The 65,000-nt window shown below is 30.0% G+C and overlaps 2 protein-coding genes across 2 annotated transcripts; both read right to left on the minus strand.

The window, feature by feature from the left end:
* Window positions 1–7,374: 7,374 nt before the first annotated feature.
* Window positions 7,375–28,196, minus strand: LOC104878962 (diacylglycerol kinase 6). Its single transcript, XM_019217863.2, has 12 exons — window positions 27,064–28,196; window positions 26,739–26,850; window positions 26,565–26,651; window positions 26,336–26,476; window positions 25,635–25,720; window positions 24,704–24,803; window positions 23,115–23,163; window positions 19,282–19,354; window positions 11,065–11,139; window positions 9,540–9,606; window positions 9,287–9,403; window positions 7,375–7,689 (listed from the first exon to the last, which is right to left on the minus strand). Exons 1-12 carry the CDS (start codon window positions 27,921–27,923, stop codon window positions 7,510–7,512), a joined length of 1,947 nt encoding a protein of 648 aa, XP_019073408.1. The 5' UTR covers window positions 27,924–28,196; the 3' UTR covers window positions 7,375–7,509.
* An 18,932-nt stretch (window positions 28,197–47,128) lies between these two features.
* LOC104878963 (transcription factor MYB106-like) lies at window positions 47,129–48,208 on the minus strand. Its single transcript, XM_010649959.1, has 3 exons — window positions 48,123–48,208; window positions 47,506–47,760; window positions 47,129–47,393 (listed from the first exon to the last, which is right to left on the minus strand). The coding sequence occupies exons 1-3, from the start codon at window positions 48,206–48,208 to the stop codon at window positions 47,129–47,131; spliced, it is 606 nt and encodes a 201-aa protein (XP_010648261.1).
* Between the last annotated feature and the right edge of the window lie 16,792 nt (window positions 48,209–65,000).

A 65,000-nucleotide genomic window follows, 5' to 3' on the forward strand; every position in this document is an offset into this window, starting at 1 on the left:
GATCTCATTTTTCCTGATATATTCCTCCTCCATGTCTTCCAAGTGCTTGGTGAACTTGTTCTTCAAAAATTGCAAATGATTAGCAGACATTTTGTTAGATGACATTCAAATTGATGATGAGGTTAGATGCATTTGCTAAAATGGCGAGGTTTATGGTCTGAATAAAAGTTCTCAATCTCCCTTGCATATATTGGGCTTTCCTCTACGAAGAAAGAAATTTCTTCTTTCTTTTTAAGCAAAGAATCCTCCATTTTGATGAAGAAGTGCTTGATATTCTTAATTCGTTGACCATCGGGTTTCACAAAAGACATCTTCCATCGCAAGGAGCATTTTGAGAAGTGAGCAAGGGAACATAACCCTAAAGCAAACAAGTAAAGTTGTTAGGAATACCATTAATTGCCTACTTTTACTCTTCAAAGTTCAAAATTCACCATCCTGATTTTATCACTCATCATCTTGGAAATCTGTTTTTTTTTTTTTTTTTTTAAAAATGGTAAATTTAACTCTTCTTGATTTTTATAATTTTTTTAAAATGAATTCAATAACAAAAATTCTTTTAAAGGATATTTTAAAAATAAAAATTTATTAAAAAATCAATAATGTTAATAACAAAAATTATAAATACAAGTCTTCATTTCACTAATTTTTAGAAAATTTCGTAAGAATTTTTTTCTTGCAAAAAGTTATAAAACTAGCATATATTTATAAAATTCAATAATTCCGTTTTACCAAATTTGTAAACCTTTTTAATAAAGAGTGAATAATTTGATTAAAAAATTTATAGTTTTCTCTCCTGTAATAACTAAGATAAATTAAATGGCAAAAAATAAAAAATAATAACTAATTTTGTTAAATGTATTATACAATTTCTGTTTTCCCAAAAAAAAAAAAACCTATTTTTTATTAAGTTTGTAGATACCCAATTAGATTATTTTCTTATCCCCATGCAAGGAGAGGCGGAGAGGCAAGTTTCTCTTTTTCTTTAATTGAATTTGTCCTTCCATTTATGGAGAGGAAGCCCATACCATTCCTTGAATCCTAATTTTGAGGGGCCTCGTGGCGTGTAAAAAGGAAGCTGGTCCATGGCCTAAAATCACATGTCAATTAAAAAAACACAGGAAAAAAATATAAATTAATTTTAGTAATAGCTTCTTTGTTGAAAAAGTTTAGTTATATTTATATGCCCACTTTTTTTTATTAAAGAAAGAAAAGATGGGTTTAAAAATATTTCGAAAATAATTTTCAAAACATAATAGTTTCTCTTTAGAATAAAAGTTTGTTTGATAACTTGAAATATTCTTAACCTATTTTATATTTTTAAAATAAATTTTATATTTAGTGTTTTATATTTAATCATTTTTATATAACTTATTTTTAAACCAACCCCTAAAATAATTCTAAAAAACTTGTTTGGAGAATAATTGAGAAACAAAATGTGTTTTTATATTATTTTATTTTAAAAATAAAATATTAATTTTAAAATTTACCTTTTTTCAGCTACAAAAGAGAAGAAGAGACCTTACGGATCATATATTAATTTTCTCACAAGAGAACATTATTTTAGTAATTTATTAGTACTACATTGGATTTGCTTTGGGGCATTGCACTAAGAAATGCATGGAGTAGCCCACAAATGAAAGCTATTTTAAAGGTAATATTGCCTTGGTTGACCTTACATATATAATATTTTTTATAAGTCTTGCTTGTTTTAGAGAAATAATGTAGTATGTTTGAAGGAAATAGGGAAGAATAAAGAGCAATAAAAGGAATAAATTAAAGGAAGTAAATGTTCTCTTTATATTTTATGAGTGTTTATGCCTAGGATTGCCTCTTTCTTAAATAATGAATCTTCCTTATAATTTTCTTATATGTACCATGTTCACTTGTAGATTTCAAATAGAATCAAATAGAAAAATAGATGGTACCTAAAATAGAAAGAAAGAAAAAGATAGTACATAAGAGAACTATAAAAACTAGCATTTAAATAAAGTTATAAAAATTTATATGGGATTTGACATTACTCCATGTGACTTGAGCCCGTGATATTGGGATTTGATACCAATTGTTAAATCAAGTTTTGACTATTTTATCTAAAAACCAATTGATGTTTAGTGAAGACAAGTAAAACCTTTTTTATCATATTCGACATCATACCACAGAGACCTATTCTAAAAACTATCATTTGAGTTATCCATTCCAAGGATTAAGAGTGACGTTATTACACCATAACAAGATCACTTTAAGGCTGCACCATTCTTAATTCTTTTTATTTACTTATTTAATTTTTCAAATTTCGACATTCAAATAAATCTCAACACTCTCTACAAATTAGTTTACATAAAAAAACTCTTTTTACTATGTTTATATCATTATTTTTAATATAAATTTAATTCAATTATTTATGTTGAAATCTTACTTTATTGGATTATTAGTAATTATATAAATATGGAGTTTAATTTTTTACATTGCTTTTCTCATAAATGAAAATTCATTATTGAATAAATCTACAACTCTACATCTTCAATCAACAAGACACCGTTCATGTCTTATTAATATTCAAAATTGCTTATTACTTGTAGTATTTTAATATATTTTTGGAGCATTGTTGAGTATTCTCATTTCATAGTCGATCATTTTATATCTATTTCAACATGTCTAGCCATTTTCATTTTTTTCCCTTATTTTTGGGCATATTTACATGTTTAATTTCCTTTTAATTTAGAGTGTGCAAAAATGTTCAGGAAGATGCCTTAAGCATTAGGAAGAATTTGAGCATGAAGATGAGCTCAAAATAAGACCCTAACAGAATTTAAGAGCCACATCAAGTGCTGAAAATTCTAAGTTCGGAGAAATTTGTCCCAAGTTTCAAATTTGAGGGCCATTCTTTATTTCCTACATGTGTAGGTTAAATCATGAAGTCCCTCAATTTTTCTATCTCTTGATCTATGTTGCTACATCCTTATTATGTAATTCTTGGGTTTAAGTTTGGACTTCGTGACCGGTGTATTCTATTCTCGTAACCTTATTTTAAATTGTAAAAATGCTTATGATTAGGTTAGTAAACAATAAATGTTTAATGAATCATATAATGATATGGAAGTTAGTTTCGGCACTCGTAGAAAAGTTATAATTGGGAGTTAGTTCTGGTGTTGAAGTTGCTTTAAATCAATTATAATGTTAATGTTTTGTAATTTTGCATATCTATATTATATAAAAATTAATTTCATATTACAAAACACAGTTTTTAAGAACAATTTTAGAAAAGTCTTTTTCAGTGTTTGAAATTTCCTCAACCTATTTTATGTGTGTGTACATGCCTTTTTCAGTTGTTATATAATTGAATTTCAAAAATGAAATTTTAAGATAACAATTGCAACTTGAAAAAATAAAATAAAAACTATTTGAATATTTAATAGATTTTATTTATTTTGTTAAAATTTTCTTGAAATTTAATATGTGTTAATTATGGGGAATACTTAAAGGATAAATATTAATATATTAAATAGTTGCAATGTTTATGTGACATCTATTATCCAAATTTATAAAATTTCATTATTTGAGTCCAAATATGTATTTTATATGACCTTAGTTTTATTTGTTGTTAATAGATATTGTACCTTTTAAAAAAAAAGGACAATTATGCTTTAGAGATGGATGAGACTGAAAATTGCTCTAAAAGGATTAAACTTTACAAAAATAGTGTTAAAGACTAAAAGAAGTTATGAAATTATAAGGCTAATGCATCATCCATAAATACCTAAAATACCTTTAAGAGTCTTTCTTAAAAATGGACAATTAAGTACTCATAATAATTAATACATTAATATTTCAAGAAAAATTAAATAATAATAATTTTTTTTTCAAAAATCTATTTAGTATTCATATATTATTATTATTATTATTTTTTAAGTAGCAACATTGTCTTAATTTATTTTTTATTAGTTTAATATTTGATTACTACTATTATTGTTTTTATTTTATATTTTTTTATTTTTGAAATTTAACTAAATAACAACTATATGAGACATATTTATATTAACTTATTTTCATTTTTAACATTCTATTATTATTATTTTTTATTTTTAAATTTAATTAAATAACACAATGTTTATCTTAATTTAATTTTCATTAATCTAACATTCCATTATTAGTATTTGTTATTATTAAATTTTGCATTTTTTTATTTTGAAATTTAATTAAATAACAATTTTATAACACATGTTTATCTTAATTTATTTTTCATTAATTTAACATTTAATTACCGTTATTTTTTATTTTTTTTATTTTGATTTTTTTTAAAAATTTAATTAAATAACAACTCCATAAGACATGTTTATCTTAATTTATTTTTCATTAATTTATTGTTCAATTATTATTATTATTTATTTTGAAAATTAATTTTTTTTAAAATTTAATTAAATAACAACTCTATAAGACATGTACAAATTTGCAAATTATGAATTTATGTATATATATATTTTTCCATTTTCTTGGTTGGTTTTCGATATCAAATTACTAGAAAATGTATTTATGCGCATGCATAAATGTCAAATACCAAATGACTGGCTGCCTCAAGCTGCTTAGTGTACAACCATCATAATTAACTCACCTCTCTTCTGAAGTATGCTTCAGACAAGTATCAACCTTGCTTCTATGGTGAATTATCTTATCCAAAATATGGATGTCCCAACAAAGCTTGGAAATGCTGTAATTACATTACTTCGAAATTTGGGCATGAAACAAATATAGAGCTTGATTTAGATCTTAATTTTATAGATAGTAATTTTCTCTATGGAGATTGATCTCGAACTGCCTTCAGGCCAAGAGGACAAGTTCAACACCGGATCAAAGACGAATCATGATGGTGTTGATGTCCCTGATGGAATTCATGTTGGTGAAGATGTCTACAATAGGTGACATGCATTGCTTATTCTTCAAATATCCAGTGTATCCAACATCCCATCTCACTATATATTGAAGCATTGGACAAAAGACCCAAAGATCGGGCAAACTATAGATGAAGTATCAAATGGGCTTCATTGTGGGGTGCAACGTTTCAATGATCTATGTAAACGGGCCATTAAATTGAGTGAAGAAGGGAAACCTTTGATATTGCGATTCAGGCATTTTTTGTGTGTAACTTATTGCTCAAGATATTTCGTCTTCTATAATTTACTTTAAGCGGTGCTTTACACTTACTGCAGGGACAATGAATTGAACTCCGTACCACCTATTCGTGATGGCTATTTTAGCAACAACAAGGCATGTAGGGGCTGGTGTGACACTTGAACTGTAGTTCTGATAGTGGCTATCCATAATATCTTAGTTGTGATATGAACAGAAGTGGTTTTGACAAGTTGGTTCCATTTATTTTCCATGTTTGGTTTAAGTGTAGGGAAGAGGGGCGGGCTCATCTCAGCTCGGGTTTGCTTTGCCAATCCGGTGTTAGTAACTGTGCTATAAGAAGATTTCTGATTGTGTTCTTCAATTTGTCTGTTTCTGCCCTTGATTTGAATTGCTTTTAATCTTGATTGGTTATCTCATTATCTGTGGAAGAGAAGAGGTGGTGCATCCCTTCATCTCGTCTCTGACATCATGAACCTAAAGAATATATATGGAAATGAAATATGCTAATATCTTCTCTGTTTGTGGTTATTCCTGCTGGTTAGTGTTCGAACTCTCCTTTAAAATGAAGTCATTTAGTTTATGCACTCCATTGAAGGGGGGACAAGATGCTAGTTCTTGTAAAATTATTTTTATATGCTTATTCAAATTAAATAATTTGAAAATACATAAATTTTAAATTAATTTTGTTTGTTTAATTTTCAAATATTTTTCATAGTAAACCAAATATAAGAGAATAATATTTTTAAACATTGTTTTTTCTTTACTCAATACTTTTCTTCTGAAACTAAGCATAACATTAGTTACAAGTGGTATATAATTAATGATATAAACCTTGATGGGAAAATGAGCTAAACATAATTTCATGTCCCAAATTTGAAAATAAAAATAGCAAACAAAACAAAAATATTACTTAAAGATAGGCCTTACAAATTATTGTAAGTCTCCAAATAAAATAAGAGTTAGTTATTTTGCTATAAGTTATAAAAATATGGTCCTTATTAGGTGAGTTCCCTTAGTTCATCATATTGTTGAATAGAAGTTTTAGTATTTTGTTTTTTAATTTAAGTCTTGTTTGAATTAACTTCTGTTTACCTGAATAAGAACTTTTATGTATGTTTGAATAATTGCAATTAGATCACTTTAGTTTTACAAAGTGCTTGATTAGAAACAAAGACAATATTTCTTGTGTTGCTTTTTGTGATGACAAACCTCTTTTATCATGTGGAAAAAGAAAAGTCCCATTAGAACCATAGCTCTAGCATTAGTCTTTGGGAAAAAGTGTGTTATCCTATGCTAATATGAAAATATTAGCAAATGGGAACCCATCTTTACTTATTTTAAGGTTTGTGATTCCAAAAATGTCCTCTACCTTGTCCGGTAAGCCTCCCACATGTAAAAAAGAAAAGAGGAAAAAACACTCCCAAAAATCCAAGGCAGCCTTAACCTCTCATCTTCTGCTTTTCATATTTAAAATCCTGGGAAACTCTAACCTCTCCACTTTTGCTTCAAAAATTCCAAAATCCTACAAAGTCCTAATATCGCCTCTTCTTCCTCTCAATCTTCAAAAATTCACATACCATCATTAATCAACTATTTTTAAAGCTTGTGGTCACTGCCACATTCACTCTCGAACCTTCACCCTGTTGTCAAGCCACCATTTTTAGGTATAAAATGTTGTTTCCAATACCATCCATCTTCAAAAATATCAGCAACCAACACACACACATATATATATATATACATACTGCATTGAAACTTCAGCCTGCAGGTTTGAAGCATAGAAGGAGACCATCCACAAAAGTAATTAGTCATTCCAGTTATAAACGACTTTCATAAACTTTTTTCTTTCTTTTATTATTTTTCTCTTCAATTCTTTTTCATCTTTTCAGCCTGCAGGTTTGAAGCACAGAAGGGGACCTTCCACAAAAGTAATGACTCATTCCAATTATAAACGACTTTCATAAACTTTTTTCTTTCTTTTATTATTTTTCTCTTTAATTCTTTTTCATCTTTTATTTAGTGAAAACAGTTGTACATACACAACATCCTAGCTTAAACCATATCTCATTCAAGGAATGGTGATTCTCAAATTTGTCTCCCTCTTTTTAAGTATACCAAACCAAGACCAACCCAAACCAAACAACTCCCTCCATTGGTTTTTAGAGCTGCAATTTAGAGTACAAAATATCTATAAATAAGGATCAAGAAAATAAAATTCTTTTTCCCATCAAAATTTATGAAATGAAAAACAATTATCTCCATCTACCTAGTTGGGTCGCAATTATATAAATATTTACTTGCTACTAAAGTAATTCAACTAGATTGTTATACCATGGAGATGAGAATACTACTCAACTCTTCTAAAAACATCCTCATATCAAGTTATTTGAATTTGCATTTTGAATTGGAATTTACATGCACTCTTGTTTTTCCTGAATGATAAATCTCAATCACCTTATTGTCATCCTTAACGGGGAGAGGGTGTTTCCATCTATTCCCATCAATGCTCATATGGATGTGGCTGGCTGCACTATTGTAAAGCTCAAACCGGATTGTTCCCACCTGAATTGGAAAGTAAAAATAAAACATATCTTAATAAATTTTATTTTTTATAGTCTTGATCACTATTATGGTATAATAAAAATTAGAAGAGATTAATTTCCTAAACTAAAATATGATCAGATTTGCTTTATGAGATGAATTTGTTTATCATGAAACCTTGTAATTAATGAGTAACAGGCATTTGATTAACATTAAATACTACTATAATTGAAAATTACTAATAAAGATTATTGAATTGATGGTGTATCCTTTCAAACTATGAGTTATTCCATGCCTAAATAGCTAGGGATATACAATAGAAAAAATTGCTTCAAGTTATTTGAATCAACCAGTCTTTCAATTGAAAATTAACTTGTCACCATGGTTGTAGAAGTTGTCAATCTAGAATATAAATGCATAGTATTAGTGTATTTTGGTTAGTTGGCCATTTTTTTCAATTTCTTACTAATGAGATACAACTTACTTACTTGGGTCTTAACAGTTAAGAAACTTTAATCTTCTAGGAATTGAGTTCGGGAAGCTAGGTAAGTATGCATTTATGATTGGTAAAACTTTTCGAGTGACCAATACAAGAAATTAGGTTGAAAATTGCTTTGTGTTTTCTAATTTGGTTTCTATTACTTTTTTTATTTCCAAAAGTTGTTTTTGAAGCTTTAAAAGTGTTTTTATTTCTAAATTGTAGTTTGATTTAAGAAAGGATTTTTGGAATGTTTTAAAGATTGGAAACTCTCCTAATTGGTTACTAGGGTTTTTGGAATGTTTTATAATTGGGAAGCTTTTCATAGTGGAAGTTTAGGGTGTTCCAAATATAAAAGGATTTGTTTTATTGAAAATTATAGGATCCAAGAAAATTCCAAGTGAAATAGCCTTAAAAGAGCAACTACCATCTCAAAGCTTCATCCTCCAACTCTCAAACTTTTCAAGATCCCTCTTGAAAGTACATCTAGCTTTCAATAAAGGTCTCAACTTGAACAACTAAACCTCAATAAGAGCTTTAAGGGATTCACTAAGGGCAGAAGGGAATGCTCTATAAAAAATGTGGAAGATAGGTGGTGTTGCAGATCTAAGACCCTAAGGCATATTCAATTAGGTAAAACTATGTACTATCTTTTCAAGTTTAGTAAATCATTCACGGTTGAGAGACTACTTATGGTTTTCATACTTAGTAGGTTGCTAGGTGGTTTTTCATGTTATACCTTGTGTATTATTAAAATCAATTTTATTTATTTGTGCATGGAATTTTACTCTCACTAAAAAATTAATTTAAATGGATAAACTAAGTAGGTAATAAAGAATAAAATTTGGGGATTAATTTAAGGACTATCTATTCACACACCTCCTGGTAGTTCTAGTACATCAAGACTAAATATAAAATTTCTTTCACATAGTCATATTATTGGTTAGCCTTTAGGTTTCCATAGTAAATTTTCACTGATTTAACTATCTGATTACTTATTTAATGTGCTAGGGTGAATATCCAAATATTGATTAAGGCTTCATATTTGTAAGTTTGTTTTATGAGAATCCTTGAGTTCAAACACCTTAAAACATTGCCTAGTTCCAAGTTTAAGGAAAATATAAGTGCATTCTAACTAACCTGTGCAAGACATTCCCCTCGTTCTTTGGAAGGAAGAAAATCATCTCCATGCCATGCATCTCTAAAACAAATAACTTCAAGAAGCCCATCGTTTACAAAAGGATCCTTAAAGTTCCTCTGCACATTAAAATCAACTATGATTCTTCTGTGAGATATCTAATGATGTGATCATAAGGTTGGCTTGTTGTAGCCATTAGAAGAAATCACTCTTCTCTTTGGACATAAAAGAGAACATTTAAGAAAGAGAACTTACATATTTTTCTTTTACATTTGGTCTATCAGGAAAGCAAGGCAAGTTAAGGCAAACTATTGATTTGGTGCTGCATACAAGAGAAAGAACTCATAATGATGATCAATCAAGTACAACCTATATAATATGAAAAACCTTCATTACCTTAATATAAGGCAATTATAATAGCACACAAACTGGTTCACTCAGCAGCTAAGAGGTTCATTATCTAAAAAACTCAAGCTTTTGGGATTAATTATTAGTTTATTATGAATTTAAAGTCATTCTAAGATGGTACCCTATTCTTATAACTCTCCTTTCCACTTCTTTGTTTTCTTTTAACAAATTGTCTTTTTTTCTATTATTAGTACTTCTTGTTATCAACCTTCTTTAAATAACAACATCACATATCTTTTATCAATCAAACTAGATCAGCAAATTCATCAACTATGACAATCTCATATTCTTCACTCAAAGGTTATGACCTTGATGGCTATATTAGTAGAGCATTTTCTTTATTCATCAATACACCATACTAACGATAATACAAAGAACTTGAATATCAAACTATACATGGCCTCAAAAAAAAAAAAAAAAAATTCTATATCTTATTAGATGGATATTAATACTATTTTCTAAAGCCTTACATATGTTGTTGATCTCCTTACCACACAACTTATTTGACATGCTGTTGAATGCCAATTTTCACCTTGTTCATGTGTAATTATCAAAAAAATTTATGGTGATCTTTAAACATGCATTAATACAAAGCAGTCAAACTCTAGTGAATTTATCTTAAACATGTAAAAAATACTTATTATATGATTTGTCCAAATTATACATGAATCCAATCTTCAACAACTAATTTCGATAGTATTCCATATGAACATAACGTCAACATATACAAACTTTACCAACATTTTAATGATATTTCAATGGAATGTTTTCAAGTTCACTTATGATCCTTTGAAAACACTTAGAACAACTATGTGTAGATAGCATAACACCATTTCTGTGTGTTGATATTCCTTTTAATTTTGAGAGCATTCTTCTTCATAAAATACTTTTGAACAAGGTTATCAATCCTTTTTCAAGGTCATGATAGAAATTCTAGAGGTAAAGGATACATTGTTGTAGTTTTCAAAATGCTTTCAACTATAGGTTGTTTACCACACTATATGTACCAAATAGGGCTACTCAATTGTATGATATATGTAATGTTATGACAAGTACGTGTTCTAATCGATATCATTCCTCTCCTTAAGCCAAACCTCTTTCAAATTTGATATCTCAATTTTGGTGAGTTATTGGAAGGTTTATGAACAACATCTAAAGTTAAAGTGGTTGAACATAGTAATGCACCTCAATCCTATTATCATTCCACTTATATTATGGAGACAAGGTAGTTATTTGATCATTGTCTTCCATTGTAAAGAAACTAAGCCCATCATAGCCATTTTCACGTTCATGTGACTAAGCATTAAAATTATAGTTCAAGTAAGTTTAATTGAAAATCATAAATTAGAATATAATAGCATTTTATATTTACCTGTGGGGTATGCTTATTTCCTTCCACTCTCCTTCTTGATCTTTGGTTTTAATGCAAATAGGTAGAACGATGTTCCTGCAATCTCATGCTCCTCACATTATTAAAAAATAGAACAAAATGCTATTATAGAATTAAATATTCCTTTTAAGTACATAAAATTATCTAAAAGTTATCTTGATAGATTGCAAATAAAGATATCCTAGCACAATGATAATTATGAATTCAAGCAAAAGTTAAGATATCAACTTCCCATGTTGACATAAGCCATAAATAAATTATGATTGAAGTGAAGTCTAATTTTGTTATTGAAAATGTTCGAGCATGGACTTTCCAATAATAGATATATATGGAGAGGGTAGTTGTTTAAGGAACATGATTGGTAAATTATGTTACTTGTACATCATTGAAAAGTGTAAATTTGATCTTTAAAACTTCAATCTTGAGTGTGAAGAATAAAACTAATTTTAAGTGAAAGGTATAGTCATGAAATACATTCACATGTGCTTTGTGTATGTTTATATCTATATATGAAGTAGTTAAACATGGACATGCTTATGTGGCTATCCCATTTGTGCATGCTAAGAGCCTCAAGGAGATAATGCTAGTTGTGTACTTTGCATGTGAAGGTCAAATCCTTACAATGAACCTTCATTAGTTGGCTCTAATTGGCACTTGCTCACTCCATCAAGGGTTCCTTCTATTATCATCTTCATAACTTCTCAAAAAGGTGGTTATTATATGAATTAACATTCTTTCCAAGAGGCCATGAAGGATAAGCACCTAGTTACTCTAGCAAGGGGATACATTCGGTCCATGGATCATGAAGAATTTAATCACTCTATTGGTAAACTCATATTTTACATTTCTTTCATGGGTGCCTACAAACATGTAAACTGTATGTTTTAATTTCATATTACTCGATAGTAAGGCTTGATGTACTTAACATGGTCATGGTCCATCTTGATAAATAGCTTACCTCTTCCTCTACTAATTATATAGGATGGTTGGAGGGTTTTGTTTAATGATTAGATTTTGAAGCTTTCTAAAAAATAATGATATATAAATTGTCAGACCTCCTTTGGTCAAATTCTAAAAGAATGGAACCACTATTGTCCTATGCAAATGCAATGTCCACCACATTTCTTCTTAAAGCCAATATCCATGTGGTCAACCTCTTCTAATAAAGAAACATTCATTAAACAAAACTAATTTAGGATAAATGAAAATGAGAATATAAAAACTCAACCTTTATTGATTAAGCTTTTCATTAGATCGAGAGAATAAAATTTTTTACTATTTGACTAATGACTGTTTTTCATTGTCAATCTTGCAAGAAACTTAGGTTCACTAATCTGATAGTGGATGGTACGACCTTCCTAATTCATGACAACCTAAATTGATTGCAAATTTTGGAATCTTCAATAATCTAAAATTCTATTTTAGATTAAAAGATTTCCTAAATTATAAATTTTGAAATAAAATTATGTAACTTTCCCTTATTTATTTATTTATTTTTATATTTTTTTATATTTCCAATTTGAGATAGAAGACATAGAAAGGATTCTTTTTAAAAAGACATAAAATTCTCACAATCCATTCTTAGAGTAACCAAATGAAATACTTAGACATTGTAGCAGCATCTAAATTGGTACTCATGGATTTGCCTTTAGGTTTTTGAAGAGAGACATTTCAAATTCATTTTCATAAATAACTAGTGGATCCAAGTATTTAGCTTTGGGGAATCTAGATTTATGAAATTGCACTATTCAAATGATAAACTTTATTTGCTAAGATATTTGGTCTCATAATGGTGTAGTAGAAGATTATGAAAGCTGCTACTTAAGGTTTAAAACTTGAATTCTATGTATACCTATATATTTTTGTGCCTTTTTTTAGATTTTATTTGGACAAGATTATGTGATCTTGTAGAAGATTCTTCAACATAATTGATTGAGCCTCCTTTTTATGTCCTTTGTGCTCTAAATAGTTTTTCATGATGTATATTTTTTTGTAACAATTAAAGTACTCGTTTCTCTTATACATCAATTTGGATCCACACTCACCTTTGCTACCATAAATATTCTTTTATATTCTCCTTTTAGCAACTAAAATTACCTAACTGGCTTTCCTTTCTCCATGGAAAAATTTACCATATTGCATGGACATTAACAACAACACTCCTTAAAACAAAAATGGTTAAATTGCAATCATGAGGATAGTTTTCAGCATAATTATATATATATATATATATATATATATATATATATATATATATATATATATATATATATATATGAATATTAAACATTTTTTTTTTCAAATAGAAACCACTTATCATTGGCTTAATGATATTTATAAGCTATTGAAGTCATAAGTTGCATATCTAATTAGACTAAAATTACATCTTAGGTGCATGATAGGTGACAAGCACGCTTCTAAAATCATTTGACTTTGAACTAACCTAAGAAAGCCCAATTATTTAGCTTTGTGCTTGGAATGTGGTATTTTATGTAGCTTTTAAGGCATTTTATAGTTGGTGGAAGGTATGTGAGGAAAGTGAAGGAGCATGGGTTAGTAGTGGAATTTGTAAATGATAGCTTAATTAATTCTCTATGAAAAATAGAATAAAGATAAAGCTATGTAGATCCTTACACCATTTTTTCAGTTTTTTCCTAGTACCATTTTCTTCTATGGAAAATACAAACTTTAGGCAAAATGGTACTAGGATGGAATTAGACAAGCGGTAGTGCCACCTTGGTGCTATTTTATTTTGATAGCATAGGGTACATGATTTTGTATAATTCGTAGCTTACCCTAACATCTCCTACCTTATTTTTTATACTTTCACTTAGGGCAATTATGAGCACATGTAAATACTTTTTTTTTAGCAAATGAATGGGGTAGTTTGGAGAGCCTTAGGGGAGATTCATCATTCATTGAGGAATTGCTACTGTCTCTACAGTCTTTGTAATATTATAATATTTTTAAACTCTTCTCAATGATATTTGCATGTTGCTATTGACACAATTTAGTTTTATATAAGTTTGAATGCTCTATTTTTACTCTTTAGTTAAGTATTGTTCTCATGTTTTTTGAGTATGATTGATGGCATAAATTGCATGGCAATGAGAGCAAAATCATTTCTTAAGCTTTATTTCAACATTAAATGCACTCCCAAACTAGTTAATTGTATGCTACTTGTCATATGATTGGTTTTCTAGTATTTTCTATTAGTTGTTAATGCTTAAAAAATCTTTAATGAATTATGATGGTCTTAGGAATCTCTTAGAATATCTCAAAATCAAGAATAAGGTATGAGTATATATGGATTACTCCATTCCCTGTCTTTAAACCATTAGGGTACATGCAAATCTTCCTAGGGCTCTTTAGATCCTTGCACAAAAGCAAATACACATTTGAAACCTTTAGATCTATAATAGTGTATTAACTTAGATCTAAATATTCCAAGATCATATCCAGTTGGTGAAGAAGTATCAAAATCATTGTAAATCTCTCAAACCTAGAGATATTTTGTCACAATGTCTCTTTCTCTTTGAATCCAAGCACTAGAGGAGTGTAATCCTCTTAAAAGTTTGGTGGTTACAATTTTCTTCTCTCTGGTGTGAATAGGAATACAAGACTGAAACCTTAACCATTAAAAGGGGTTTATATAGGCTTCTAGCTGTGAGCTTAAGTAACTTGTACCCATCTTAGGCTTGGGTTACTTAAACTATCCCACTTGGGTCCTAATTGACTAATTAGCCTTATCGGGCTCCACTTAATCAATTAGCCCAATCTAAATAGGCAATTCACAAGCTCCTGTGCAACATTGCGTATTTACCAAAACAAGCTAATGCATATATGTGAAGAAAGAACTCAACTAACCCTCATAAACCTTGTAATTAAGGAATACAAACTCGAAAGGGGACTATTGAGACCCATAGGTAAATATTGGTTCCTTCAGAATCCAATTTTGAAGTTGATTCAACATCCCACTATAGAGAGAATTAACTACACTCTAGTATCCTATGTATATTACAATGAGATACAAGAACCTAGGCCCATGACCTACTATCCACTATATGTAGGTTCTTTATAAATTAGTGTCTGTAATCTAACAATGTGAATACTATCGACCTTTCAAAATTACCTCTATTATCCTTGAGTTATAAATCTTCTTATTATATAATCAATAAACATACCCTAACTTATAAAGAGCACATGTCAAATTCCAATAAAGGAATTACTACAACCATAACTTTCTTGATCACATGTCCTTAGGATTACACAAGTGGACATACTGTCTCAATCTCATGAGATATCATGGTACCTATATTAAGAATATCCATTGCCATTAACTTCCATCAACAGTGACCCAAATCATAAGAAATCTATGACCACCTTAGAATCTCACCCATAAGTCAAAGTTATTACAAACTTTAACGTAAGTTTAGTATCCTCTCAAGCTTGATTGGCCATATAATATAGCAAGTTGGTGAGGTCATGATTACCCTATAGACAATGTCATGACTCACTGTAGGTTTAGTCTAATGTGTAACCATACACATTAGTGTACTCACCATAGTAACCCCATCATAATGACCAAGACCAATCATCCCTTTAAGTAGTAGTTCGTGCACTACAACCTCAAATAGATTGTCTAATTAAGTTCATGAATCGATTATGATCTAATCATTTACTTGCAAAGACTCATGGCTTGGACCTTTTATACAACTCATAATGCTCGTAAGTCATGTACAATACAAAAGATATTAGGTCAAAAAACTCAAAAAGTGTAATATATGGAATGGATAGATAATAAGGGAAACTAGAATCTTATAAATAAATAATAAATCTATAAAAATGTTAAAATATGTCATGCTTTTAAGGGCTTTGTTGTAACAGTAAAGGATCAAAGTCACATGAAGATCAATGAAGTAGTCTTATTTCAACCAATCCAAAGTTTGAGGAAGGTCAAGGGGGTTAGATGTTCAAATAGGCTTGAGTAAATTTTGTTAAATTCTATACTCTTTAAATATCAATCTCATAAATTTTGAGAATATATGGACATGATTTTTTGTTGTGAAGAAATCAATAAATATTGATGAAAAGCATGAATGTTGAAAGAACTGAGGAGCTTTCTATAAAAAAAAAATGGTGTCGACGCAAGCCTTGGTGCATTTTTCTGGTTAAACTAGTGTTATTTTGAGCAGAAAAGGTCCACTTCTTAAAAAAATGGAGCCAAGATGGTGCAACCCTATAACCTAGCACCAGTTTCACTAAAAATACCTCTATTTTGTTCTGAAACTCTAAGAAATCATGAGATCCACATTCTAGGACTTCTCTAAAGCCACCATTAGATCTCTCACCTTGTTTAGATGCCTCCACATGGTATACAACTTAGGGAACATAAGAGCACCTATTTAAAGAGATTTTGCAACTAGAGAAGGGCGATTTTGGAGAACTCCCCTTGGTGGGGAGCTCTTCTTCAACGTCTAACTTTTAGACTTCTTGTTACAACTTCAATCTTTGTAATGTTTTTCTTCTTTTAGTTATTTTTCTAATCTCTCATACTTCTTTCTTTTAAATATTCTTATATACTCTTACATATAAGTTTTAGTTTAATACAATATTGAAGTTGAATCTTGAGTTTTAATTATGATTTCCTTACTTTATGATTTTGCTCTTCATATGCATTCCATTTTCATGTCTTTTGAGTAGTGGTTTAGCCTAAGGCGAAGGGGGTCTTTAAGATCTCCCTTGTGACCATGAAATGACCCTCAAATCTTAAGTAAGTAATGATTTATTCAACTTATAAGTTGGAACACTCCATTTTAATTAGAATACAAAGCCTTGATGCTTGGAAATTAAAGTTTGGAGGCCCCCATTGAGGACATCTCAAGCACTTGGTGGTGAGAGTCATTTTGATTTGAGATGATCATTATTCAGCCCTTAATTATACAGTTTAGTAAATAATTAATTGTGGGGGCTTTAATTAAATTATGCTTGTGTTGAAAATTCTCCAACTTAGAGCACCTATAAGTAGTCTTAATTGTGTTAACTTAATTAAGGATCTTTTCATGGTAAGAAAGGAGCTCAAGGGACTCCTTAACACTTTTGTAAATCATGTTAAATTTCAATTTAAATGCTGTTGTTTTTTCCCCTATATATATATAATTCAGCAACCCTTTTCTCAAGTAATTAAGTGAAAGAGTTTGCCTAAAAAAAATTCTAATCCACCTCCAATCTTTTCAATTCCCCTATTCACCTAAAATCACCTTCTTGTAGTTTAACACCCGATTCACTAGAACTTTAAAATTATAATCAACTCCTTATACTTAGAAATTGCACTTTGGCATACACATTTGGGAGTAGTCAAAGTAGTAACCTAGGTTGAGGAAATAGAGACCCTTATGATTTTTTTTTTGCCCATGAAATGTTTTTCAAATCTTAGGTGTTTAGTAAACTCAGGTTGTGATAAAGACTTCCTTGTTTTGATTAGAGCATTAGTCCTTGATGCTAAGAAACTAGAGTTTAGGAGCCCCTTTAAGAGTATCTCAAGTGTATAATAGTCAAAACCCATTTTTGACATAAGATAACTTTTACTTTGCTCCTAGATATATGATTTGACAAGCAAATAAGTAGTTAAAACTTGACACATATAGAGGTGTAACTCACAAATGTGAGACTTTTAAATTGGTTAAGTTTGTATTAAAAACCTTCCAACTAAAAATATTTGTAAGTAATCTTAATTATCTTAATTTGATCGAATGTATTTTCATAGAAGTAAAAGAATCCAATGGATCTCTCAATGCTCAACACTTTTGCAAGAATTTTCAAATCTAATTTTCCTCTTAGTTTCACTTAGGTTTCCCCCTTGTTTTTAAGAAAGTTTATAAAACTTCTTTTTTTCTTTTTTGTTAACAACTGAATGAGAGAGTCACCATAAAAAAACTTTACTCACTTGTACCCCTAAGGCCACTTCCTCATGGACGATGCTCAACTCACAAAAACTCTTAACTACAACTTCTTTCTACATTTAGGAGCTATACATTATGGTATACTCATTTAGGAACTACCGATAAGCTCCCTAACTTGATTGATAACCTATAAGAATATTGGAATATCATTTTATGCTTTATCTATGAGTTCATTAATTTCCATACAAGACATCCTCATAGCTAAAGAGTTTTTACCCTATTCTTTGAATAAATAATAATAATAATAATAAACATAGAAAGATTCAATGATTTATGTGGTTTGACAACTTTAGACCCTCTCCTATAATATTAAACTATTTTTAATAGATTTTACTATCTTCCAAATGGTAAGCCTTATTTCCTTATATATTTGGATTATAAATAGTGAAGGAGCTACTAAAAAAGAGTTGGATTTTTCATCTCAAGGATACTAGCTTGATCCTAATGATCTAAAACTATCTAATGATGAATCCTAGGCTATTATTCTCTAATTAGATGACAATAGGTCTTCAAGCTGACATTGCTCAAGTCTCACATAATCCCATACTTTAAGACATGATTATTTCAAAGATAAGTACAAATATCTAGATAAAACACACAAACAAATTTAATGCTTATTTTAGGGTATGTTTATTTTGAATTTTGTCACAAGGAACCATTAACTACCATATATTGAACAAAAGAATCCTATTTTTTATGTGTCTTTTGACTACTTTAGAATTTCAGTACCATAACCAATAAAAATCACTCTCTCATTCTCTCTCCCCATTCGTTCTCTCTCTTTCTCACACTATTTCTCTTTGCATTCCATTCTATTCCATTCTAAGGAGAAGGTCTCACCTTAATTTAATGTACTTTTAGGTCATCAAACAAACATATGTTTAAATATATCTCAAAATTTGCTTATTCTAATCTAACTAGAGCATCATAAGGAATACAAAATAAAGAAATACAAATAATGGAAAATTTTTGTTTCTTTCTCTCTTTCTCCCTTTCTCCCTCTTCTCCTATCTCTCTTAAGCCTCTTTTTACTTCTAAGGATAATTTCACTATAATTAAATATGTTTTTAGCTTACAAAACAAACATATGTCTAAGATACATCTCAACAAAAACAAGTGAACATCTATTAAGCAACATAATTGTAATTCTAAATTAAGTAGATCATTATAAGAATTAGGAAATAAATACAAATACCATTTTATGTAAATGTTGAAGATATCATTATTAAACAATCACCTTGGCCAGGGCTTAAAATAACAACTACAACAACATTCATCCTTTTTCTGCAAAGATTCTTCAACATCCAATCCTAACATAAACATGTCAAATCAATAAATCAAGAATGTAATATGAATTAATTTGACTTGATTGTCATGAACTAGAAGTTTTGATTAACTATCTTAAAACTCATAATGCAATTATTTGGAGGGAAAAAATAGAAATTAGTAAAAAAAACATAAATTTATTGTTAAGTGCATTAAATGATTGATTAAATGTATATTTTTAAAATGAGGTGAATACAACTAGACATGAGTTTGATCAATTTTAGGAAACAAAAGCCCACTAAATATTTCATAGGTAGAATAGTTAGTTTGAAGTAGAATAAAAGAACATTCCAAATGAAATGACAAACTATGCCATAAAATTTTTAAATGTGATATGAAAGTATGCATAGTAGCCTTGAAAAACTTAGATACGGATGAATAGTTCTACCATATCATTTACAAATTGAAGCAAACCCTAAAGTAGAGGGAAAGATACTCAAAAAGCTATAATCCATGTGAAACATTAGAACTCAAAAATAAAAATATTTGCTAGTTGCATTTAATCTAACCCCAAGTACTTTAGGAACTCATTTTTTTGCAACTTTAATCTCTATAATTCACAACCTTTAAAGAATAAAAAATAGAGTATCACCATAACAATCATATCTCAGGAGCACACTTGGCTAGATATAGAGTTAAAGGTTATGAGACTTGATGGATAAAAATAGGTTAAAAAAATAATTTTTTTAGAAAAAGAAGTAATGATTATGAATGGTCTAGATAATTTGGGTGTTTAAGCTTTTAACTTTTAGCTTATATATTCCATGACTTGATTTCAAAATTTTAGGTTTAGAATTTGTATATTAATTTATTATTAAAAGCAAGATTGTTGTATAGTTATCATGTTTGTGAAAATATTTTGGTCCAAATTCACCTTTTAAATCTCTCCCTTCCTCATTATAACCCTTGCACATTCATCCCTTCCTTATTATGAATGTCATCCCCAAGCTCATTCATTTCTATCTTAGGTTTAATATCACAAAATCAAATGTCTTGGTCTTTTGGCTTAATAAAGCATCATCAACCATAAAATACGAGCAATAATTTCCTTCTTTTTGCTTTGGAAACTATAAAGCATGGGATATACTTAATATGTGTCACAAAAATTGAAAAACATGTTAATTAGCTAAAAATATTACCTTACTCAGGCCCAACAATAGATTTAGTGGTAGATAGAAAAAAAGAAAAAATAATCCTTCCAACTTTCATGCTTATAGTAGTAGCCAAGTGAAAATAAAATTTATCTAGGTGTACCTTGAATGCCAAGAAAATACAATGACTAGACTATGATTTGTAAAGTATGAGATAATGACATGCACTCTCCATTCTAGGAAGATGTGCTCCATTATAGCATATATTTCATACTACGTGTGCCAATAGATAAAGGGTAAAGGTAAGAAAATTATGAATCCTCTTCACATCATCTTACTCCTAAAAATCTTTTTGTTTGATGATGATCAAGTTTATGCTTTAATCAAATTTGGCTACACCATAAAAAAAAAAAAAGAAATAGTGTTTAGCTACTTTCAAACATTGCCTAGGTCATGAATGATTAAACTTTAGTGGACATTGTTGGCAAATTTTCTAGTTATGATCTATATGATATAAGAGAAAGTGAAAGATAATCATTTCATTTTAGCCTAAATATATGCTAAGTTCCAACTTGAAACTTATGGATTTTCACTAAATATATTTATTTAGTGAAGAATGCAACAAAAACAAAATAAAACATGAAACTCATGGAAGTGTCAAGGCAATTGAGAGTCTTAAGAGTGATGAAAAGAAGGTGCGCAAGCTTCGATGCACAAGAAAATATGAAAAAAAAAGGCAACAAAAAAGGACATTGTCAAAATGCAAGAGCCAAATCGATACCTAAAGCTCTACTTTGATACCTAAAATCAATGAAGAGAAGGATTAAAAGCATTTTGAAGCAAGGGGCATGTTGTATCAAATGCAATGTTAAATTTCGGTAAAACCCCCGACTTTTGAACAGTAGCATTTAGAAGCCTAATGGTTTATATTGAAACCAAATTGATACTTGACTTAGACTTATTGAAATTTTGATAAAGGCCCTCCAAATATCAAGCCTTAGTATCATTTGTCTATTATAATTAACAACACTTCAAATACAAGTTTGATACAAACAGACCTTAGTGTCAAAGATTTGATACCCACTTTAACAATATATCCATTTATCGATTTCTGGTAAAGATTACTCTAGCTAATTATCAAAATTTCAATTCTAGTATGATTGCTCATCCAAAATTTCAATATAAGTATGCATTTTTTTTTTTGAGCTTGATTTCATGAGAATTGTCTTTTTAAGGAGCAATTTGTGATGATTAGGGTGTGTTTGAGGTCTAACCAACTGAAGAAGGCCATAAGAAATGATACTTTTGAAGTTGCCAATTTTTAGTACCAACACCAGAAATTTCAAAATCATGTTTGATACATAGTTCACATTTTGAAACAAGCACCTGAAAGATGAAACCTTTTATAAAAAATTTTGATAGCAATTGTGTATTTTGTTATCTGTTTCTACTAATTATTTAATTTTATTTTACTTATTTATTTTCTAATATTTTAGGCATTTTATTGATGTTTTTAGGGTTAGGAAGTATACATAAATACTAACATTAGGGTCTTTAAGATGGGTGGTGATTATTGAAGATAAAATACGTTCTTTCTTTTTTAGTACTTGTTAATTAGTCTTCTTGAATTCAATATTAGTTGTTAGATTAAGTATAAGTGGCCGAAAACCTTGATATCTTGACAATATTAGAGGAATGCATCTATGAACTTTAAGAAATTATTCCTACTTTAAGATTCATAATTTCTTATAATTTGAAAAAGGAAAAATAACTCTATGAAACTTATGAGACAACATATGTTTAATAACTATTGGGTTCAATGTATGCTTCCTATAAAAAAAGGTTGATTTATTGCAATTCGAGTTGATCATTCATATGCAAAGTCTTATATTCATATGCATGAATATAATACTACCAATAACTATACTAATGCACAGATGTCTCTCCCATCAATTGGTATTGGATATAGCTTAACAAAGTGGACAAATGTTATAATCTTTTAAATTTTTTATCATGGATAAATAAGTTTGAAGGTTTTAAAATATCTCTAATCTTAATAGAAAAATGTTGTAATGGCTATTGAACAGGCATTGTTGAAATTGACTAAATATTCAAAATTATTCTATTACCTCAACATGACACAACCCATTACTCATACTTTCTTTCATTTGAACTATTTCTTTGTTTTTATAAATTTTGTTTCCCATGACATAACAGTATGCTCACTATTACCGACTAATATGAATTATTTCTCTATTTGTTAGATCACTAAGAAAAATCAAGTTAATTACAATGATGCATTTTTGTCAAATTTGAAAGACAAAGCAATAATCTATTATGCTACCTTCCAAAAGTTATCTTCTAGAGCTCCTTCATAAGTAAGCCTTGTATATGATTGAATATAAATATAACCAAATAACTATATAATTAGTAGGCTATTTTAAAAATAAAGTGGAATAAATCAACATAAAAAGATAGTATGAAACTTATGTTCTTAGTTTCATGAAACAAAGAGAGCAAATAAGATAATTGTACAAAGTTTGGAATATAGGTTAATGTTTAAAAAATGCATCTATGTAAAAATGAATCTTGATAGAGAATAAATATATAACCTAGAAGAAAAAGGGAAAAGTCAATAAGATAAAGCTCTTACCAATAATAAAGTAGTTCCAAAATATTGCATGAAATTCTTTGTCACCTTCCTAAAAAATATTATTATAAGAAGTATCAATACTAAAATAATAAAATAAAATTTCATCCACTTGAAGTATTAATGCATATAATGATTAATATACTAAAGGATGTTTCTTTCTAATTCGATATTATGTTAGAGGAATCAATGCTCATTGATGCTTCACATGAGTGGTTTAGCAAAATTAAATAATGTATGACTATCTCTTTAGTAAAAAAAAACTTTAGAATAGACATGCTTGGCAGGTTGTAGTCTAAATTATTTATGACTATAACCTTATTTTCCATAGCCAAGGAAAAAAATATCCTGCCCATTTAACATCCTTTATAGTTTATGGAGAGGTTTTATTTAAATTTGCTCCTAAATATATTTGTTCTTCAACCGTTTTTATTCAGCCACCTATTGGTCTCTTCAATCTCTTACCCTTTTTCTTTCATGAGTTTTAGTTCAAAATGACTTCAGAAGAGTTCACCTTCTAAGAATGCAGGCCAAAAGCAAACCTAAATTTGGAGATTTTCTTTTATTGCTAAAGAATTACCTTAAGGTGGTGTAGTTGATTGTTTTACTAATTAAAAGTTTAGGTTAAACCCTATTCACCTTATCCATTGCATTCTTTCCTGGCACTACCTATCTTCTTATCATATTTTGCTGGAATAGGTTTTCTCCAAACTTTTCTCAAAGTTTATCAAGTCTTTATTATAATAGCTCAGTTACCATGCATTAGCTTTATCTTCCAACTCACAAGCTAACTCTAATACTTTGTAGAAGACCAAGGGCATTGCTATATGTACATATTAGACTATGGCTCACTTTGAAAGCTACTTCCAATGTAAATATCTCCAAGGAAAACTAACTAATTAAATGGAAAAAAAGTACCAAACTGACATCACCCACATGAAAAAAATCAATGATTTTTATTCCTATTTTGTGAGAGATTGTTCTCATTTTAAGGACAAGATTTCTGATAACCTAGAGTTGTTCAAGATCTTTTTAAAAAGAAGGAATAACTCTTTCAAAGGCTTGTTCACCAGTTTACCAATGATCAATTTAATTTATATATATTCAACTCAATTTGTATTGTTCAAGTATTGATTTGTTCATCAACCTAGTGAATCTTTGTGTTTCTAACATACTTGATAAGGATGTAGTTCTTATTTCATTGTTCTAGTTTAATACTTGAACACATTGCAATAATGTGATTCATTTATAAGAAACAATTAAAAAGGACCATTAAATTGCTTCCAACAATGTTTTACTACCCCCTAAAATTTAAAGCAACAATTCCGATTACAAAACATACTTTGATACCTCTTCTTAATTAGGTAACAAATGGTGTAGGTAAGCTTTGACAGAATTTCAAGTGGAGTTAAAATCTTTGTTACTATGTGATGATTAACAAGTCTATAAATAAGAAAAACTACGAAGAGAACTAAAATTGAAGATTAAAGATATTCAAGCTTAGTGGACTAATAATGCATCACTTTTTTTTTTAGAACCAGTAGAAGATATGCTTGTGTACATTAAAGAAAAATGTAGTACAAAAACATTACCATAGGTTGCAAATTTGCTTCAAGGGCACTTTCAAGACCAAAAGTAGATGGTAACTGAAAACCTTCTGGAATGGATTTCATTTTTATTACAACCCCCCAACTGGAACACATATAAGAAAAAGTTTAACTATAATGAGGTTATATTAATGTTATGGAAAGGTTGAGAGGTTCTAACACACAAAGTGATAGTGGCCAAAACCATTGGGTGTAAAAGAGGTGCAAAAATAGTCAGCCTTCAAATGACAATCAAAGTCAATTTTTTGTTTCAACTTGGTGATAGAACAAATGAATTCGAATTAAGGAATGTGGCATAATAAACAAGTTGTAAATAGGATATAGGAAACCTTTTGTAATCAAACTCAAAACTTACAATTGCCTAATTTTAAATAATGACAAAATAAATAGGAAGTAATATAAAGATATATAGAAGGACAACTTGCCACAGTTTGAAGATCTAAAATTTATTGATTGATGTTAACATATGTGATTAGTATTATAAACCTTAGTTCATTTAAAACAATACATGTCCTACAATTTGGTTTTGTATATATTGTCATGTATTGATAAAAATATGTGGTTCAAGATATAACAATTTTATAAATTGAATATACCTTAGAAGAAAGAGGAGAAAAAGAAAAAGAAAATGAAAAAAATGCAACAACACCCATGACAACAAGAAATGGAGCTTCTTTTAAAACCATGAGCCTTTATCATAAAATTTTAACAACATTTGTAATAGAATAAATATCTACTACCCTAATTAAATTTTAATGTTCTTGCAATTGATTGAGAAAAATAGTCTCTTCTATACCAAAGAAAATGGTGTAAGGAAATAAAAGAAAAAACTTGGGGAAGAAAAACTCATGAATAATATTCATAACTACAATGTTCAATCAATGCTCTATTAGATGACTTTTGATGTCTCCATTACCTGTCTATATCCTTTTCTGGTTTAGTGATCACCTCTCGTAAAAACTGAAGCATATCCTTAGGTAATGTTGTAGGTGGTTGATTCTCCTGCAAGTTCACAAGTCATGGTTACATGCATGTGACTTCTACTTCACCATTGCATTATGTAATTAGTATTCCTTCCCACCCCTTTGATAAATGTTTTATTTAGCCTTCAAGATGGCTCAATAGGTGAAGTAGACTTATATATATATATATATATATTGGTATCTATTTATGATAATAAGTTTTGATAGAATATTTTAGGATATATATGAGAAGGAAAAGTTTGTGAACTTAATTATAAATATCATACCAAGTAGGTAGAAATGTAAAGAGCAAAAAATAAATAGTAGAATAAGACTTAGAGTTCAAGTATGGATATTAGTAGCCTAAAAATATGAGATATTTTAAGGGTCAAGAATTATATTTGCTTTCTATTTCCTTAATAAATTCTCTATGGTATATTGAATTTGTTCTCTTATACATGCATATAAGCATAATTAGTCAAACCATTTTAAGACCTTTTACAAATTTATGTATGCATTTATTTTTATCTTTAGGTTATTGTACTAACACACATATTGATCAAGCCATCTTGTGGATGAATTAAATGACCTCAAATATATGATCCAAATAGCATGTGGACAGAGTTTATTTTTAGAAGTGCGATATTTAACTTACCCATCCAAGTGAAAACGAAATATTAGCTTTAGATCCCAAAGGCAATAGGAGAATTGATGGATTTGAATCAGGTTTCGCATTTCTGACTGCTTGTGTGATTAATTGCATGAGTTGATTAGCCATTGCATCCCCACTCCAAACCTGGTGAATATATATATGTATATGATCTCAAAGCAAATCCAATGGATAATATAATATCACAAAAAGAACGTATAGCAACTCAACTTACAATTATTGTGTTTTTTGAACCCGATGTTTTTATATATTCAGTGACTTTGTTGAGTATGTGAAGAAGAGGAACCTTTGATACATCAATCTGAAGATGGAAAGCAAACTATCTTATGGAAAAACAATTAAACAAATCTTTTATCATAATATAAGAAGTTAAGTTCTAAAACCTTACTATATAATCCTTGTATGAGATGCTACAACATGATAACAACAACTCATTTCCCAACCTTGCATCATCTTCGCAATTGATCAATGTTATCCCAACAAATCTTTTCCAATTGTACCTGTAACAACAACTTTAAAGATTCAATTGAAATATTTTAAAAACATAATTTTAAACAACTCTTATATGTATTTGAAATCAAATATTATTTTAAAAATATTGTATAAATATTTTAAACCTTAATGAATAGACAATAATAATTTTTAAACCTTAATTATTTCTTAGTATAAATAATTCACCTAAAACAAAAATACTAGAAATGCTTAGACATTACTCTGTTCCCAGGATCTGCTTGTGAATCACCTCCGCCAATGTGTGCATTGCTAATGGGAGGCCATCGCAATGCTCTAGAACCTCGTCCTTCATTTTCAACCTATATTCTTTCAGGTATTCCAATAAGCTTCCATACTTGAATCGCCATGCTTGCTCCATGGATGATGGAGGTTGCATCTGATACAAATTGTGAGGGCCCACCATCATTCTTGCTTTGTGGGGGAGTCGGCTTGTGATGATGACATGCCCATAACCATCACCATCACCATCACCATCACCACTTAAGGACTTCAACTTTTCCTTTAACTTGAAATACCAGTCGATGTTGATGTCCCAGATGCCGTCCAACACCATCAAATACCTTTTACCCTTCAAAGCTTTCCCCAGAATCTCCAACAGCTCTTCTACTCCTACTTCTACACCAGAGTCCACCACTGCTGCTGCCTTACATTGTTTCAACATGTCTTTTATCATCTCCTTAAACTCCACATCTCCACTCAGTTTCTGGAATAAGCATATCCAAATTCTGTAATCCCAGTTATACCACTGAATGATTGGAGTGAACACCAATAGAGCGAGAGTGGTTTTACCCGAGCCCCCAATCCCCACGATTCCAATTTCCTCAAATCCTTTCCCTTTCCTCACTAGTCGATCTAAAATAGTACTTACTTGTTCATACAAATTTCGAAATTGGACGGGATGAAATTCATCGGGGTTTGGTGTTGAAATAACTGTCAAGGAGGTGGAGGATGATGAACTTGCCACCATTTCAGCTGTAGCGGTTAGCTTTTTCTTTATTTGAAGCAACAAACATCTGGTTTTGCATATAAGCCACAGCTCGGCCAGAGTGTATCCTTGCATCGGACCCTCCTTCTTCGGGGTTCACGCTTCTCCGACAACACCACGCACTCTTCTAATGCGCTGATGGCGTTGTATAGACAATTCTTCAATCTTATGGGTGTGGATGCCGTGATGTCCTTTGCTTTCAACACATCTCTAATCTGTAGAAAATGAGAGCGAAGGGGGATCTCATTTTCCCCCGTGTGTTCCTCCTCTGCGTCTTCCAAGTCCAGAATGAACTTGTTCTTCAAGAACTGCAAATGATCAGCCGACATTTTGTTGCCGATATTCTAAGTGATGATGAGGTAATGAGAAGTATTTGCTAAAAATGTGGGAGGCTTATCGTCTAAAATTCTCAACCCCCATATGAAGAAAGAATATTCTTGTGTTTGGATGACGGGAAAAGAACAAACAACAGGGAAAGAAAAATTAAGTTGAGAAAGGAAAGCTCTTTATTCTTTTATATATAACTCTGTGCTGAAGCAAAGAATCCTTGTTATACTTCCATTGACCTTTGATGATTATGTCATTCCAAAAAAAAAAAATTGAATGCAAAAATTTGACCTAACATGTGTTTTCAAATTATAAAAGAGCTTAAAAATTTTCATAAAACAAAATTTGCAATTTTATCAAATGATAAATTATAAATATAAGTCTTATTGATTTTGATGATTTAAAGAAATAAATAAAGAATTTCAATAAAAAAATAGAAAATTTAAAAATAATAATTTATTAACAAATGAATAATAATAACAAAAATTATAAATACAAGTCTTGATTTCTTTAAATTTTTAAAAGTAAGAATTTTTTTCTTGGAAAGAGTTTTAAAAGTAGTTTATACTCATAAAATTCAATAATTTTATCAATTTGTTTTACCAAAATGTTTAAACCTCTTTGAAAAAATAAGGTTAATTTAATTAAGAAAAACACCCAAGCAGGAAGTGAATTGGGTTTTTGAAATTCTTTTTCATGCACAATAATTTTAAGCAAAATAAGGAACAAATGTAAAGAGATTGAGTTAGAGAGATCAAACATAATTTTGTAGTGGTTCAGCACCCTTTGCCTACGTACACTCTCCCTCCTCAAGCTTCTAACCAAGTGAGGGTTCCACTATCCTTGAAGTTTCAATCAAGCTTCCAAAGTCTTTACACTTTGATTCTGGCTCCAATGTGCTCTTACGCAATCCTTCAAGTAATCACCAACTTGAAGCATTCTATACACACAACTTCACTTAATCATAGCCTAGCTCAATAAATGCTCAAATACAAGGAAAGACTAGGATGAATGACAAAAGTGCACTAAATGATATGCAAGTGAAGAGTTAATGCACCAAAAGAAAGAAATGAGAGTTTTGAATGAAGAATAGGTAGCTAGACAATTGATTGCAAGTGTTTTTTAATTCATAAATGAAGTAGAGCTTTCAATTTATAGGTTTTTAGCCTCAAACACCAACAATGCCAAAAAGTAGCCTTGGCCGATTAAGCTCCAGTTCAACCGGTTGACTAGCCGTTAGGCATTAAATGCAGGACAGGTGATCATTGAGCCTTGCTCGGGCCTCAATTGGGAAGACCTATCCCTTGACCTAGAGAGGTCTCACATTGATCGAGAATGCAAGGCTACTAGAAGAGAGAGAAGATTTTTGCATCCCTTGATTGGTCCTTGATCGGGAAGGCTTAACTAGTCGACCAATTCCATGACTGATTGAGCCGGTTCACAAGTCTCCTTGACCGGTTCACCTATTTTGGCCTAAAAACCTATCTTTTTTTATTCTTTTCACTTCTAACACTTAGGCAAGGTCTTTAAGAGTATTGATATGTCAATTTTAAAAAAATTTGCCTGACAGTATTGCAACGAAAAATCATCAAACAACAAGTCATCCAAGCATCGAATGTAAGTCATCAAATATATATAGGCATATCATATATCAAGTATCATTATCAAAAGGGTATAGCCCATGCTATCTTAAAGTGGTGAATAATCAACAAGTCATATATTTGTCCAAAATACGAAAATGATATGCATGCCATGTCCAAAATGAGTGGAATCTACTATATCTATCCTCCTAGATCCTAAAATATCTTCCCCCTTAGCAGCATAAAAAAAGAACAAGAGGGGTCTCTAAATAATGATCAAGGCTGAGGAAAAAGATGAGGAAAAATAGATCACAAGTAGGGCATCATCTCCTCATGCTGTCGAGGAAAATGATCCTCAATCTAATCCATTCTCTACTCTAGGTAATCGAATTGAAAGATGAACCCACTTTGATATTAGGCCATCATATCCTTCATGGAATAAAAATGTGTCATTGACTACTATAAGTTCCTCCATATGAGTACCAAGGGAGCTTATTTGAGCTGATAGGTCCATCCATGAAGTGTAATCAGGAGTAGAAGATGCTTGTGGCTGTGGTATCTCAATAGAAGTAGGCTCAATGTATGCTAGTCTAGAGAAGTTAGGCTCAGTATATGGAGTGTGATCAGTAGAAGGTTCCTCGTATAGGTAGGCTCAGTCATCATCGGATAAAAAAAAAAGGCTTGAACTAAACACCCACGATATATGAAGGAATCCTTGTCTAGAGTGGGAGGATATTAAGTTTAAGCTCACTCTACAAGCCACTTTGAGGGTCTAGGCCAACTTGAGGGTCTACCCCACTCTCCATCTATCGAATCTCTACAACCTCAACTCCAAGGTGTACTTGTTCCTACTTTGTCCTTATGACTATGCTTGTGCATGTGCCTGTGTTCTCTCTCATTTTCTAACCCAAGAACCATCTAAAGCTTTCTCAAATTTCATCAGCCCCATGGACTGATCATCATGTGTCATAGATACTAAGGGCCTCAAAATCTGTCTCTTTACTAAGTTCAATGTTGGAATCTTTGAAGACTTTAGAAAGGAAGCGACTATAGATGAATACATGAGTCGTGCTCTTGCTGTAGGCAATTATGTGCGTCATCATCAGGTATCCTAAATGAATCTATCTCCTAGTTAGAATGGAATTTATAAGGAATGCCTCGTAATGAGAGACCTCATCTCAATGTCTACCTTGTGGTAGAAAAATAAAACACAACATATGATGGAGTACTCTATTGAGATAATGATGATAATTTTGTTTAGTAACCCCATTTGGGACCACAGAGTTGATCTAAGTAAAACACGAGGGCAATGAAGCATTTCAATTTGCATGGGATATGTATGTATATATATATATATATATATATATACATACACCTAGATTCTATTGGTTTGAAATTTCATCAAATGCCTCCTGTCTTTTTCTCACTTGTTGTTTTCATCTATCTCTTTTTGTAATTTAAAGGTGTTGAGTTATATATATGTATATATGTATATATTCTTTTTGTTACAACATTACAAGAGAAAATGTTGAATAATAATTGTTAACATAATATTTAAGATTATGTTTTTATAATAAGGATATAAGAGGGTTGTGGAAATGAAATGTTTAACTTTAATGGAAAGTATTCAATTTTAAGAATAAAATTGAAAGTATTTATAAAAAACTTATATAATTAAGGATTAAAATATTAGTTTTATGTATCAATGTTGAATTTTACAAATATATTGGATATATACGAAAATATCAATGGAAATTTGGACAAAAAAATTCGATGAAATAAAAATTGATCAAAATTCGTAAAAATATTTTTAAAAAAACTCCACAAAATGATAAAAAAAATAATAATACGTATATAAAAATTGTTTTGGTGGAAAAAAATGGTATATGTATGATATAATATGTGATATATGATAATAATATTTTATGTGTTGATAAGAAATATGAATTTTTTAAGTATATATACTTAATATTAATCTATATTAGGTATTTGATTTCATTAAGGGGGTGTTTGGTACAAGGGAATGGGGAGTGGGAATAGACATCTCATTCCTTTTCTCCCTTATTCTTATGTTTGGATAAATGTTAAGAAGACATAAATGGAATAAAAAATTATTCAGGCAGAAATCAAATCCAACTTATAAGTCGGATTTGAATTCATCAAAAGTAGGTGGTATTCTGATTTATTAAACCCATTTGATAATATCAAATAACCTAAATTTACCATTTTACCCTCTTATCTTATTCTTCAAGCCCGATGCTTATCTTCTTTGCAAAGCTAGAGATCCATTCATAACCCACTTCTATGCAACAAGTGATTCTCCTAAACTGAATCAATCAAACCTTCCACGACATTTAGAAAAAAAAATTCAAGATCATGATTTGTTTTATTAAAAAAAAAAAGCGAATATTTAATTTTTTTTTAAGGTTATGGATTTTATCAGATATGATACTTGTTGAAAATTATAATGAAATTTGAATTCTTTTATTTCCTCTTTCGGAAATAGGAAAAACATTTGCTAGCTTTGAGAATTTAAATATTATAATATATATATATATTGGTAAAATATAATTTTATAACTACTTAAGAATGACAAATTATTCAAATTTTTAATAAAAATAATAATTGAATATTTTTACATTAGGGTTATATGATTTTTTATGGTTAATTTTATATTTATTGAGTATATATATATATTTTTAGTCTTATTATTTAATAACAAAAAAACTCTCAAAATTTATTTAAAAAATTATTTTAAATTATATGAAAGGATATTATTGTAATTTTATTTCTTTTTCATTTTCATTCCTATTATTATCAAACATTGGAATGGAAACAAATAGTCATTCCAATCTTGCATTCCTAATTCATCCAAATGCTAGAAATGGAATCATCAAATTCATTTCTATCCACTAAGAAATAGGAATGGAAACAAAATATTCATTTCCATTCCCAATTCCGGCGTACCAAAAACCCCCTAAATGTCATGTCAATAATTTATACATATTGCATTGTAATAGTTTTTTTGGGAAAATTACCCTTTAGGGTAGGTCGGGAAAAAAATTACCGAAAAGGGTGGGTGAATGTGATAATTCTTTAAAGAGCCTAACATTTTTATTAGATCAATTTACCCTGAATTAAATTCTAAAATTACAATTTTTAAGAAAAAAAGAATTGAAAAAAATGGGAGAAGACTGTCGTCCCAATGCCCTCACTCTGAAAGCTTCCCTTTCGCATCCTTCTTATCAAGGCTTCTCTTTCGCATCGTCGGGGTGTTTTCACGGTGGTATTGTATTGTGTGGCATATTAAATCTTGTGTAGTCGTCTACAATTCCATTGTTCCAGTGGTGTCTCCGTTGAAGAATTCCATTCTACATCATTGTTGGCGTGTCTCCATTTTGAACATTATGTCTTTGACGACGTTTTCTACCGCATCTTTTTTTCATCGTATCCGAAATAGTTGATTTTTTTTTTCATTTAAATATGAGAAATCTTAGATTTTAGTTTCTAGGGTTCATTTAAAATTTTTCATTATATGATTTTAGTTTCTAGGGTTTATATGGGGTACCTATTCACTGAACAACTGGATTATTGTGGTGTTATGTTCTTCGATTTGCAAGGGAAATGGAAAGATAGAGTATGGATGAAGTTTGATTGTGTTATTTGAATTGGTTATTAGGGGAAAACCAATCTGACCTCTTATTGAAGTTGTTGTAATTATTTTCGTTATTTGTTGTAGGTGGTCATTGAAAAATATAGACATGAGGGAATTTCACTATTATTTATTTCAACCAGTAGTTTCGTGTTTGGTTATTGTATACAAGGAGATGCAAAAAATTGTCACAATAGTAGGAACATTGTCTCTACTCTAGCATTTCTCATTTTCCTCCTTATTTATTTATTTAATTTTTAATGTTTGCTTTGTTTTGAGAAGTGAATTATTTTTGTAATTTTAACAGTGATATAAAAACTGGTATAATTTGAAAGTGGAGTTATGACTGCGTATTGTTTTGGGTTTAAATTGAACTCTCCGCTATATTTTTTTAACCTTTGGTAGGCTCAATTGTTGCAACTGTCATATTATGATATATTTCTCATTACATTGTTCTAGTTGTGAGCCTTCAATTAAAGGAGAGATTAACGAAAGATCATATAGGGTTGTTGGTGGAAGTGAATCCACACGATGACAAAGCCTTAAATATGGGGTGAAGGTTTTGAGACTGATCAATAATATGGGAATAGTTTTTAGCAGTATGGAACAGTGGATAAATAAAGATGAATGGGAAATTATGTCCTTCCATAAAATTCATGAACTCAAACATGTTCATATGAACATTTTAGTTTTAAGTAGGACTAGCTTCCTGGATATCTTCCTAAGGAAGTAGTGACTTCTGTTGAGAGTTTTTAGCCTATTGATGTCTTTAACCCGTAGTGTCACCATATGTATAAGCACTGTAACAATACTAACAACTAACATCTTCTATACCTTGCAAGTGGTGTGCTGAGTAGGGCCTAAGTTTGTTGGATCCTAGTAACTAGTAATTTTAACTTTTCATGCCCAATGTTGTTTCTTTGCCTTGATTAGAGCAGAAGGGAAAAGAACAATTCACACAACTGACTAAATAATTGGGATTAAGGCTTTGTTCTTCTTCTTTCTTATTTGTTGTTTCTAAACTTGGAAGGAGTAGTGATTGAATTATTGAAATTAACCTAAATGATTGAAATATAATCATCAAACTAGGAGTATGTTGTAAGTTTTGGGTATAAAAACCAGGAGTATTTTTTTAATATTTTGACAACCTTTTTAACTACTCTAATTGGATTCAATATTTTGATTTTATTCTCATATTTCTTTGCAAATTTATTTAATTCTTGAAAAATGAAGGAGAAGAATGGAAAAAATAACTTAGAATCTTATTTTCTTTTCTAGCTTTTAGCATTAGTTTCTCAAATATGTTATCTTTTAGATGCTTTATGTAATTTGTATTATTTCTTAAGGATTGCGTTTCCAATATTGTCTAATAACACCCCAAAGCTAAATACATCTAATTTTTCTAACAATTGCCCTCCATTGCATACTTGGGGACATATAGCCACTGCATTTGGTCTTCAGATATCATGACAATCCTAAAAGAATCATCGAGGGGTTTGTTTCTATTAGCTACCCATATGACAGTGAATAAAGAAGTGTTGTACTAGTTTCCAACATAATGATTAGTTGAACCATCAGGGCTAAAGAAACTCAGTCTAAAGACACTTTTATTAAAGACTATACTTTGGGGGATCATTTTCCTCATATCCACTAAGTCATCATGCATATCTTTTTTCCAAAGCCATTGCATTCCTTTTCTAGTCAAAAAGGAATCATCCATACTTTCCAGTGGTTCCAAGTTCCACCAACATTACCTTATTACTTTCAAAGCTTACATGGTAGTCATTTTCTTTGCTAGCCCCACCAATGCCTAGGTGTCCATAAAACAGGGCTTGCATTCAATCTGGGAGCTGTCAGACACCATATTGGATGGCCAGGGGACATAACATATGAAAATTTTGAACATAAATAAATTAAATTATGTTGTAATTATTGTAACGTTAGTGTATTTGTATTGTAAGTATAATGCATTTATGTTGTACCTATATTTCATTACAAAAGTAATAGTTCTAAAAATGTTTATTCATACAGTATTGGTATTAACACATCATATCAATATATTAACATCATTCATCTAGTGTATTGAAATTATTTAATAATTTTTGTATATAAAACAAAAACTACAAGTCTTGTGAATTCAAATAAGTATGAATAAACATCCGCATGTTATTCCTTTTGTACCAATAATGATGTGTTAATACCAATAGGGTATTAATAAGCATTTTTAAAAGGGAAAATTACCCTTTAAACTCCATGACTTAGTTGCCTTTTAATTCCAAACATTCCTTATCCTCCCAACTAGGGAATTAGAAAATATAGCTGATTATCCACAAGTAATAATGTTTTATCTGTCTAGTTCAAGATGCTCTAGTGCATTGAATTAAAAGCATATAGAAAATCATTTGTATACATATGAATTGGACCTATGAACTCTTTATCATTACATTGAGTTTCATAGTCCAAAAATTAAACCCATTAAAGCTGAAAGCATTGAACACTCTTCTATAAACACCATTATATGATTATCTTTTGTATAATTACACCTATAGGAAACATGAATCCCAACTAGTCCAATATTTTTAGATGAGTCCAAGCACCATAATTGGTTCTCTTTGTATGTATCATTTATACTTTTGCTTTCTTATATGAGTATCGGTGTGCAATTCTCATAGGATACTTGCTACTTGGTTTTATTTGATTTATTTTTTATTTTCAACTTCCTTAATAGATAGATCATTGAAAAAGAAAGTTTATTGAAAGTGAATTTTTATAAAATATTGAGGTATAAGAAAGGAAATGTAGGGATGAAAAAATTAACTTAATTATAATAGGGATCAATAATAGTAGTTACACCAAAATAAATAACGGTACAATACAAATACATTACATTTACAATACAATTATAGTAAAAGTACAACACATTACAACAATAATTGATTTGTACTTTTAAAATTTTAGAATGAGGCCAAATCAAAATCTAGCTTAATTTAAATTTCATAACTAGTTTTTATAAATTATATATGGTTTAAAAGGTTAGCCATGATCAGCATTAATAATGTGTACATATTGGATTACAATCAAACAACCTAAATTTGTTATCCACTAATACAATGGCTCAATGTGTTTACAGTAGCATGTATGCAACTATATTTGGGATCACTAATAGTAGTTACACCACAATAAATAAGGGTACAATACAAATGCCCTACATTTACAATACAATTGCACTAGAAGTACAACATATTACAACATTACTTGATTCATTGTACATTTAAAATTTTTTAATTATGACAATTGATTATTTGTTATAAATTCTATAGTGTAGTGTGGAGTATAATACATGGATAAAAGGCAAAAAAAATACGATACCACCAGGTTTGAACATTCTTTTAATTAGTATTATTTTATTTTGACTATATTAATGTTTTACATTGTTGTTTAATTTTATTGTATTAATTTTTATTTTATAATATCGTTTATTTACTTCTACAGGAGGTCAAAATAAATAGTCATGCTCCACCAAAAAACTTAGACATCTACTTGATGATCTAAGTGATGAAAAGAAGACTATAATTCAAGATATTGACTTTGGTGGATTGTTTCAACTCTCCTGCATAGAGCTAAGGCATAACTTATGTAGATGAATGATAAATCATTTCAATATAGCCCATTGTAGGTTATACATAGGACAAGAAAGACAACTTCCAATTACTTGTTCTGATGTAGGTGAAATTCTAGGAATTCTATATATTGGTAGGAGACTCCTACTTTCACCTACCAATAGGAATAATAGGATGGAAAACCTATCAGTCCTTAGAGATAGGCTGAGCTCAATGGAAGACATGGACGACTTCAAAAAAATTGTTTATCTTCTTCTCATGTGCTACATTACTTGCTTCAACATCGATGTTGGATGATAGTCATGAGTTGTGGTGTACTTTGCTTGCTGGAGACTTTGATATCAATGTTAATGGAGGCCAATTTGTACTTGACACATTGGTTGCTAGAATTAGACATTTTCAATTGGGTAAAGGCTCGTGGTTTATAGGTTGCCTTTTTTTTTTTTGCAGGTAGATACCTTTTTTTTATTAAATGTTGAAGGTTTCCATATCATTTTCTATGTTTTAACAAGTCTTCTCTAAATAACGTATTGATGTGTGGAATATTTGTGTATCCGTTTTTTTTATGTAAATAAATTCTACATTCCAACTATGTTAGTACCACGTACCATCCCAATATGTGCAGCATGGAGTGATGACTTGATGAAGAAAATGGTGCATGCAGAGTTGCAAGATTATGGTGACTTTGGACTAGTCGATGTAAGAGACAAAATTTTCTTTCTACATTTTCTTTTATTTTCATATTTGAAAAATAATTTTAAAAAAATTATATATTCTTTTTATTATTGTAGGTTCAGGAAGATGAAAGGGGGGAAGATGCACATGAAGACCCTGCTAATCCAATAGATGAAGTTGAAGAAGAGACTAGTGATGTGAGAACCTTCTACATCTATTCTTTTATTTAAAGAGTAAACCAAACATGTTATGCATAATAATATACATCTTTTACACTTTGTACCATTTTGTAGGAAATTATAGCAGAGTATAATGCAACGAAGAGATAAATTCACCAATTGCTTTGAACAGTGAGAGGAGTAATTGATAAATTAGCAAAGCGACATAATACAAATAAAATCCCATCACCTTTTCATCAAAGCGGAAGTCATAACCAACTTGATATCAATGAATCTTTTCCATCATCACCACATGGTAGTAAGGTTTTTATAGCACTAATCGTTATAATTTTTTATTACTTTTAATTTAATTGCAAATGTTCTACAATTTTTTTTTTTTTTTTTTGGAAAAATAAATTTTGGTTGTTATGCATTCTGAAATTAGCTTATGGATTACAACTCAATGATCGTTCTGCTCATGGTGAAGATAATGCAGGCCCATCGATCTCACAACCAGTAGCTTAACATAGCAGTACACTTTCTACATCTTTATTTTTTAATAGTAATTTTTAATATCAAAATATTAATGAGTACATAATAATGACTAGTCTTTCATGTGCGTGCTATTTTCATTATTGAATTTTTTCTCTCTCATTTTCTATATATATGTTTGAGGATGAAGTTCAGACGAATGCTATTATTCCTTACCAGATTGGACATCCTCCATTACATTCATATCGACTACGTCAACATGCTACTACCCTACAATCACCATATGTGGTTCAACCATCAATCAATATTTCAACATCTTCATCTGTAGCAAAGCAAGTTTTGGCATATGCATTGGACGATACATGTGATGAAAGGTAAGGTTGAATTTGATTTAGTATAAACAAGTACAATTAAGACAACCATTTGAAATAATTAGTTTTAATTCATAACATCGTAATTATTTTTGTGTAGCCAAATATTATGTTCCATGTACAATTTCTTCTTGACAAGGTTCAACTTCAAATGCTTGGGATCTGACAAATTGGTTGACAATAAGGTATTCATATTTAGTTATGTGAAGTTAGGATAAAATTACTCTAAAACTATATTTCTAATTTTCATTAATTTACATGAAGGTTGTAACCATGCATTGTCGAATTTTGAATGGTACGGATAAAGAAAATAGGAAGCATTTCTTATCTCTAAACTTTGTGGTAAGATATGTTGTAAGAATTATAGATTGGTTTTCTTTTTTTTAAGTAGATTGTTTTAATCTAATCTATGTTTTGAATTTTTCTATTACAGTCTGATGTGAAAAAAAAAGATGGGTACATTATCTTCAAAATACATACTTGACAATTAATGAAAATATTTCAAAAATACTCGGTTGTACACATATGGACAAGTTTTATTTAGTTTAATGAAAGTCATCTGTAGTTGGATATTTTTAAGTATTGTGCAAAAAATACATAAACATGACTAATTTGATAAAATCATTGTTTTTTTTCCCTTTTAGTTGTTCATAACAATATGCAGGAGAAATCACTAGTATTTAAACATTTTGAATATTCATGCAAAAAGAATCAAGTTGTTGGATTCATTGATTGATGGAAGGAAAAAACAAATGAATGCCTTCACAGAGAAATTGGTAGATATAGTTATAGTCCAATTACTTATGTGAATTGTTGTCATTATTTTTTAAAGATGTCCATATTTATAATTTTATATTGTGTTAAGGTGAACGTTTTGTCAACTTTCATTGGGATTCAAGAAAGAAGACCATCAATGGACATGACAAAATTCGAATTCATTGTTTCAGAAGTTGTGCAACAATTGAATCCATAAGTTACAAGAATTTTATTCCTCTTTAACTATGGAAAAACAAATGAGGTTCTAAATTTACTGATTTGATGCACAATTTACTTTTAATTTCCTTAATTACTACTTGCAGGATGGATTGTGGCATATTTGTAATCAAGTTTCTGCAATTATGGAGTAACGGTGGACTTTCTCGTACAATTGCAAATGTATTATATTGTGCTAAATACAATATTTTTTATTTTTGATCTTCAATAAAATAACATGAATTTTAGTTAATATTCTATTATATACTCTTTTGTATAGGACAAGGTCATAAAGTACAGGGAAAAACTCCTAACACAACTAATAATGTCACCAGAAAATGAAGTAAGGGAAAATGTCTACCGGGCTATGGATCGGTGATGTTGTTTTATTAGGCAATTCGATTATGTTGTTTCTGAAATGGGATATATTTAAGATTGTATCAGTTGATAAAAGTCATTGTATTAGTTTGTTTGGTCTATAACATTGTAAGTATGAGAGACACATTCTGAAATTATGCTTGATTATTCTAGATTGCCAAAATGATTATTTTATATTAGGTTTATGGCTATGTCAATTTTGTTAAGTTGGCAAGTGGATAATAGTTCATACAAGCAATAGTTTCAAAGTGGAAGTTCTATTATGATTTTCTTATTTTTTGTTATTTTGTTGGTTTATAGTAGTTGATTTTTTTCATAGTCTGATGGAGTTCCATTTCCAAATTTACTAGTATGATGAATGATATAGATGTTGAAATGACCATTGCCTATTTTATGATTTTCTTGCAAGTGGAAAATGATGATTGCCTATTTTATCATCGTTATATACCTTCTTAAGATTTCTACCTTCATATGCTAAAAGCTACCATTTTGAGCTCATTTGATTTGAATGAAAAACATTAGAAAAATAAGAAATAGATTTTAATTTAATAAATTAATAAGTTAATTTCACATATTTGTATAATTTTTTTCTACACAAAAATAAGTTTATAAATAAATTTGTTCTATAATGTTTTCAGATCGTTACTATTTAAAAAAAAAAATACAAAAGATCATTATCAAAGCTAAGAAGACATTTCTAATTTGAGGTTACAAAAAACATTATTTTAAGACATACTTGGTGAGAAGGATTTGATTTTCTTTCAGTATTATGCCTTAGTATTTGCCTTTGAAATACATTGTGCCAATCATCGTGAAAAATTGCAAACATAAATCTTTCAAAAAACGGGTCAATATGACGACCAAGCTTTTCAATCAACTTTTCTTTGTTGCTTTTCAGTAGGTTCACATTTGTTGAACCATTATATATAAGAAATTGGTAATCAACCCAACAAATTGGAATTTATTTAGTCAAAATATCGCTTTATTAGTTTATGTTGTAATTTATCATACTGTTAGTGTTTTTTTTTTATTTATCGTAATGTTAGTGAATTTATGTTGTAAATGTAATAAAAGTGGTAGGAAAAACTGTGAAATACTACAATTAAAAATCTAACACAAATCCACATGATGGATATAATTAACCTATTACAAATAACTCCAAATACAAATACATCAAAGTACAATGCAATTAAGCATTACATATATAATCCAAAACATAATAGACATGAAGTAAGTGTATGATTAAGTAATTTTCAAACATAGAACAAAAAATAAAAGTAGTCCTACTAAAATTACTTTATGTATGAACTCAATTCTTCTTAAAATATGTTTAAACTCTTCATCCATGACATACATTCTTCTTTGAACAGCCTCTTGTGGTTCTTGGTAGGTGTTGCTATCACCAAATCCTTCAGGGGATTGCCATTTAAAGAAATGACAGTCATATCTAGTATTTGCATATTGACAACAATAATATAACCTATTTGGGTTATCTTTTGATTCAGAAATTCTAACAGTTGCCCTCTGTCTTGGTGAACATTTACACATACAGTTATGATATAGTAGATATTCACCATTTCTACTATTACCTCTTGTATTTCTAAATGAAGCACTTGAAGATGTCATAATGTAACCTGTATTTCAATGGAAACAAGTTAAACAAAGATAATGAACATGTACAAAGTTAATAATGATCTTCTAAATAACATTAAAAACATGGTTTCAAACCACCCTAAATAGTGATAAGATCAGAAGTCTAAAATAGTGGCATATGTAATACAAACATCTTTGTCATGAAAATCAAGTAAATAAGTAAGTTCCAAAACAAATTCTTATAAATTCTAATTTCATAAACCACACATATCATCATAATCAAAATAAGATAAAAAGTATCATGCCACCATACAAGCATAACACTAAAATCATGGGATGGGTAATGGATTTTTGCATGAAGCTCGATTATGGCATGCAACTTGACATTGCAAACAAAAAGTAAGTCTTTTTTTTTAACTAAATTGAGACTCTATTTGACAGTGTCGAGGCCTTCCAGGTGGTCGTTTGGAGCATGGAGGTTTAAGTGAAGGATATAAGCCACCTTGAGCATCACAAACACATCCATCAACATCAATTGTAGGCATATTGTGATTTGGAATTGAATTGAAGTATCCAGAATATATCAATTCTTGCATTGGAAGCTTGAAATATGAGTCAACATATTCATAAACAATGGGCATAGTTTTCCTAATGTAGATGAATTTAGAAATGCATTATATACGATGTCATTAGTTGGCAGATTTCAATACAAATTCAAAAAGAACTCTCCAAAGTGAATATTTATGTGTTGTTCAATGGATAGGTGCCCTTTGAGAATAACTGCTAATTCAGTAGGCATAACCAAAATTTTGAAGGTTAACATCTTCAATAATGTACACAATCATTGTGCAAATGTTGAGTGTTCAAGTCAACCTTCAATGAGGGGAATGTAAGGTGCTCATGTCATAGAGCAAGTAATAAGGGCAACCCCTCAATATTTGCCTCGTCAAATTTGCAAAGATTTTAGGAGTTGGTATGGTGTTTCATTGAGTTATAAGCAAGCTTGGACATACAAATAAATGGCAAATGAGATAATATATGGTTTTCCAAAAAATGCATATATGTTGTTGCCATGGTTATGTTAGAGATTGGTAGACATTAATCTAGGGACGATTGCTGAATGTACCAGACAAAATAGGAATTTTTGGTAATTGTTCATTGCACAGTTTTTTTCAATTCAAGGGTTTTTAATGGGTTTTCGACCTGTTATTACAATTTGACTCAATCCATTTGAGTGGACCGTATAGGGGCTCCTTATTCTCTACAACAACTTATGATGCTGATGATGACATGTTCTCAATTGCATTTGGTATTGTAAGTTCAGAAAACTATGAGGATTGGCTATGGTTTTTGTAGAAATTGAAGGGCATACTTCAAGATAAATAAGTAGTCATAATATCAAATAGGCATCAAGCAATCCTTCATAGTGTTTCTCAACTTTTTGGAGTAGAAAATCATGCATATTGCTATCATCATGTGAAGGAGAATTTTAGTAGCTATGTGACAAAACATAGTATGAAGGGAAAGAGAGGTAAAGATTATGCATTGTTGCTACTTGATAGTGTTGCGTATGCTAGGTTGGATGACGATTATGTTGTAGCCATGGAAAAATTGAAGACATATAACAATGACCTAGCGAAGTGGGTTGAAGAGAACGGTCCACAACATTAGGCAATGTCAAAGTTTGCCAAAAAAACAATGGGATAAGATGACAACTAATCTTGCTGAATCATTCAATGCTTACACAATTTTCATGTTAGTAATGACACATATGGATAAGTTTGCTCATCTAGCATGTGATCATATGGCTACCACAGAAAATTGGAAAGCTCCAATTAGCCCAAAGCCAGAGGAAAGACTTAAATCATGTGTCCTAACTTTAGTTTCTACACATCTGGATATGAAGCCTTGAGAAAGTTCTAAATTAGACTCATTGTTTGCTTGACATGATGCAATTGAATTATGTGTTTTCTCCATACTATTATGAATGCATTTTATAGCACACTCAGTTAATTAATATTACAAGCACCTTACATAATGGAATTAATGACAACTAATACAAGATATATCACTTACCAATAATCATTTTTCACATTAACTATACCTCTTTCAACTTCTACTCTTCGAGCCCGTTTTAGTACATAAATACGAGCATAATCATGACTATGGGATAATATCATATGCATGTCCTCATCATCATCCAACTGTTGAAGTGCAAATGGATCAAACTCAAGGGTGTAATGAAATGTATATCCATTTGAATTAATATCCAACCGTTCACTTGCCTTTGAAACAAAATTAGCATATGACATCCCTTGTCCAATGTACATGCCTTTTTGTTGCCCACCCTTGTATTGTATTTGTTTATCCTCCTTAGGTACAATCTCCCATCCTTCATGAAGGTAGTCATAAATGGAATTTTCCAAGTCCATTTACCAATTGAGAAGTACGTCTTCTTTCACCGATAATCAAATCAATCCATTTCACAATATTGCAAGCAAGGAAAATTTTACAACAAATACAAAATAAAAAAATGAAAATTATAATAAATTGAGACATATTTTATTTCATAAAGAACAATATTTGTTGTATATTAGACATGTTAGGAATATGCCAAAGAACCTACAACTGCCTAGTTTTATAAGAAATTTGAAATTTTCAAAATTTTTATTCTAATGTATTGTAATGTTATTATATTTGTATTGTAATTGTAGTGTATTTTTATCGTACCTCTATATTTTTTTTATAAAAAAATTAATTTTATAGATGTTTTTTTTTATACATCATTGAATTATCATCAACAACTTCATATATTGAAATTACAATAGTGTAATTTTGTTGTCTTTTTATAATTTTGGCTTACAAGGATGCTTTAAAACATTGATCATGATAGGAATACACCATGATAGCCTAGAAATGACAGTTCAGTAAAAAACAATTCAATATTTTGTTATTTTGGTATATTGAATGTATTGTAATATTAATGTTTTTTCATTATAACTATATTGCATTTGTATTGTACTTGTACTTTATAATTGAAGTAATGGTTCTTTTACACAAACTTCAAACTACTAAGCATTCAACACATCATACCAAAATAATACTCATACAAAAAGGTAGCAAATTCATAACAAAAATATAGTGATCCTAACTCTTTTAACAAATTCATAATAAAAGACAAAGTGGTCCCATACAAAGTGATTTCAATTTTCAATGAAAATCCAAATATGTTCATAAATACACAAACAAAGTGGTCCCAAACAAGCATGAAACAACCGAGAAAATTTTTTCTTTTGCCATTTCAAACAAGTCTCAACAAAAAAACTAAAGTGGAAACCTTTTCAATGGAAATTAATAATAATCATATCAAACAACCCACCTGGAAAATAAATTAAAAATAAAAACACATCTTCAATATGACCAAAATAATATAAAAAATTCAAAAATAAAAATAAAAATTAAATAACATTTTACACAAAAAAATGTAATTTCTTTCTCAAAACCTTTTTCAATATTTCAGATCTACATTGTTAAAATTATTAACATTTCATTTCTTCAAACTGAGTTTTAAATTATTTATTTTTTTATTTTTATTTTATTTTTGCATAAACTGACGTATTTTTGTTTTTTGGCATTTAAAAAAAAAATCTTACATTTAATGGATTTCTTACTAGATTCACACAAAAAAAACAAGCTTTGTGGAGACGGTTTCATATCATGACTTGAAGTGTTGGAGTTTTTTCCTCTTTGCCTTTTTTCTTCTTCAATACCGACAAGCTGCAGCTGGGTTAAAAAACTTTTTTTTTTTGTTTTTTTTTTGTTTTTCACTTGTTAAGGGTAGTCTTGACATTTAAACAAAATAAGGCATTTGGAGGAATTATCATATTTTCACCCTACCCTTAAGAAGAATTATCAAATCTACCGACCCTTCGGGCTCATGTTTTTCCCAAGCCTACCCTAAAGGGTAATTTTCCTTAGCTTTTTTTTAGTATTATGCATCAAGTGTGTTATATAAAGGACATGCATATCATGATTTTTTTTTTATATTCAATTTAAATATTTTACATTTAAATTAAAATTTTAAATTTAATATTAAAATTTTGTAAATAAAATAGAATTAATAAAAATTATTTGATTTAATATTAATAAAGAAAAAGGAATCCACGTGTCACACATGGATGCTTCCCTTGTGAATGGTAGGTGAAATTCCAGCTTTCAGGTATAGCATATAATCATTCTTTTTGGGTAGAGGTTCCTACGCCATGTTTGGGAGAGCTTCCTAGATTAATGCATTGTTTGATTCCTGAAAAGTAGGAAAGAAAAAAAAAACAGATGGTGGCACTATTTGGATTTACAACTTGGTGTAAATTGGATAAAACCTACCAAATTTGGATTAGAACATGGATCAAACTTACCACGATGCCATGCCGATCATGCGACCATAAAAATTATGGAATGAAGTAAAAAAAGCAGAAGCTAACAACCCAATTGAAGTTTAGAACCTGGTTTAAGTTTCAACGGACAGGCAACGATTCCTATCTTCTATGAGTTGCCAATATGTTGTGCAGCTGTAATAAATCACTGTCACAGAAGTAGCTGAATTAATTAGACTTGGACAGTACTCTTGTTATGCATTCCATGGGCGACCAAAGATAAAACGAACTCCAAATATTTCTGGGTCTTAAAAAGGTTTGTTCTTTCACTTCAACATTTTTAGAAAAGTAGAAGTAATTTAAACAATAATTAGGGGGTAAAAAGTATAGTAGGAATTAAAACTGGGTGCTTCAAGATTAGGAAGACTAGGGAGCGTCTGAGTAGGGTCTGTTGCATGCAAACCAAGTCCATGGAGATGAAAGATTCAATATAACGGAACCTAGTTTGGAAGAAATTGGGTCTGCTTGGGAAGGTTTTTGAAAATAGTTTTGAATAATATTTTTTAATGTTTACTAGAGCAAAAACTTATTTATCTTTTTTGTTTATGATAATCAGAAGGATAGTTGAATCACTGATGGCTTAGGACTTAATCTTGGAAGTGGTTATGACTTATGAGCTGCATAATATAATATGCGAATTCAAAAATAAATAATTTTCAAGCATGCTGCATAGAAGAATAATATTAGTTAAATTTTGATTTTCACACTTAAACCCATTGAAATGGTGGAGTTAATTAATAGTTAAGGTAAGAAGATTGGAGTATGGAGTTCATGCAGTAGATGATGATGAGAGGGATTTAGTATTAGCATATGCGAACAGTGCTCAATACTCAGAAATCAACCTACAAAACCCTTAGCATAATACAATGCACACATCTTTATTATAAGCTGCATGGAGAAGATGATGCTTAATTTGGCAGCAAACATATATATATAGAAGACACTCAGACATGCACTTTGCACTCTCATTATCCCTAACTTCAAAGGCATGTACTGAGGATTTTCATTACCCTTAACTTGGCGATTTCTTCAGCTGGTGTGTTCAGGAATCGAACTAATTGGATTTAGATCATCGTCGGTAATCCAAGAAGACACCCAAGCCTCAGTGTCATCTTCCGAGAAGGAGTGATCACTATTCTGATCATCCATGAGAAGGTGTTGCACGTGGTAGGGAAGGGGTCGCCTAGGGTCACTTATAGTCGCAGACCTCTTCTTCAAGTGGTTGTACCAGCGATTCTTGATAGCATTAGGAGATCGCCGCTCGAGAAGAGGATGTTTTGCCATAGATGCCCAGCTGCAAGCAACACAACACAGGAACTCCTACCTCAGACTCAAGCTGATCACCACACTATCATATCACATCATCTCATATGATACTGGAAAAATATGAGGATGATTCTCATTACCTCACACCAAGGCTCTTTAGATGGATAATGAGTTCATCTTCCTGTGGGAAGAATTCCCCTTTGTTGATATCAGGGCGCAGATAGTTATTCCACCTATGTGAACAACTCTTTTCATCCCTGTCCTGCAGGTTCGCCAGCTTTATGATCTCTCCCCAAGGTAGATTGGGGTATTCTGTCTTAAAGTGTTTGAGCTCATCGTCTTCTTCTCGGGTCCATAGCCGTCTTATCTTCGGTGGTCCTGCCATTATGGATTCCCTGCAAAGAAGGAAGAAATGAACCCAATAAAGCTGCTTCCATGAAATATACAACAAGAAGACAAACAAACAAATAAATAAACATTACAATGACTGAGCTTGAAGAAATAATGTGATTGATATGCAATGCTTGGCTAAGCTAGCTTCATAGTGGGTATTTATACAATACCGTTGCTTTCAATTCATCACTGCGAGGGTGTGAGGACATGGGCTCCGTTTGAGTTGCCAGTTCTAAGATGCCTTTAGTTCGGTTTGAGTAGAAATTTACAAACATGTGAAATAAAATATTGGGTCCTCCTCAAGAGGGAATTAATTTTCAATAAAACAATGTTGATGAAAAATAAGTTTCTAATAAATTTGTACTTCTCTTTTCCAATTTCAGGTGCATTGTCTCCGGTAGAGGAGAGCTGCTTTTGAAGCGAGATTGACGCCGAACGGAAATGGTGCATGTCTGTCCACTTGTTGGTTCTAAAAGGGAGAATAAGCTACAGACCAAATGGGACTCCTCATAAATTTGTGGTATCAAATCTAAGGCCAGATTTGTAATATTTTGCTTCATTTTAAAAATTGTATGTAACTTAAAAAAAAGAAAAGAAAAAGAAACCTATCCAAACATAAAGATTAAATAATTATTTTTATATATTACTTCAATTTATTTATTTATTTATTCAACTTTTCTATATAAAGATTAAATAATATAAAAATATATAAGTTGTATACTCATTTTAATTATAATTCTTTTTGTATTTTCTATATAAAAAAAAAAGAAATAAATATAGAAAAATCATTTTTCTTAATTATTTTTTTTCTCAATATTTTTAAAAAATAAAAAATAACCTTAAAACTTTAAAGATATTATGTTGTAAGTGTATGATGGTTGTACAATAATTAAAAAAAATCACAAAGTAAAGCAACATACCATCGCTCCAATGTAGTAAATTAAGATATCAATAACTTTGAATGGGTGCTATAATTCGTCTGTCCATGCATTCACAGACAGTGCCTTCAACACCTTGCATCATATTGGCCACATTACTGGTTCGTACAAGTAGGCCTCTTAGTCTTAGTCAATACCCTTTCTATTTTTTTTTTGTCTCATTTCACTTTTATCTTTATTGTTTTCACCTTTGGATTATGGGTTAGCGTGTCATTACTTGGCTTGTTTTCTTGCTTTGCAGTTTGTGTTGGCCACGTTGATTTACTTAGGCCCTTTGATTCATTATTATTATTATTATTAATTTATGTTTGTTTGTATCACATGTGAGTTTGATTTTATTAGTAATCTTTTTTATTAGTAACTTTGTTTTTGTTTTATTAATCTAATGTAACCTGAAAGATTTTTTGAGGAATATTGAGAAGATTTTTTTATAATAATAATAATAAAAATCATTTTTCTTAAAAAATAAAAAACTAAAACCATTTTTCTTAATATTAAAACTGAATTCCTTTTCCTTAATGATCAAACTAATTAAAACCATTGGAATCATTCTTTTGTAAATAAAAATTGATTTCAATACTTAATAAAAATATAAAAATCATTTTTCTTAATAAAATTGAATCCTAAAACTTTATTTTTACAAATAAAATCAAACTTTTTTTTTTTTTTTTTGTAAATAGAATTGTAAAAATAATTTTTCAAATAAGAGTTGTAAAAACTATTTTCTTGTAAATAATATCAAATTGGATTGAGAAATTGCATTGAATCATTTCATTTAATAAAACTAATTTTAAAAACATTACCCCATAAATAAAAATATGTTGAAGATTTTTTTGTAAATAAAACTAAATCAAATCATTTTTATTTTTTTTACTTTTATTGATTGAAGCATTCTTTGTAAATAAAATAAATTAAATAGAAATCATCTAGAATCATTATTTTTTTCCTCTTTTGAAATCTTTTGAAGAAGTGTTGTAATCTTTTAAAAATAATCAAATTATTTTTTAATTAATTTAATTTAATACATATTTTATAATCTATCTTTATCATATCATTGTCTATTGTTTTAGATCGAGTCATATTTATTTTGTATTAATTGATTGGTCAATTAATTGAATATGAAATTTTCTTTCACTTATATATTAGAGATCACAGGTTTACGAATTTAGAAGGGTATTACGCCTTATTCTCATACCTTCCTAAATTTTAAAGTATTCATTATATTGTAAATTATTTGTGAGAATATTCTACAAAAACTTAAAAGTCCCTCAAAATTATTCTAAAAATAACCTATTTTAAAAATAATTTATCAAAAAGACTTTTTCACTAAATATTTTTTACTAAACTTGTTTATGAATACAAAAATTATTTTAAAATATAAAATTATTTTAAAAATGGTTCCAAATGAATTTGAGATAGAACCTAGAACGCTGTCACAATAACAAAAATTTAAAGGAACTTAAGATAAATTCAAATACAACCTAAATCGTTGTTACAATGATGGTAGTGCAAATGAAAAACTAGGACATAACCTAAGATGACGTACCAATAACAAAAGTGTAAAGGAATTAAAGATAAACAAGAGATATAAATTATTTATTTCACTCAATTCCACACCTTTTCTTCCATTTTCCAACCCAATGACTCAGATGAGAGAGTAGAGGAGGAGGAGGGAAAATAAAATATAAAATTTAAATTAATTTAATAAAATTTTCTTAGATATTTCACAGAAAAAAGAAATTTAAATATACATATAAAAAAAATTTTGAAAAAAAAAAGAAAAAGTTTCCAAAAGGCTTTCGTGCCACTGTAGATTTGATTTGAGTTTCAAAGTGACTAAATAAACTGTTAGACAATAGACCAACATATTGACATCCACGTACAGTGTAGCTTGTCGGGGGTTCAACCGACATGTTCAATCACTTTAACTCTAGTTTTTGTGGAAGTTAGGCTACCAATTCTCCAAATTAAATTATAATTTAAAACAGTCAATTTGTGAGAGTTGTTAAGACTAAGGTTATTATAGTAGTTTTATTAGTAATTTTTTAAATATAATGAATGATTTAAATTTTTTATATCATATAGGTTTACGAATTTAGAGGGATACAAAGTAGATATTTAAGAATAAATAAGACAAAAATGAGATTATTGAAAGGAACAAAGTTAGACTAGTAGTTCAATGATACTCTCAAATTGAGGGAATTGATTTTGAGGAAATATTAGAATCCTCCTAACCATAGCATGCTTGTTAAGAATGAAACTATTTCAAATGGATGTTAAGAGTGCCTTTTTAAATGGAATTCTTAGTGAAAAAGTTTATGTTGAACAACCTAAGGGTTTTGAAGATCCCAAATTCCTTAATCATGTTTATAGGTTAAAGAAAGCTCTCTATAGATTAAAACAAGCTTCTAGAGCTTGGTATGAGAGGCTTACAAACTTACCTTTTAGAAAAAGGTTTTGAGAGAGGGGGAGTTGATAGAACTCTTTTCATTTATAGGTCTAAGTCTAAACTATTAGTAGCTCAAATTTATATTGATGATATAGTTTTTGGATCCACCTCAAGTGACTTTGCCTTTAATTTTACTGAGGAAATGAAAAAAGAGTTCAAAATGAGCATGGTAGGTGGACTCAATTTCTCCCTAGAATTGTAGATTAGGCAACTTAAAGATGACATTTTTTAGTCTCGGTTTAAATATGCTAGGGAGTTAGTAAAGAAATTTGGCCTTGAATCCACCAAGCACTCTAGGACACCCATGAGCACTACTACTAAGTTTTGCAATGACACATCTGGAAAGGATTTTGAGCAAAAGCTTTATAGGAGTATTGTAAGAAGTTTGTTATATCTCATTGCGAGTTGCTCAAACATTTCTTTTAGTGTGGACACTTATGCTAGGTACCAAGCAAATCCCAAAGAGTCACACTTAACTTATGTTAAAAGAATCATTCTTTACATTAGTGGGACTTTAAATTATGGGTTATGGTATCCATGTGGTTCATTTTGTGTTATTATTGGATATTTCGATGGAGATTGGGTTGGAAACATAAAGCATAGGAAAAACACTTCTTGTGCTTGCTTCTTTGTTGGGGCTTGTTTAGTCACTTGGCTAAGTAAGAAGCAAAATTTAATATCTTTGTCTACTGCAAAAGCGGAATACATTGTTGTAGGGAGTTGTTGTACCCAACTCCTTTGGATGAAACAAATGCTTAGTGATTATGGTATTAAACAGAGTACTATGGGTATCCATTGTGACAACTCTAATGCCATTAACATCTCCAAAAATCTTGTTCTTCATTCTTGAACTAAACACATAGACATCCGTCATCATTTTATTAGGGATTTAGTTGAAGATAAGGTTATTTATTTAGAGTTTGTCTCAACGAAACATCAATTGGCAGACATTTTCACAAAACCCCTGAATTCTATTAGGTTTGAATTTCTTAGGAAGTTCTTTGGTTTATGCCTAATTGACTAAAAGTCAAAAGGGTATAGACTTAAGGATTTGTGCTTTTTGTCTATCTTCTTTCATTTGGTCTATCGAAGTTCTCTTCTTAGGACTGTTTTGATATCACTTTTTACTTGCCTTATTAGTAAGAATTTCAATTTCTCAATGTTAAGCATGAGAGAAATGTTCTGAACCTATAAGAGTGGATGTTTTTTTTTCCCTAGGATTTTGTTAATCACTTTTGTTCATTCTATTTGTTCTGTCAAGCTTCAACGCTTATCTTAGTGCTCACATGCTCCTTTCATTGATTGAGCGCTCAATACTAGCACTCAAAGAGCTCAAGCGTCCATGAGTTGCTTTCAACACTGCTCCATGCGATATAAGTGCTTGAGCTCTCCTTAAGTTATATCTAACGCTCAAACCGCTCGAGCACTAATCTTGCATCCAACAGCCCAAACGCCTATATAATGCATTCCAACGTGTCATTTTCTTCATTTTCTTTTTTTTAGTTCGCTTTAGTGCCCTAGGTTTTTGCTCCTCGTCTTCTCGTGGTTAGTGGGTGTCCTATTTCATTTTTTCATCTTCATAGTATTGTTCAGGGCTATCTTTGTAACATTTCTAGTGGTTTAGTTTCCTCATGTATTTTTCTTGATTTTCGTGCCATAATACTTTCTTAGTATTAGTAGTAAGAGGTAACTCTTCCCATGCTTGTGTCTCATGAGCCTATACAAGGCATTCCCATCCAAGGCCCTTTTGACTTGGATGATTTTCCCTTAGAGTGTTTTCACTCTAAGGAGGATTGTGATAGATACTATTTTGTCCTTTGAGGTTGTTGAGTCGAGGTAGAGCCCCCTATTGATCTTAGGGCTTTTCAGGACACCCCTCTCCTTGCTTCCTTTCATGTTAAAGGCTGAGAGACTCTTATGACTATCTAAGGGACTTTGTATCCTCATCACGTCCACATGTTCTATTCGAACATCCATTCAGTAGTTAGTGGTCTCATGTTTTGAGTCACTATGTATAACCAAACCTTCATGGTCTCTACTCAATTTATCAGGTGTGTATTGGGCATGCCTCTTTTTGCTAGTCATTTTTCGGTCTTTTCTCTAAAGGTTCATGCACTCACTACAGGTGAGCTTGTCTATATTCCTGTCACTTTGTATGGCAAGTACTGTCCGATGTCGACTTATGTTTCCATTGCTGACTTCACCAAGTCAACTTGGGTCCTTGCTACAGATTTGTCGTATTCTTTCTACCCCTTGTCTTATCATGCTCAAATATGATATCATGGCCTGCTTCATTCATGCTATCCTTTTTGGGTAATAGTTCGATGTTGCCTAGGTGATTCTCTATTACCATATCTTGATTACATGATTAGATTTATCTATTTCTCCCATAAACTGCTTTACCCCGTGTATTTATGTTTCAATGTGTGCAGATTATAGGTATTGGAAGAGTGTACTAGACTATGATGCATTATGAGAGCATCAACATGTGTTTGAATGTTCAGGTTTAGTCGAGCATAATTGAGTGTTATGTAAACTCTATTTGAGAGTATTGAGGGGTTTATGTAACAGTGTTGTCATAAAATTGCCAAAGAGATGGAGTATTAGGGCATTGAGTCTTGTTTTTGTTTGTTAGCAATTTTGTTCTTATTCATCTTGGCTTAGGAAACTTTTTAGATAGTGACTTACTCTCAATTAAAGATTCAAGGTTATTGTTGACTCAACCAGAAAGTTACAAGTAAGTCTAAAAAGGTCTGTTTAGTAGCAAGTTAGGTGATTAAAGGGTTAAAGTGGATCAATATTTTTTCTATGAACTAAAAATGACTAAATTGATGTTTTAGAAAAACAAAGGACGCTCATGCAGTGGAAATAGCACTCAAGTGTTGGAACTACTCAACCGTTTATCCAATGCTTAAGTGCTCGAGGCACTTGAGCAGTGATTAAGTGCGCTCGAGTAGTCATCCATAATTTGCTAGGCGCATGGGCTAAAGCTTTTGTAATGGTTTGCTGCTGCATATGAGATTTATAGCTCGTGATGTTCAGTATTGTAATATTTCCAGCATGATCAGTGCAGGTGATTCTAATACAGGGTTTAAATCCAATTTTCGCATTAGATCCTACCATAAGTTATGCTTAAGTGTATGTTTACCTAATTATTACCAACATTTTTTTTATGATAATGATGATGATGATGATGATGATTTTGTTTAATAGCCCATTTGGGATGACAAAGTTGAACCATATAAGTAAAAGATTAAGGGCAAAGAAGCATTTAAGTTTTCATGGGATGGTAGTGAATAACTTATGTTGCACAAGATTTTATATATAAGTATATACTTGAAGTAGTCCAATTGTGTAATACTGTTTTCTATTGCAACATAAGAGAAAATATCGAATAATAATTATTAACATAATATTTAAGATTATGTTTCAATTTTTTTTTTATAATGAAGATATAAGAGGGTTGTTATAATGAAATGTTGACTTCAAATGGAAAGTATTCAATTTTAAGTTAATAATTTGAAGAATAAAATTTAAAATATCTATAAACTTAAAATTATTAAGAATAAAAATATCAATTTTTACAAATATATTAGTGTCGAATTTATAAATATATTATGATATATCTAAAAAATATTAGTGGAAATTATGCAAAGATGGAAGAAATTAACCCAATAACACTTCCATGAAATATACTACAAGGAAACAAATAGATAAATAATACAATGAGTGAGCTTGAAGAAATATTGGCTGAGCTTTTGTAAATATAAATTAAACTGGAACCATTTCTTTCAATAAAAATTGATTTCAATACTTAATAAAAACATAAAAATCCTTTTTCTTAATAAAATTGAATCCTAAAACTTTTTTTTCCCCAAATAAAATCAAACTTTTTTCAAATAGAATTGTAAAAATAATTTTTCAAATAAGAGTTGTAAAAATTATTTTCTTGTAAATAAAATCAAATTGGATTGTAAAAATAATTTCTTTTAATAAAAATAAGTTACAAAAAAACATTAGCCCATAAATAAAAATATGTTGAAGAATTTTTTGTAAATAAAAATAAAATCATTTTTTTTCTCATGCAAATAAAGTCTTTTGAAATCTTTTGAAGATTTGTTGTTTTAGAAATAATCAAATCATTTTTTAATTAATTTAATGAATCAAGTCGTGTAATTCTCATATTCATTGTCTTGTAGATTTTATAATCTATCTTTATCATATGGTTATCTATTTTTTTTATATTAAGTCTTATTTATTTTTGTATTGATTGATTAATTAATTGAATGTGAAAGTTTCTTTCACTTTTATATTAGAGATCATAGGTTTACGAATGTAGAAGGGTACTATGACTTATTCTCATACCTTCATAATAGGTAATCTGACCTTCGAATTTGCTTTTAATTCATAAACTTATTTTTTTCAAATAAGAAATTATATATGACTTTTAGGGGTTGTGTAATTATTGGGCTTTTGAGAGAATGAAATAAGTAAAGTTAAAAGCTTGTTTGATAATTGTTTTTGAAAGTAGTTTTGAAAATTGTTCTTTAATATTTTATAAAACAAAAGTATTTTTGAGAACTTGAAATATTTTTAAAGTTTAAAATAAGCAAGAAAATAGAATTTTGATAATAATATATATTTAAAGGATTAAATAATTCTTAAATAAAATAATAAACTTTAGTTTTAAAAATATTAAGGGTTTGTATGTTAACATTTATAAAAACTAGTTTATGTTTTTTAGAATAAAAAATAAGAAAATATGTTTCAATTAAAAAATAATTTTTATGGTTTCAAAAATATACATAACATATGTTTGAGAGCATTTTTTTATTATTATTTTTGGTTATTTTAAAAGATAATTATATAAATATGATGAATGATAAAAAATACAATATCACACATAAAAGTTATATTTAAAAACATAGAAAAGGGGTTCCAAATATTTCTACACCATTTGGCCATATTTTTTAACTTGTTTTTGAAAACTATTTTTAAGTTAAAGAACAAAAAATAGTTTTTTTAGTATTTTCTAAAAATAAGAGTGTTTGACGAGTTGTTTATAAAAACAGTTTTTTTTAAATAAAATAAAATAAAAAACAAAAAACTTGTTTGGATAAGTTGTTTTTTAAAATTTTTTTTTCCTTTGTTTTTTTTTGGGGGGGGGGGGGGGGGGGGGTTATAAAAACATTACAAATTCGATTTATATAATATAAATTAAATTTAATTCATGTTTTATTAAAGATGAAAATATTTTTTTAATTACAAATAAATTTAAAATTAATTTTTATCAAAATATGAATAACAATATTAGAATAAAAACATAAATTATATTTTTACAAAAAAAAAAAAAACTATTTTAGTACATAAGGATGTTAACATCTTTGTAAATTTTTTTTATTAGAAATGAATAATAATAATTTAAAATAATAATTTTTAACAATATTTTAATTGAAATGAATAAAAGATAAAGTTTATTAAAAATGAATAATAATAATTTAAAATAATAATTTTTAACAATATTTTAATTGAAACGAATAAAAAATAAAGTTTAACTTTAATTTTAAATATGTAAAGGTGTCAAGTTTTTCATTTCATTTAAAAAATATTCTAGAATTTTTTATTTAATAAGCAATTAATTAGATAAGTATTTTTGAATTCAAAATTATTCTTAAAAATAAAAAAATTAATTAAAGAATTTAAATTATTAATTATGTATTATTAAATTTATAATTTTTTAATGGTTAGATTTATTTTTTAAGTTCCAAGTTATCTTTAAAAATTGTTAAATCTATTAATAATTAAATACAAATTATCACTTGTGTTAGAAAAATTGGATTAATCCAACCTAAGGTAATCACCCTAGAGGGAAGTGAATAGGGTGATTGTCTCTTTGTACAAATTTAAATTGTGTGAATGCAAGAGACAATTATATGTAAATATATAATAAAACTATATGAAAACAATTGCATATAAAGTAAAAGAGTGGGAAAGAGAGAATGTGAATACAAGATTTTTATAGTGATTCAGCGCAACCTAGCCTATGTCCACTCTCCTCTAGTTTCAATCCTAAGCTTGAGGTCCCACTAATCCAAGGTTTCCAAACTAAGCTTTTAAGTAATACAATTGGATTATGGTTCCAATTTACTATCTTGGACTTTTGGCTCCAAGCACTCTTCACAATCTTTAAGAGATATCTCACTCTTGAACAACCCTTCACGTGATACCCCACACTTGAAAATCCCTAAGTGATACATCATACTTAGACTTTTCTTCTCAAAGATTTACAAATGAGGATAAGAAATATTCTTATAAAATTTTAGTACAAAACTTTAGGCTCTAATATACAATAAAAACTAGGATTGAAATGTGCACTAATGATATGTAAATTTTAGAATAATAGTGTACTAAAAACCACTCTCCCAAGGCTCAAATATATTTAAGAAAATTTTAGGAAGGTTAAATTCATGAAACAATGAAGATTGAAGTCTTTTTATAAAGGAAAAAAAAATATCAAACTAGTCGTTGGGGGTTCGTTTGATCAAGTTAGGGGTCGACCGACTGACTAGCCGTTAGCAGTTAATGCTTGGCAGGTGACTGTTGGACTTTAACCGGTCCTCGATTGGTTGAACAAGCGTTCTGGAAGAGACAAAAGGTTTTTGCACTCCTCGATCAGTTGAACTAAACAGGTCAACCAGTTACTCATCCGGTTCAACTGAAAATGGCTCAACAACAAACTTTTTCAACTTAAAACCTTTTGAATAAGTTTGGAAAATATTTGACACAAGATTTTAGTTGAAAACATGAAATCATCCTATTTTAAAAAAAATTAAACGAAATAAGTCTTAGACGATTTTGGTGCATAGGTAAAGAATGTAATGTACGAAAAACCTAGTGCACCAATAACCTTACAAAGAGATCTTATGAAGCTTAGGTCTTGAAAAACACTTCCCTTTGAGGTCTTCTTTTTCTTATTGATTTCCCTTTGGCTTGATTTTGTCTTTGTGATTGCCACTTTGGAAATCATCTTGCCTAATCACACTTGAAATATAATCTTTAGTTCCAAAACTTGTTTTGTTATCATCGAAACCAAAATTAACCAAACCTTAATTTCACAACTTGATTTGAAGAAAATTTATAAAAATATAATTATGTGCATGAAAAAAATAATAAAATCATTATGAATTAATTTTATTCATAAATTTCTACTATTAATGAGTTTATTATTTGAGTTTCAAATTATTTTTTAAAATTACTAAACTTGTTAATGAATCCAATGTATTAAGTTTTGTTTAATTTGGAGCTTATTTGTTTGGTTTTAAAAATAAAAAATAATGATTCTATGTAAAAGAAAAGTAATAGTCATAATAGACCAATTTTTGTCCATAAATTTTTTATATTGATTAGTGGGTCTAGGGATTGAAAGAATTGCATTTGGATCACGGTTGGGAATCAAATCAGTAGAGCTGGACGTCAAAGGTTTGAGGTCATCTCCTCAGACAAAGTTATCACTAGTCTCATCATCCGTGAGAAGGTGTCGCTCAAGGTCACTTATAAGCCTCTTCACCAAATGGTTGTTCCAACAGTTCTTGATAGCATTAGAACACCCAAGAAGATGATGTTTTGCCATAGATGTCGAGCTGCAAGCAACACAACATAGGAACTTCTACCTCAGACTCAAGCTGATGACTACACTATCATATCACATCATATCATATGATAATGGAAAAATATGAGGATGATTGTCGTATTTTGTATTTTGTAACCTTTGTTTGTATTTGGTAATAAAGTGCTTCTCAACTTCGACAAGGGATGGCAAAATCACTTAAGTTGCCGAACCATATTACCATTGATGCAAGAAGAACACAGATTGCACCAAGTGAGTTGTAAAATCATTTTTCCTTAGTCGTAGGTTAATCATGGGCTTAGTAGATGATCAGTTTTTTTGACGTATATACATGTAATTAGAAGTTCTAAAGCTGTTTTAGAGTGTAGATATGGCCTTCAATCGTGTAAGCTTAGAACTACTCTAGAACCATTCTTGAATTCTGTTCTTAAGAACCGTAGTTGGGATATTTTTACGAGTTGGGGGGAAGAAAGCTAAAAGTATATTTCTTATATGGGCTTTGTAATGGTTAGCATTTGATGTTGAGTTGGGTTCAAAAAATCGGCCGAGTCCGGTACGACTCAGCCAAGTCGTATCCGCCTCGGCCAAGTCGTATCCGCCTCGACGCTGACCGCAACGAGTCCGATACCAGATACCTAGACTCGACCTTGAATCGGTTGGACTCGGATGATTCGACCGATATTCAGAGTTAACTCAGTCAACTTGAAAAAAAAATCAACAGATTCTCTGCAAAAAAGCCACATCACAACAATAATCAATTTTTCAAAGAAATCAGAGATTCCTCTACAAAAGAAAACCCATGAAAATTTTAAAAAAACCCGTGAAAATTTGAAACAAACCTGTGACCCTTTCAAAAGCCTTTAAAAAGAGCCTCGGTTGAAGAATAACTTATCTAACCCTAAATCCACCATTGTCGGAGTGTAAAATCTTCGTCTTTGGTGCGGTGCCTGGTGGGAAGGTAGTAGATCGTGGTCCGATATCCTAAGAGGTTGCAAACCGTGGTCTTCGTTGTGTGTTAGGGAAAAAGATAACAAGGCTGCGTCTTCGTGGTGTTGGGGAAGAAGACAGAGGGTTGTGTCTTCGTGGTGTTGCTTGTTGGGGAAGAAAACAAAGGGCAAGGGTTTCAACTTTCAAACCGACAGGTAATAATTAATAAAGGAATTCCCCTTTTTTGCTATATAATTGTGTTTAATGAAGCATATGAGTATATACTCTTTGAATATGGTTTAACATTTATTGTTGCTATATATAATATGTCATTCCTTTTCAAATATTGTTGTTATATGTCTTATAAACTAAATAAGACATAATTAATAATTTTAAATTATTTCATGAATTTTTTAATTTTTAAAAATACTTTTGAATTCAAAAAACCAATCTAATTAATTACATATAAAATCAAAACATTTTATAATATTATGTTCATAATTCAATTCTAAATGAGTACATGGAATGAAAATTTTGACTCATTTTTAAAAAGTTAAACTTTATTAATTATTCAGTTTAAATAAAATATTATGAAAAATTATTACTTTAAATATTTATTATTAATTTTTAACCCAAAAAATGATGAAGATGTTAATATTTTTATGTTTCTAACATATACTAAAATAGTATTTTTTTTTAAAAATAAAATAAAATTAACCTATGATTTTATTATAATATCATATATAAGTAAAAAATTATAAGTACTCTTTTGTAATAGATACTAAACCTTCGTTTAGGTTATATTTGATTCCCAAAAAAAGCTTGTGTTTCTACTGAAGGCATGAAGAAAGTGGGTAAAGCTATTTCTAAATTTTTTCTCTTTAATGCAATACCCTTTAATGCAGCTGACAATGGGCCTTACTATCAATCAATGGTTGATACCATAGCAGAAGCAGGTCCAGGCATCAAGGGTCCCATGGGATACCAAATTGGAAATACATATTTGGAAGAAGAGGTGCAAGAGCTTGAGTTATACATAACAACATTGAAGGCTAAATGGCCTATATATGGGTGCACATTCATGTGTGATGTTGGAGTTCTAGGACTAGAAAGCCTATCATCAATTTCATGATTTATTGTGATAGAAGTATGATATACCATTCTTCAGTTGACACTACCAACATACCTAAGACAACAGACTACATCTTTTCCCTTATGGATAAAGTTGTAGAGGAGGTTGGGGAGGAAAATGTTGTTTAAGTAGTCACTGATAATGAGGCAAGTTTTAAAGCAGCTGGTATGTTGTTAATGGAGAAGCGGAAGCATTTGTTTTGGTTTCCTTGTGCAGCCCACTATATTGATTTAATGCTTGAAGATATTGGAAGCATGAAGCATATTAAGGAGACATTAGATCAAGCTAAGATGATCACATGATTTATTTATAATAGTTTGAAAGTAGTAAATTTGATAAAAGTGGTCACCAAGGATAGAGATTTGTTAAAGCCATGAATAACCCGTTTTGCCACTGAATTCATTTCACTTGAGAGTCTTATATGTTATGAGGCCGATTTGAAGAGAATGAGCACAACAAATGAGTGGCGTGAATTCAATAAAGATAGGAGCATAAAAAGTCTAAGAGATAAGGGTATCCAACCTTATCTTAACTGATCGATTTTGGAAGAAGGCAGGGGAAGTTCAAACCATCATGGAACCTCTCGTCAAAGTATTGAAATTGGTTGATCAAGATAAAAAGGCCACACTATCAAACATTTATGAAGTAATGGATAGAGCTAAATTGGCTATCAAGGCATCGATCAAGCAATGGGAAAAGTATTGGGAAGTCATTGATAAAAGGTGGGAAGGTCAATTGCACAGACATTTGCATGCTGCAGGTAATAAAAAAATTCTTTACATATTTTTTATTATTTTTTCAAGTACAAATTATTATAAACTGATCATTATTTAACTTATGGCAGGATATTTTTTAAATCCAATGTTCCAATATTCAAAGCATTTCTCCAACCATTCGAAAATTAAAGTTGGATTAAAGGAGGTTATCAAGATATTAGAGCCAGATTTGGATAGACAAGCAAAAGCTATTAATGAGGCATAATAATAGTTTGTGACCTTTATATAATGCATTTTGTATATGTAATGTGCATTAACAAGAAAAATATATTAATGATGTACGTGAAATTATTTGTTGACGGCTAACGAGAATTTGAAAGTGCACTTACAAAGAAAGCAATAAATCAATCTCTTCCTGGTACTCAATACATTTACGTCTATTACAAATAAGAAATTATCATCATTTTTTGTTAAATATATCATAGTGATTAATAAGTATGCATTTTCTCTATTATAGCTGAATGGTGGAACAACTATGGCGACGAAGGTCCACATCTACAAAAGATTGCTGTTAAAATTTTAAGCCAAACTTGTTCTTCATCAGGTTATGAAAGAAATTGGAGCACATGGTCATTGATTCACACAAAGTTGCACAACCATTCGACAATGAAAAAGTTGCATAAGTTGGTTTATGTGCACTACAATATACGACTTCGAGTTAAGATTTTGATAATAGAGCGAAACAATGAAGATTTATACAATCCAATTGATCTGAATCATATCTTTAATGATGATGATATATTAGATGAGTGGATACGAGAAGGAGAGGAGCCTATTTTATCATCTGATAATTTGGATTGGTTGGATAAAGGTTTTCTCACTAATAAAGAAGGTAGAGAAAGAGATGTTGATTCCCATCGTAAAGGTAAGGCTTCTAGAACAATTTCTTCAAGTTCTAGTAGTGATGATGGTGACAATAGGGGCAATAGGCGGGGTGGTGGCACTAGTGGGGGCAATAGAGGAGTTGGTGGCACTAGTGAGGGTACTGGAGGAGATGGTAGCACTGGGGGCGGTTATGTTAGTCAAGTAGATCCCGGCATGTCATGGGCACAAGGAGGTGAAAATTACTATGCCACACAAGATACAGATCATGGATATCGACCAGGGATATGGGAACAACGAAAGCATTTGGAAAGACTAACTACATTTCCCAACGATGATGATTATTTTAGTGGGCATGATTATCATAGATCAAATTATCACCGTATTGATGAGCACTTACAAAATTTGGGTATAGGATCAAGGTCGTATTTCAGAGGGGTAGATGATAGATCATATCACAACTTTAGAGACCGTGATAGCTTTTCTAGTACTTTTAGTAGAAATGATTTTAATCGATTTCCAATGATGCATCTAAAGGGATATTCAAATACTGGAACACGAGCTAGTGGCTCATATGGATATGATCAATCTTCTAGTAGCAGTAGCATTGCTTATCGAGGTTTTGGATACTATCAATATGGTGTTAATCCCAAACAACCTTCAAAACCATATTTTCCTGATTATGGATCATCAAGACAATAATCTCACCCAACATATTCGAGTTATGAACAACTTTTTCAACCATATCCTCACTACGAGAATTGCCACCCCAATTTGTATGCTCGTCGTAGGACTGATGATGATGATTTTGAACCCCTTCATCATTCAACATGGATTTGATTATTGTATTGTATATGTTGTTAGTAAAAATGTTATTATATTTGAAATAAAATAACTTTATTTTATTAGCATTATCATAAATAACTTTGAGCAGATACTTTTATAACTATTTAAATAATGTTAAATGTGAGGCAATTTTATTTTATTAATTTTTTGAGCTTATTTAATTGTATATATTTTTCTGATGATTTACATAATTTTTTTTTATTTTTTTGAAATTTCTAATTAGCTTATTTTATATATCGCCCAATACTAAACCGATACATCGAGACCGATACGCCTTGGGACCCTCCGAGTCAGTGACCGATACCACGACTTTAAACCATGATGTTGAGTCATAGATAGCAGAATAGTGCTGCTGCATGGGATGCAGAAGCTAGAAACAGGGTCTCTGGAATTGATGAAGAAAATAGAATGTATTAGGTATAGATATTAAGAAGCATCACAAGATTGTCACAATAGTTGCCTAGGAAGCATTTGTAAGCAATTTTTAGACACTAGGAAGTTTCTAGAATTGAGAAAATAACATGAACAACAGATCACATGCATGACGATTCTTCGTAAGCTTATTTTCTATCCAGTAGCTTCCTATCAAGCAACCATTTTGGTTTTCTTCATTAGAACCCCGAGTCCAGTGGAAACTTCACTTTTAAGAACTCAATCTGTCATAAAGAAGCAACACAATACACACGTTAAAGTTGTTCAAATCAATATATGAATGATATAATTTGTGGCTTTTGAAAATAATATATAGTATTTGAAAATACATTCAATACTAAAATGATAATTTATCTACTTTATGATATTATGATATATGTGTAATTATTTTTCTATTTTAAAATATTTTTAATTTTATATAGATTTTTGTGTTTAACTCAAAAATGAACAAAAAAAAAGATGGAAAAAAAAATTATTTGAAATCTAATATATCCTCCATCCTCTAGTGTGGATATATCTAGATGTTTTAAACCTTGAAAATTATCTTATAAAATTAAGATTAGATATGTAAATTCTAAGAATAAAATATTACTATCGTCAAGTGTGCTATAGGCAATGGTGTTGTGGGAGTTATTATTCTCTTTATTCGGAGTTTATCAGGTGATGCAGTCCACACTTAGAGAAATTCTATTAGATTGACATGGTTATTTTGTTGGAAGATGTAAAAAGGAAAAATAATATTTGCCTTGAATAATTTTATTGAATCAGGAGACGAAGATTTATACAAGAGATTTCCTACAATCATGCTAATCTATTCTAGGTATAAAAGGCAACTGAATAAATATACAATTAATACAATATATTTTGCCATATACAATTAATACAATATTGACCTTTCCTTCTTAACACTCCCCCTCAAGTTGGAGAGTGAATGTTAAGAACTCCCAACTTGTGTATCATAGTTGAGAAAGTTTCCTTTCCCAATGGCTTGGTGAACACATCTGCAAGTTGATCTGTTGAGGCAATATGTTTGGTCACAACTGAACCATCTTGTATTTTGTCACGAATAAAATGGCAATCCATCTCTATATGTCTGGTTCTTTCATGGAAAACAGGATTGGCAGCTATATGTAAGGCTGCTGTGTTATCACAATATAATAATGCTGGCTTTGGATGCAATATTCTCAAATCTTTTAATAATGAGCGCAGCCAGGATAATTCACAACATGTGCCTGCCATGGCTCTATATTCGGCTTCTGCTGAGGAGAGAGATATGGTTTTCTGCCTTTTTGT

The sequence above is a fragment of the Vitis vinifera genome, chromosome 3 (assembly GCF_030704535.1).
Source record: "Vitis vinifera cultivar Pinot Noir 40024 chromosome 3, ASM3070453v1".
NCBI lineage: Eukaryota > Viridiplantae > Streptophyta > Magnoliopsida > Vitales > Vitaceae > Vitis > Vitis vinifera.

Coding starts and splice junctions, on each gene's coding strand:
- LOC104878962 (XM_019217863.2), bottom strand. CDS start 27,923: ATGCAAGGATACACTCTGGCCGAGCTGTGGCTTATATGCAAAACCAGA. Junction 11,140..19,281: donor TATTTTAAGCCCTGGCCAAG/GTGATTGTTTAA, acceptor ATGAGATTGCAG/GAACATCGTTCTACCTATTT. Junction 9,404..9,539: donor CAAATGTAAAAGAAAAATAT/GTAAGTTCTCTT, acceptor TTTAATGTGCAG/AGGAACTTTAAGGATCCTTT.
- LOC104878963 (XM_010649959.1), bottom strand. CDS start 48,208: ATGCACCATTTCCGTTCGGCGTCAATCTCGCTTCAAAAGCAGCTCTCC. Junction 47,761..48,122: donor CCTGAAATTGGAAAAGAGAA/GTACAAATTTAT, acceptor CCTTCTTTGCAG/GGAATCCATAATGGCAGGAC. Junction 47,394..47,505: donor CTAAAGAGCCTTGGTGTGAG/GTAATGAGAATC, acceptor TGTTGCTTGCAG/CTGGGCATCTATGGCAAAAC.